This window comes from Nicotiana sylvestris, chromosome 6, assembly GCF_000393655.2.
Source record: "Nicotiana sylvestris chromosome 6, ASM39365v2, whole genome shotgun sequence".
In the NCBI taxonomy this organism is placed as follows: domain Eukaryota; kingdom Viridiplantae; phylum Streptophyta; class Magnoliopsida; order Solanales; family Solanaceae; genus Nicotiana; species Nicotiana sylvestris.
Genome location: NC_091062.1, coordinates 89,834,511 through 89,906,599, shown reverse-complemented (window position 1 = coordinate 89,906,599; position 72,089 = coordinate 89,834,511). Strand labels below are relative to the sequence as shown.

Below are 72,089 nucleotides of genomic sequence, written 5' to 3'. Positions count from 1 at the left end.
ATTGACTTGGCTGGTTAGTGTAGAAATCTGCATTAATAATGCTGAGAAGACATCTAACTCAAGAACTCCTACAGACTTTTGCACTGTGTATCTGCCCATCTCTCCTTGCCAATCCGGATTGCTTTTGGAGAATTTGTTCAATAATGCATATATCTCGTCAAAGCTTTTCTCCAGCACCTGACCTCCACCTGCAATATCTACCACAATCTTTATTTCAGGATGTAGCCCTTTTATGAAAGTGTGAGCTAACACTTCGTTCGTCTGATTGTGATGAGGACAGTCTCTGAGTAGCCCCTTGAACCTTTCCCAAGCTGAGTATAAAGATTCCCCTACTTTCTATTTGAAGGTAACTATCTCACTTTTGATCTTTGTAGTTTTGCCTGAAGGGAAGAACCTCGCCAGAAATTTTCTTGCCAAATCATTCCATGATGTAATAGAATTAGCTGGTTCTGCCTTTAGCCATCGCTTAGCTTCGCCCAAAAGAGAGAATGGAAATAGTGTGAGCCTCACATAATCTGGAGTGACTCCGTTAGTGATATAAGTATCACTAATCTCCAAGAAGTTCAGAATATGCTGTTGTGGATCCTCGTGTGGAAGACCCATAAACTACCCGTTTGCATGAAGTAGATGGATCATGCTCTATTTCAGCTCAAAGTGCCTAGTGATTTGGGGCTTCACAATACTGGAGGTGACACTAGCAATGCTGGACATCGCTACCTCCTAAACAACCATGTGTTGCTCCTCTGCCATGTCCACAGGAAATTGAACAAGTGCTTGAATATTATTCGTGTCCCTTGCTTCCCTCAACCACCTATGAAATGTTATTTCAGGTTCAGGATCAAAGCCTTGAAGTTGGTCCTGGCTTCTGACCCTGCGCATTCAATCAAAGTTCCTGATATCCGAGCAACAATCAAGTAACGTTAGACTCGATGAAATAAACAATTTAAGCAAAAACTAGAAAGTAGTTAGTATTCAAGTCCCCGGCAACAGCGCCAAAAACTTGTTGCTTCCAAACGTACACGCAAGTATACATGATCGACAAGTAATATTATGATAAGTTGAGTGTCGAACCCACAGAGACTTGTATAAACTACTCACTAAATCACTAAAATTGGTATTCAATCCAGCTAAAATCAAAGTCCAATAATGTGAAGGAGGTATAACTGCTTATGCCTTAGCGCAATCCTCCCTAGTTGCGCATGTTAAGGCTAAGCAAGACGAAGATCCGTACTTAGTGAAGTTAAAAGAAGGAGTCAGAAACAAAGAAATCACTGCTTTCACTCTAGGAAGTGACAGAGTTTTGAAGTTGAATGATCGATTATATGTGTCTGATGTAGATGGTCTTAGGAAGGCCATAATGGAGGAAGCTCATAGTTCGAGGTACTCTATCCACCCAGGTGCTACCAAAATGTATCTAGATTTGAAAGAGTTGTATTGGTGGAAAGGCATGAAGAAACAAGTAGCAGATCATATGGCTAAATGTTTGAATTGCCAACAAGTCAATGTCGAGCATCAGAGACCTGGTGGCCTAGCCCAAGATATATAGATACCACAGTGGAAGTGGGAGATGATTAATATGGATTTTGTAGTAGGTCTACCTCGCACATACCGTAAACATGATTCAATTTGGGTTATTGTAGACCGACTGACAAAGTCCACGCATTTCCTACCAGTAAAGACGACAGATTTTGCAGAGCAGTATGCACAGTTGTACATTAAAGAAATAGTCCGATTGCATGGTACTCCAGTTTCAATCATATCTGACAGAGGCTCTCAGTTCACGACGCATTTTTGGCAGGCATTTAAGAAAAGATTAGGTACCAAGGTCAATTTAAGCACCGATTTTCATCCACAGACCGATGGCTAGGCAGAAAGGACCATTAAGACTCTCGAAGATATGATGCGTGCGTGTGTTATAGATTTTGGAGGTAATTGGGATGATCACTTGCCACTTATAGAATTTGCTTACAATAACAGCTATCAGGCCAGCATTGGTATGACTCCTTATGAAGCGTTATATGGGCGGAGATGTAGGTCTCCAGTGGGTTGGTTTGAACTAGCAGAGGTGTCGTTGATTGGTCCAGAGTTTGTTTGTGAGGCCTTGGAGAAATTTCATCTAATTAGAGAAAGACTTAAAGCAGCTCAGAGTTGTCAAAAGTCTTATTCTGACAAGAGGCATCGTGAGTTAGAGTTCAAGGTTGGTGATAAGGTGTTTTTAAAAGTCTCACCAATGAAAGGAGTTATGAGGTTTGGTAAGAAAGGGAAACTTAGCCCTAGATTTATCGGACCTTATGAAATTCTAGAAAAGAAAGGAATCATGGCTTATAAGCTAACGCTACTCGTTGAGTTGTCCTCTGTTCATCCTATCTTTCATGTGTCTATGCTTAGAAAGTACATTCATGATGAGTCGCATATAATACCTGCCGATACTATAGAAATTAAAGAAGGCTTAACTTATGAAGAGGTACCTATAGAAATTCTCAATAGGCAAGTAAGAAAGTTGAGAACAAAAGATTTAGCATCAGTAAAAGTTTTATGGAGTAATCATGATTTAAAAGAGGCTACATGGGAGGTCGAGGAAGATATGAGAAAGAAATATCCATATTTATTTGAGGAAAAAGGTATGTGAACCTAAGTTTGGTTTGACATTTATATTTCATTTATTAAATACAAGTTAGCAAGTGTTTCTGTCCTTCCTAGATTATGCTTAGTTGTTGTAGTAATTTAGTTTATGCAGTAGTATATTTAATTCATTAAAGTGATTTACTTGTGCTAAAGTTGTTGTGCTTTAGATTCTTGTTAGTTATTGTGGTATCTCCTTGCCGGAGTGTGAGTAATTAATTTATGAGCTCCGTGTGGTGCCTATGAATGACTTGTTATGGTATATTTGGTGGTTGTTGATGTAGTTGTGGTATTTGTGATAGGAATATTTTTTGGAAAGTCCAATTTACAAGGGAAACTCTGCCGAAATTTTTGAAAATTTAGGGAGTTCACCAAAATTTTGAGTTCCTTAGAAGAATGAGTAGTGCTAAGAAAACTTAAGAGGTTCAAGAACCTAAGGGATGATTGTTAGCTTAAGAATAAGGCCCTAGCAACATTCGAGGACGAATGTTTTTAAGGAGGGAAGATTGTAACAATCCTCAAATTTATAAAAGTTTCGAGACACGCTACTATAGAACTAAATTATTACTATTTTTATTATTTTATCTTGCCTATAGTGAAATATATATATAACTGGACATACAATTAGGGAAATATTAATAATTTTAATATTATTAATTGTTAAAAGTAGGTAAAATAAGATATTAGTTAAGTCAAAAAAAAGGGAAAAACAAAAAAGAATAAGGAAGCACGTGACCGAACCTTAACCCTTTTAAGGCAAAGGAGTAAACAAAGGGATTTAAGGATTAAACAGAAGAGAACACTGTTCTGTTCACGCAAGGCACGCATGCAACGGAAATAATATTCTAGGGTTCTTTACAAATCACAAATTCTTGAACTCAGGTATACAAAATTTTCTATTGTCAATTATTCTATAGTAGTAATAGATAAGAATTGAATAGTTAATTCCCTTCTTTCTCTGTATCAACAATAAATTTCATGTTTAGGTGAGAAACTTTAAAATTGATTAAAATGCACTGATTGTTGTAGAATCAATTATTTTGACGGGTATAAATTAGACTGGGGTCTGCGTATTAGCTCAAGAAGTTTTGAGGTGAGTTGATATAACCCTTTACTAAAGTGGTTTAACTCATAAAAGCACGCATACAAGGTGCTTGATGAATTGCTTAAAAGAGTTTATATTTACTTAATTGGAGCGAGTGAGTACCTATTGTGAGCACGTGATTTTTGCCCTATGAGAATTACTCCCAGACATTCAAAATAAAATAATTTTCCTTTGTGTGCAATTTTGAAAATTTTCGTGGCATTTTTGGTTAATTATTTGTATTTGTCTGTGCGTGTTTATTTTGTTTTAATTAATGAAAAATACAAAAATTACATGTTTCATGTGCATTTAGGATCTAATTTTTACAAATAGGATTAATTAAGTAACTTGTTTTACGAAAATGAAAAAATCACAAAAAATAATGTACTTTGCATTTTTTAGCATTTGATGTCGAATTGTGTGATTTTATTGTTAATTGGTATTTAATTATATGTGATAAATGTTATTAGAAGATAATTAGTATTTTTAATTTGGGTTTGTAATTTAATCTAAAATTTTAGTTAGGAAATAAGAAAAAAAAAGAAACAAATAAGAAAGATGGGAAGTGAAATTCGGACCAGGCCCATGCCAAAATGACCAAATCCAGCCCAAAACAACTCCATACCCGGCCCAAGTCGTCAAAATCTCACAGACATGCAAAACGACGTTGTATGATGATGGAACTACGTCGTTTCAACGTCAATCGATCCCAGCCGTCCATCTAGCCCTCATCCAATGGACACAACTCAGTACCCATATCCAAAAGCCAAACCCGACCCCTTTACCAGAGATTGATCCGGTCTCAAAAGTGTCTAAACGACACCATTCCGTTAAGTGAGTTGATCCGAGCCGTTGATCTTAATTGATCCAACGGCTAGGATTCAACCTTTTTCCCAGTATATAAATGATCCAAACGAACCCCACCCCCTTTAGAGCCCCCACCCTACCCTCGTCTCTAGCAACTCAGAGAAAGCCCTGTCTCTCACCACCTTGCACCGCCGCCCTCCGCCCACCGGATATCGTCTCACGGCGGTTCCAGTGGCCCAAATCGTCTCAAAGTTACACCCTAGCCTCCCTTCCACCTCCTCATTCCAATTCCACACTCCATTAACCTCGAATCATCCTATAACCTCTCGAATCTTTGATCGAAGATCCCCGTCCCAAACCCTAGCCTGTCCGCTTAACCCCAAAATCACACCCAATAATCCTCTTGACCTCCTCGTCGCTAATCCCTAACCAAATTGGCTCGAATCCGAGTAAAACTCGTCGAATGGCGGATCTAGGGTTCAACGGTTCGAGACTGTTTCAAAGCTGTCAGGGTTGAATGGGTTCTAATTAGTAATATAAGCCTATTTTTGACGAAATAGACGTGTAATGCTAACTGGAACTCAAGTTCTAAAGGGCATGTTGGTGGGATCCGAGAAAAGAACAGTAAGTTCTTCTTAGCTTCTTCTTTTCCTTTTTCTATATGTTTATTTGTCTGTGTTAAGTTGTAATTAGTCACTTCTTTAGGTTTTCAGTTTAAGTTAATTCTTAATCCAGCAAATATTCCGCCTCTTTTTCTGATTCTGGTTAGATTAAATACTCCAATGTTCATTTGAGCAGTTCAATCGATTATTCGTTTGCCTAAATTAGGTTCGTTGTAATTCGTCTTTGTCCGTTATTTTCTCCCTTCTCCATCAGACCATTTACTTAGTCCAGTTTTTTTCTGTCAATTAATAACATAAGTTATAAATAGTTTCGTCGATTAATTCATTCTTGTTTGTAGACCAGTAGTTTTCGTCAAATGGTTTGATGTCGAGTGTTGTATGTACTGATCCTTAGACACTTAGCTTCTGGGCTCATTGTCAATATAATGACAGTGATCCTGCATTTTGTATAGATTTGACTTAGAATTGTGTTAGCTTAATCCCTGTATCAACGTGATTTTGATTCAGTTTCAGCTTCAGCTTCAATGATTCTGTTGGGTTCTGTGTGGTGTTAATATGATTTTGATTTAAATTCAGTCCATTTGTTCCAATTAGAATTCAGCTTTAGTCATCCGGTTGTTAGGCATTTGATAGGCTGGATTGGTTATAGCTGAGGTGTTTAGAGTTTAAATTTAGTTCATTTAGATAATTGAATTAGGAATCAGTGTAGTTAATGGTTAGTTGAATTGGTTATAACTGGGGTAGGATAGGAATTCCAGGTAATTCAGGGGATAATTGGGAAGTTTGAAATTAGAAAATGGCTTAGTTGAATATTCTGTCAGGAAGTACTAATGGACCATTAAATTATTCTATTTGCTTAATGATAGTGGGGAACAAGACATAATGGTATGTGGGGTAATGATAAAAGCTAAAAGGATACACATAGTAGAGGAATATTAAAAGCTGGAAAGTAAAAGAAACATGGGGGCAATAATAAAAGATCTCTCTTACAACTGTAAAGAGAAAAAGGGGGCTGGAAAGGGGTTCAAGAGTTGGGTATAAATATGGGGGATTTTTTTTTGGAGAGAAGGGAGATATAGGAAGAGAGATACACAGAAATAGATACAGAAAAAAAAAACGATTGCAGAATTTCAGAAAAATACACTGTTTTATTGAGTCATTTGGTATTTTCTGAAGTTTTCCTTTAGTATGTAAGCAATTTCTAGTTAGCTGATAATAAAAAAGGGTTTAAGTCGAGTCGGGTTTGGGGTCTGCTGATTCACTAAGATTGAAATTAGGGTCTGACTATCGTATCACATCCCTTGGTTTCAAAATTAGTCTGCTGGTTCATTTTCTGGTGTTGAATACTACTGCTGTTGTTGGTTACTGCTGATACCTCATTTTTCTGCTGCCTTCTTTCATTTCCAGGTGCACACTTGAACTCAAATTGATGTAGCTTTGAGATGAACATGAAATGAAAGTACTTAGACATTTGTTTACTGGATGATGCATGTTTGGACGACTATACATCTGTAGTTAAGTAGATATTAATGATATGTAACTGTGTAGTGTAGTCTAATTGGATTTATATTCACATGAAACTCGGACTGCGTAATTTGTACCTAATTGGACTGTTTGGGACTGTTAATTTGTGGTTATCCAGTTGTAGCCTTAGTATAGCTTAGAACTTGCTTTAGTTTAACAGTTTTGTTTTAAAAAATAAAAAAACAATCAGAAATAGTTTGGGTGTTGCAATTGATTTTGAGATCAGCGTATGATATCCACATTAATTTTAATTTCAAGCTGAAGAGACGTCTCAAACAACTTTGTATTGCAGTAGCTAAGATCAGTAGATTAGTTACTCATATCAACATCTGCGTTTCATTAAGTAGTTTAGTTTAGCTGTATGATGATTAGATGTGAATAAAGTGTGAAGTTAGGCTATTAACCTGTTCGTGTTAGTGTAAGTAAAATCTCGTAATTAAGTTGCTTAGCCTGCTCATCTGAGGTTTATATTCATGACTATTTTTGTTAAAATTCAATTCACGTTTCCCAGTTTGTTTTGCCTTTAGTAATATCCAGAAGTTCACTAGTAGGTAAATAGATAAGAAAAATCTGAATTTTAGAATATAAATCCAATCCAGTCGGTTTAGACGTCTAGCTGTTTTGAATTTTATTGAGATGAGCATATGAGTATGTCAAGTGTTGATTTGAATAAATGTGAAATAGCTCCATCATTTGCAAGTTAATAAGCCTGAATGTCAAGGTTGGGCCTGAATGAAGTCTGTCCGAAGCCCAACTTGAGTTTTGACTGTGTCTTATTCTTACTGGGCTGAGCTTGAAGCCCAAGGGAATTACTGAAATTTTGAATAAAAGTCAAGGACGTAAGTATATTAGTTCTTGAACAATACTAATTAATTAGGGCTTTTTCTTTTATTATTAGAGACAAACTAAGTAGAAAATTGTAGTTTGCTTTAGGTTGGCCTTTAAATAATAAATGAGGCGAGCCCTGCTAAACAAAATGCATAAATTACGGGGTCCTCTTAAATGTCTATAATAAAATACTTAGAATTCCAGATGGGCCGTTTAGCGAATTTCACAGCCCTCCCCAAAGATAATAACGCATTAGTCACTTTAGGCGCGCTTTTAATAATTTACCTTCTTAAACTCGGGTGCGCATTTCATGTGACCCAAATCAAATCCCAAAAACGTTGAATAAAATGTGTTCAGGATTGCGGGTGTATTTCATGTGACGCGATCCAAAGACACGTTTTAAACGACGTTCAACTTTCTCTAAAATAATTGAATAAAAGCGGTTGAAAGCTAAAATTGGCACATAGGATCAACATGTATAAAAATCAGATAAATAAGCTGAATATGACAGTTGAGCGACCGTGATAGAACCACAGAATCCGGGAATGCCTAATACCTTCTCCCGGGTTAACAGAATTCCTTACTCGGATTTCTGGTTCGCGGACTGTTAAACGGAGTCTTATTTTCCTCGATTCGGGATTCAATCGGTGACTTGGGACACCATAAATCTCCCAAGTGGCGACTCTGAATTTTTTAAAATAAATCCCGTTTTGATTGTCCTTTAATTGGAAAAACTCCTTTATACACCCTTCCGGGGTGTAGGTAAAAAGGAGGTGTGACAGCTCTGGCGACTCTGCTGGGGACCGAACCCAGAATCTCTGGTTCAGGGTTCAGAATTCGAGCTTATAATAATTGTTATATCTGCCTTTGTTTATTATCTGATTTTATTACATGTTTGGGCCTACTGTGCTAAATGTTGCTTTTTACCGCTTTGATATTATTTGAACTGTATATATAAACTGTTGCGAAATCCCTCTTCTCTCTGAGTCTTCTAAATCATGAAGAAGTGTGCACTTTGTGTGACTTCTTTTCTGTTAGAGTCATATCCCAAATTTAGAACGAGGTTCGGACAAGTTGCAAAGCCAGCGAAGCTTCTGTATTCCCGGTACGCTGCCCCCCCCCCGGCTCGAGCTATCCGCTCGGGTAAGCCAAGTCTAGAACAAATACCCAGGTTCTGAACCTAAAATAACTCAACTTCATGCCGGATCCCTAGTAGGAACGCTTATTTGCATCATGTGCATTTGACTTAGGGGATTCAACACAGGGTTTGGGTCCGTCTAGGACAAGAAACCTGAAATGAAAAAGACCATCCTGATGCATCCAACTTATTTTCTGTGCATTTATTTGTTCGGACATGCATGCTGACCGGCTTCTGAATCTCGGGAATATCATAAATTTGAAAAAAAAGGGAGAGAGAGGAAATAGCAGTGTAGAGAGTTAATTACCTATTTTTAGAATAAAACCAATGCCCAAATACTGTCGAAACTCTGCTGGAATTTTGAGAAAATAAAAAGCAAATATTTTATGTTTTTAAAATTGTTTGTTTTACTCAAAAAGCAAAAATGCGTGAAAAAGAGTCTTTTATTTTAGTTTGTTTTGTTTTCAAAAACGGAGAAGAAAAATAGTTTGTTTGTTTGTTATAAAAGGAACAAAGGAAAAAGAATCTTGTTTTCAAAAATATCTAGTTTCTCTACCCAAACTACGCAGGTTTGATTCTCACCAGATGTGAGATACGTAGGCAACCCTCATCGGGTCCAACCTCCCCTTTTGCAAAAATAGCCAAAAATGTCAAATTTTAATTTTCGTCATAAATAAGTCAGGTGATGCCGTTTTTGGCAAAAATAGCCGAATGTCCCCAAAAGGGACGCCGGAAGGCTGATTTTGCATAAATAACCACCTTTGGTCATTTTTAAGATTTCGATCGGTTAATCCACACAGCATTAAAATCTTCGTCTCCGAAGTGCTGAAAGGCCGTGTTTGAAAACCGGGTCTTTCATTTTAGTTTGGAAAAAAAATAGTAGTTTTGTTTTGAATCAAATAAATTTAACTTTTTCTTAATCACCTTAATAAATGTGCAAGATGAGCACAAATGCAAATGAATCTTTCACCATACTTAATGAGGTCCCCCTCCAGCTCCACATGTGGTGGAATGATCTGGGAGAAGGCAACAAAGAAATAGTGGCTAGAATCCTGGGAGGTCTTGTCAGTCTACTAAATGTCAAGCCAAAGTCGGATGTCATCGAGGACTTAATACCATTTTGGGACCCGACCCGCAATGTGTTTCGCTTTGGGGGTTTTGAGCTTACGCCCACGCTGGAGGAAGTCGCTGGTTATGCGGGTCTGAATGGAAATCTGAGGGGTCAATATTTGCTGTCACCCAGATTAGTATCTCCGCACAAATTTTTGGATTTGCTAAACATCAGCCGGAGTGTTCAGAATGATGATTTGTCGGGAGGATGTTGCACTCTTCAGTTCCTGTATCAGCGTTATGGTAATCCTTGGGGTTTCAAAGAACCAAATCTGGGACTAACCCAAGCTGGGAATAGAAGTAAATGGGAAGCAAGACGAACCTTGGTGTTCATAACGGCATTCTTGGGAATCGTGATTTGTCCACGAGAAGATAAGAAAATAGAGACAGGTCTCGTGGGGATGGTTGATGTTGCAATTAAAAGGGCAGATAGCACTATAGTTCCCCTGATTTTGACAGAAATTACCGAGCATTGACTGTTTGCTGGGAGGGAGGACATTTTTTCCAAGGTTGCAATTTATTACTTCAGTTGTGGATGCAAGAACATCTGTGCCACCGGGCGGGATACATGAACTATGGGCTGACTGGGTTAAGCTGTATCGAAGAATTTGAAAAGCGGATAAAGGGTATTGCATTTCCTGAGGGTACCGAAGCTTGGCTCATACGACTGAGGTCATTGACTGCCGATCAAATTGAATGGGCATTTGGGTGGTTGCCCGTTACCGAGGTGCTATATATGTCAGCAGGAGAGTGTCATATTCTTTTAATAGGTGTTCGGAGTATCCAACCGTATGCTCCCCATCGGGTACTACGCCAACTAGGAAGGTTTCAAGTCATCCCCAAAGATGAAGACTTGAGCAAGCACGTCATTGAGTTAAGTCCGAAAGCCACATTCTCGGAAGATAAAATTCGCAAATTGTGGAACGAATGCTGGTTCCTCGAGCCTAAGACTATGGTCCGAGATCTGGCTAAAGGTGAGGTGGACCCGAAATATAATGCGTGGTTTGGGAAAAGGTTCCAGATTCTCCAAAGGCCCGCCAAAAGAGCCCATATCCAACAGTTTACTAATGATTCACAAGAGCAATGGGGTTGGTTAGCAAAAGAAGAGAGTTACAGGGCAGAAATAGGCAAGCTGAAGCAACAGATTAGAGACCTGGAATTTGAAAATAGTCTGCAAGTTGATGCCGATCAAGGAGAAAAGAACAAATTGGCCCAAGAAAATGAGGCGCTGAAAGCCCAAATCTGACAAATGAGGATAGTTGCTGACAACCAACAAAGGAGTCGATCGGATGAGCGGTTAATAAAAGGGTTGATAAAGGAAATCAGTGAGTGCCGGAATGATTTGAAGAAATCTGAGGGTACCATAGCACAACTCCAGACACAATGGGCAAAAAGAACAAAAGAGCGCACACAGTACTTACAGCAGGCGAGGAAGGATTATGAAAAGACCATTGCCAGTCTAAAAAGGAAGGTGACCACCCTAGAGAGCAAGGCGGCTAAACAATCCAAGGCTTTTGAAACCGAAAGTAAACACTGCTATAATCTAATGGCCTTGATGGAAGATGAAATACAACAGTTACAGAAACAACATCTGCATGATTCTCGGGTTTTGAAGGCTAGAGGGGATCAGATAGAACGCCTACTCCTAGAGAAAGACCGAACCAGGGACAAGATTTTGACTATTGCTCATGCTATTACCAGGAAATGTCGAGTGTGTGGAAACATGACCCGCACTACTTTCTTCTCGGAAGTGATGATATTTGTGAAGCAGATCATGTATGAATTGGAACAGTTGGAAAGGGGCCTTACACCTGAGCCCGCGGCAAGGCCGAATGACGCCCCGCGGGCACCCAAATTTAAAACTTTAATGTATTCGTTGTTCGAGTCTGCATTTTCTTTTTCCTTAGAGTCTGTTATCTGTTAGAGTCTGTTTTTCCTTTCGCATCAGAGTCTGTCAGAAGTTTTTGAGTTCGTACTTGGTTTGGTTTCGAGTTTGTTATTTTCCTTTCCGAAAGCGTCTGGTTTGTAATAGAATGTTTATTAATGAAAAATCAAAAATTTCCAAAAAATTGTCTCTTTGCTTTTTGCACTTATTTTGATAGAACTACGCACGGTCTGATTCATGCATGCACATGATACGTAGGCAATCTCTATAGGATTCGACCACCACTAAAAAGGAAAAGGGGAAATAAAGAAGGATAGAATAAAAGAAGCTTAAAAGAAGGGGCACAATTAGGATAGGCCGGGATGACGCACGCAACCAAAGCAAATACATTATAGAAAATGGTTAATTGCCTAGGTGCATTGCATCCCAACGTGTAATTACATATGTGTTAAACTCTAAAAACTAACAAGTTTGTTGTTTTTCAGAAAGTTCAAGCAGTTTGTTTATTTAGAGGATACTGACACATTATCATTACCAAACCAGATCAAAGGGACCAATACCAGAAATCATATCTATCCCGGAGGTCGACACTAGTGTTGAGGTAGAGGAGTTGGACGTCAATAAAATGAAAGAGGATATGTTCAAGCTTAAGCAACAGATGACCGAAATGTACCAGGCCTGGTCCCAAGGGCAATCACCACCGTCTTACCCAGCCAACTTGGATTTTACCCCACTATTAGCCCAGTCTCAGGATCACCCCACCACCAATCCAGGTTTTCCCATTTATCAACACTACCATGGCACTACTTCTCATATGCCGCAAGCTCCACCACCAAAATCGATTCCATGCCCTCCTCCGCCAGTCACCCCTGTCTTCGTGGTATCTCCACCAGCTGCACTCCATAGATCCCTGAGTGAACCAGTGTTCCAAGCTCAGGACAACCAGTATTATCCCCCAGAACCCACCTTCAAAGCTCCCGAAACCTACTCCTACGATCCATGTTCTGATCTCCCGAGAGAAGCTGAGAGACCAGCCAAAAATCCCGAACAGGAGATGTTCAAAAAAATGAAAAGCATAGAACAATCCTTCAGGGATATGAGAGGGCTAGGAGGTCAAGTAAGCGTGGCTTACAAAGACCTGTGTTTATTCCCAAATGTACAACTACCGGCAGGGTTCAAAATGCCCAAATTCGACTTGTACAACGGACACGGTGATCCGGTGGCTCATTTGAGAGGTTTTTGCAGTAAGATGAGGGGAGCCGGAGGAAAGGATGAATTGATAATGGCTTACTTTAGTCAGAGTTTGAGCGGTGCAGCATTAGAGTGGTACACCCGCCAAGATCACGGAAGATGGTACACATGGGATGATCTGGCACAAGCATTCGCTTGTCACTTTCAGTATAATCTTGAGATCATTCCAGACCGACTATCTTTGACTAAGCTAGAGAATAAGCACAGTGAAAGCTTTGGAGAATATGGTTTCCAGTGGAGGGAGCAAGCAGCAAGAGTAGATCCCTCGATGAAAGAGAGCGAGATGGTTGATTACTTTTTGCAGGCTTTGGAGCCAACTTACTTTGGTCATTTGGTGTCCGCAATTGGCAAGTCTTTTAACGAGGTTGTAAAAATGGGAGGCATGGTCGAGGAGGGGCTTAAGTCCAACAAAATCATGAGTTATTCAGCGATCAAGAAAACCACTCAGGCCATTCAAAGCGGCACTGGGGTGTACTTGGGAAGAAGAAGAAAGTAGATGTCACGACCATTGAATCTGATGCCTGGTTCGGATCTAAAGGCCCGTCACCCTACTATAGCCAACCACGACCCTACCACCAAAATTACCCCTACACGCCAGATCCCCATTTTTCCGTCCATCATGCACAAACCTATACCCAAACTCCGACACACGCACAATGGCGTGCGCCGGCTCCACAAAATCCATACCTAGCTCCACAAAGCATATATCCACCCCCAAGAGCCTACAGAAATCCCCTCAGAACGGGTTTCCGACCAAACCAAGACTTCAAGAATGAGAAATTATAGAAGCAAAAGACTTTCACTCCACTGGGGAAATCATATACCAGTCTTTTCCACAGGTTGAGGCAGTTGGGCATGCTGAATCCAATTGAGCCTAAAATGCCAAATTTTCCTCCTAGAAATCTTGACCACTCGGTGAGTTGTGAGTACTATTCAGGAGCCCCGGGGAATGATATAGAAAAGTGTTGGAAACTAAAAACAGCTGTGCAGGAGCTTATTGATACTCATCAGATCGAGGTTCAAGCCCCAGAAACACCAAATATCAATTAGAATCCACTGCCAGCTCACCATGAGACCCATATGATTGAGTTGATACACAATCGAGGGGATCCCAATAAGCCCTCGTAGATGGTAATGATGGTCCGTTCCAGTGAAAACAGCTCAAAGGAAAAGGTAACTAGTGAGAAATCAATGGTCTAGGACAATAAGCCAGCTGTGGTAGCCGAGATAGGATCGTCAAGCATCATTGCAGTGAAACCCGAGAAAGCTAAAGTGGTAATGCCAGGGGTCGCAAGTAAAACTGTTGTGGTCGTGAAGGGTGCTCGCACCGAGCCTGTTATTATAAAACTAGTAACTCAGCTTCCAGTGATCAACAGCAATGCTATTCCTTGGAATTATGAACGGGTGACGGTAATTTACAAAGGGAAAGAAATCAAGGAAGAAGTTTGTGAAGCACAAGGTTTGACTCGCTCAGGAAGGTGTTTTACTCCCGAGGAGTTAAGAAGAACTAAAGATGATCCAACGCCGGTGAAGAAAGCTGTAACTAAAGAAGAGGCAGAGGAATTTTTGAGGAAAATGAAAATGTATGAATATTCTGTTGTAGAGCAGTTGAGGAAAACGCCAGCTCAGATCTCATTGCTCTCATTGCTAATCCATTCAGATGAGCACCGCCGATCATTGATGAAAATCCTGAATGAGGCCCATGTTCCCGACAAGATCTCGGTGAACCATTTGGAAAAGATAGCCAGCAAGATTTATGAATTAAACAGAGTCACTTTTTCCGATGATGAATTGCCCGTAGAAGGTACTGAGCATAACAAAGCCCTTTACCTTACAATGAAATGCGAGGATTCCGTGGTTACCTGGGTATTGGTTGACAATGGTTCAAGTGCGAACATCTGTCCTCTCTCCACTCTAAGCAAGCTGAAAGTAGAAGATGAGAGGATCCATAAGAACAATATCTGTGTGCGAGGATTTGACGGCGGAGGCAAAGACTCAGTCGGGGACATAATGTTGGAGCTGACTATAGGTCCAGTAGAATTCACAATGGAATTCCAAGTGCTGGATATAGCTGTTTCCTACAATTTGCTATTAGGACGACCATGGATCCACGCTGCTAAAGCAGTACCATCAACACTCCATCAGATGGTCAAGTTTGAATGGGATAGATAGGAAATAGTTGTGCACGGCGAAGATAATTTGTGCGCTCACAGCAACACCATTGTTCCATTCATTGAGGTGGAAGATGACAAGGGACCATGGGTATACCAAGTTTCTGACACAATGTCAGTCGAGAAAGTTCCAGAGGGGAAGTGTATCCCAAATCCGAAGATAACCGCCGCATCAGTCATGGTAGCGTATGAAATGCTGAAGAATGGTTTTGTACCAGGAAAGGGTTTGGGGTCAGATCTGCAAGGCATCATACGGCCCGTGTCTCTTCCTGAAAACTTGGGAACATTTGGTCTGGGATTCAAGCCCACAGCCGCAGACATAAAAAGAGTCAGGAAATTGAAACAGAGGACATGGGTCCTTCTAAAGCCGGTCCCACGTCTTTCCAGATCATTTGTCAAGACCGGTATGAGGAGTCTCCCAGTGACAGCAATTCCTAGTTCTATGATTGATCCAGACAAGGAGTTAATGGAAACATTTGAGAAGTTGTTCGACAGTATGAACATGGTGGAAATTGGAGAAGGTTCTAGCAACGCGGAAGTGCAATTTGTCGGGCCAAAAACAAAGCTTAATAATTGGAAGGCTACTCCTCTCCCTACTCGGAAGGAGTCTTGGTAGTTTGCTTTGATTTTCCTTTAAGTTTGTACAGATTATTCCAGGGTTGTAATCCGGATTTCATTTTTTTTAGTCTGTTTGAGTGTGCAAACCTTGTTATCTTTTATCATTCAATAAAATACAATTTCCCTTTCTTCATCATTCCTGACAGTTTTCCTTTTGTTTTGCTTTCTTTTCTATACAGTTCTTTTTACGCTGGTTCTAATGACGTGGTATGCATAAGGAATCCTCAGCCCAGTCTTAAAAATCAATCTGATTCAGAAATGTTAGTTCAAGAAGTAGATTGTGATTACGAATCAGAATACGATGATGAGGATGAAGCCTTCGAAGAAATTAGTAAGGAGTTAATTCACTTCAAAGAAAAACCCAAACCCAACTTGAATGACACAGAAGTCGTCAATTTAGGGGACACAAACAATGTTCGAGAAACTAAAATAAGTGTCCACCTCGTGCCGAAAATCCGGGAGGAGTTAATCAAAACACTCATCGAGTACAAAGATGTTTTTACGTGGTCATATGACGACATGCCAGGTTTAAGCACTGATTTAGTGGTCCACAAATTGCCCACTGATCCAGCATTCCCTCCCGTCAAGCAAAAGTTGAGGAAATTCAAAACTGATATGAGTGTGAAGATTAAAGAAGAAGTTACCAAGCAGTTGGATGCAAAGGTTATTCGGGTCACTTGATATCCTATTTGGTTGGCTAACGTCGTGCCTGTACCGAAGAAGGATGGCAAGATCAGAGTATGCGTCGATTACCGCAATCTCAACAAAGCAAGTCTGAAGGATAACTTCCCACTACCCAATATCCACATTTTGATTGATAATTGTGTCAAGCATGAGATTGAATCTTTTGTGGATTGTTATGCCGGGTATCATCAGATTCTAATGGATGAAGAAGATGCAGAAAAGACGGCATTCATCACACCCTAGGGAACTTACTGCTACCGGGTAATGCCATTTGGTTTGAAGAATGCTGGGGCAACTTATATGAGGGCAATGACTACTGTGTTTCACGATATGATACACAAGGAGATTGAGGTATACGTAGATGATGTGATCATAAAATCAAAGCATCAGTCCGACCACGTCGAGGATTTGAGGAAATTCTTCCAGAGGCTTCACAGGTACAACCTCAAACTTAACCCCGCCAAGTGTGCATTTGGTGTTCCTATCCGGAAAATTGTTGGGATTCATAGTCAGTCGGTGAGACATCGAGTTGGACCCATCGAATATCAAAGCCATACAAGAATTGCCCCCTCCGAGGAACAAAACTGAAGTGATGAGTCTGTTAGGAAGGTTGAACTATATCAGCAGATTTATTGCTCAGCTCACGACAACTTGTGAGCCTATTTTCAAGTTGCTGAAGAAGGATGTTGCGATCAAGTGGACTGATGAGTGTCAAGAGGCATTCGACGAGATAAAGGGATACTTGTCTAACCCGCCTGTGCTGGTACCACCAGAACCAGGGAGACCTTTGATTCTTTACTTGACTGTCCTGGAAAATTCATTTGGTTGTGTGCTAGGGCAGCATGACGTCACCGGCAGGAAAGAACAAGCCACTACTATCTTAGCAAGAAGTTCACAGCTTATGAGGTTAAGTACACTCACCTGTAAAGGACATGTTGCGCCCTAACTTGGGTGGCACAGAAATTGAAACATTATTTGTCATCCTACACTTCTTACCTCATTTCACGCTTGGATCCATTGAAGTATATCTTTCAAAAGCCTATGCCGACAGGAAGACTGGCGAAGTGGAAGATTTTGCTCACAGAGTTTGACATAATCTATGTGACTCGGACTGCAATGAAAGCCCAAGCATTGGCCGATCATTTGGCCAAAAACCCGGTCGATGAAGAGTATGAGCCACTGAGGACTTATTTTCCTGATGAAGAGGTGATGCATATTGATGAGCTAGAACAAGCCGAAAAACCAGGTTGGAAATTTTTCTTCGAAGGGGCTTCTAACATGAAAGGAGTGGGGATAGGAGTCGTGCTTATTTCTAAAATAGGGCATCACTATCCCGTTACAGCTCGACTTCGATTCCATTGCACCAACAATATGGTTGAGTATGAAGCATGCATTTTGGGTTTAAGGCTAGCTGCAGACATGGATGTCTAGGAAGTCTTGGTCTTGGGAGACTCAGATCTTCTGGTACACCAAATTCAAGGAGAATAGGAAACACGAGATTTGAAGCTCATACCGTACCGACAATGTTTACATGATCTTTGTCAACGGTTTCGATCAGTGGAGTTCAGGCATATTCCGAGGGTCCATAATGAGGTCGTCGATGCTTTGGCTACCCTGGCATCAATGTTGCACCATCCGGACAAAGCTTATGTCGATCCTCTGCATATTCAAGTACGAGATCAGCATGTTTACTGCAACATGATTGAAGAAGAACTTGATGGTGAACCGTGGTTTCATGATATCCAGGAGTACATCAGAATGGGGATATATCCAGTGCAAGCCACAGGGGATCAGAAGAGAACAATTCGACGGTTGGCAAGTGGATTCTTCTTAAGTGGAGGAGTTTTGTATAAAAGAACACCAGACCTTGGATTGTTAAGATGCACAGATGCTAGACAAGCTACGGCTGTCATGTCCGAAGTACATTCAGGAGTTTGCGGACCACATATGAGCGGGTATGTGCTGGCAAAGAAAATTCTCCGAGCAGGTTATTATTGGCTCACCATGGAGCGAGATTGTATCAGTTTTGTGCGCAAATGTCATCAATGCCAGATACACAGAGATTTGATTCATTCTCCACCATCGGAATTGCACACGATGTCAGCACCATGGCCCTTTGTTGCATGGGGCATGTATATCATTGGACCAATTGAGCCAGCAGCATCCAACGGTCATAGATTCGTTCTGGTAGACATTGATTATTTCACCAAGTGGGTTGAGGCCAAAACTTTCAAATCAGTGACCAAGAAAGCAGTAGTCGATTTTGTTCACTCAAATATCATCTGTCGATTCAGCATCCCAAAGGTGATCATCACGGATAATGGTGCTAATCTTAACAGTAAATTTATGGAAGAGGTATGCCAACAGTTTAAGATTACACATCGCAATTCTACCCCATATCGTCCCAAGGCGAATGGATCAGTTGAGGCCGCCAACAAAAACATAAAGAAGATACTTCGGAAAATGGTAGAAAGTTCCAGGCAATGGCATGAAAAATTACCGTTTGCGTTGCTGGGTTATCGCACTACTATCCGTACTTCAGTAGGTGTGACTCCTTATTTGTTGGTATATGGAACTGAAGTAGTGATACCTGTGGAAGTTGAAATCCCGTCCCTTCGGATTGTCGCTGAGGCTGAAATCGATGATAATGAGTGGGTCAAGACCCGTTTGGAGCAGTTGAATTTGATTGATAAAAAAAATTAGCAGCAGTGTGTCATGGCCAGTTGTATCAAAAGAGAATGTCAAGAGCATACAACAAAAAGGTACGTCCTAGGAAGTTTGAAGTGGGCCAGCAGGTGCTGAAACGTATCCTTCCACACCAGGCTGAAGCGAAAGGCAAGTTCGCCCCAAATTGGCAAGGGCCATTCGTGGTGACCAGAGTATTGTCCAATAGTGCTTTATGTTTAATGGATATCGAAGGAAAATGCATAGACATGGCTATCAATTCTGATGCAGTAAAAAGATATTATGTATGATTTCTTTGTTATAACTGTTGATTGTTTGTATTTGGCATTATTTCGAAGATTGGAATGACGAAGGCAATTTGTTCTGCTATCTAAACACTTCACCCTTTGTTTCTCCTTTTGAGCTTTATTTATTTCTTTCATACCCCTCTTTTGAAATCAATAACGAAAAAGAGAGAAAAAGAAAGAAAAGAAAAAGAGAAAAGAAAAGAAGTGAAAAGTATAACAACAAGAAAATTCACGTGTGAACTACGTTTGACCTAATTCCTGTTAAGGATACGTAGGCAGCTTCCCGGCTCGGTCATAGTAAAATAAAATATCCAAAGATCCCCAAGCAAGAAACTGGGGAAGAAGTTGTACTTGTAATAAGAAATGTGATTCCAAGAGTTGTAATTTTAAACCCGTGTCGAAATTGCTTTGAGCCTTTGATACCCTTTCTTTCTAACCCCATCCAAAAGCCCATATTACGGTCCAAAGAAAGACCTTCCGATCAGTCTCTGAGAGATGCCAAGTCGAGCAATGTACAGAGAATTCATATCAGGGGCAACACTCCAGTTTAAGTAAGAAAAATCAAAAAATGAGAGAGTCTTATTGGTGAAAACCCTCATGGGCACCATGAGGCGACAAAAGCTGAGAGAAAATAAAAATGAGAGAGTCTTATTGGTGAAAACCTTCACGGGCACCATCAAGCGACAAGTAATTGAGGAATCAACAAATGAGAGAGGTTTGTCGGTGAAAACCCTTCAGGGCACTGCAAGTCGAACGAGGTCCGTAAGTTGGCAGAAAGTAAAATTGGGTTGTGGAAATCTTGGAGAACAAAGTAAAACAATTGGAAAGGAGATTGGTTAAATAGACTGGGCTGATTAATCCAAATGCATACCATGATCATTGGTGTCGGTGATTCCGCTCAGATAAGTCCCTTTTCCTGTCTCCAATAGTCATCCAAATTTGGATTCTTTTCTTTATTCTCAAAATCCTTGCATTTCATTGCTGTTAATTTTACTTCTCTAAAAGCTCTACCAAGTTTAGCCTTGTAAGAAGGAATTTCAAAGCTTACTACCAGTTTTGAAATTGCACAAAGCAAAATGCAGCTGGAACATGCAAAAAAATAATATGATGAAAAATGGGACCTATGGTGTAAGCAAAAGTTAAAACTGTGGAATGGTTCAGTAATGTCGCGGGAGATGTACGGTTTCAGGCAGAAAGGTGAGGAGGGGAGAATAGCAGTTGGGGATTTTGCAGTTAAAGATCAGTCAGGATATCAAAACAATCTTTTTTATTAGTCCAAAACAGTTGGATGAAGCAAAGAATGGCAAAGACAAAACCACCTCTAGCAGGAATGCCACGATGAACCACCACATTTTAAACTGACGAAATTTTCTTTGATTTGAAACAGGGGCAAAAATGGTATTTGTTTCGGGAAATCATCCGTAGGAAGAGTAAGTACTAGGCAGAATTGATCGCGAAAATTCTTAGGACCCTCCTAGAAAATAAGGACTTAGTTTAAAATTCAAAATAATCATGAGTAGCGGAATTTGGCATGAGTGCACCCTAGAAGATTATAAGTAGAACTTTGAAGTTTGTATGTTTGAGATACACTTTGGACATTACCCCATGAGAACAAAGATTCTGACTTCTCTTCTTTCCCAGATTAATGATTATGATTTTCTGTTTCCTTAACATTTTCCCCAAGCAGAAACACCATCTTTTTCCGCCTTTTCCAAATGTAGTCAGAAATTTTCAGGACCCTCCTGTAAAATGGGACCTAGTTTAAAAAATCAAAACAATCATAAGTAGCATAAATATACCCCAAGGAATATAAGTTGGTTTCAAAGTTTGCATGTTTAAGATAGGATGTAATTAGAAGTTTTCAGGACCCTCATGGATAATGGGATATAGCTTTAAGACCCTCTTAGATAACAAGATTTGGCGGAAGTCACACCTTTAGAAGATATAACTTAGATTTAAAATTGTCGTTTAGGCAAGAATTGTCAGAACCCCCTTGGATAATGGGACCTAGCTTTCGAATTCTTGGTAATATTTGGTAATATGATTCAGCTTAACACTCACGTATGTGCCCAACCTCCAAACTGGGGCAGAAAGTTTTCTTTGTTTTATCTGTTTCATTGAAGTCAGGAGCCCGCCTGGAGAGTAGGGAATATATTTCAAGTCAGCAGTCAGGAGCCCGCCTGGAGAGCAGGGAATACATTTCAAGTTAGCAGTCAGGAGCCCGCCTGGAGAGCAGGGAATACATTCAAGTTCAGCAGTCAGGAGCCCTCCTGGAGAACAAGGGAATACCCAAACTGGGGCAGAAAAATTTCCGTTTGTTTTCGTCTATTTTGGTTGAATTCAGGAGCCCGCCTGAAGAGCATAGAATACATTTCAAGTTAGCAGTCAGGAGCCTGCACGGAGAACAGGGAGTACATTTCAAGTCTAGCAATCAGGTATCCGTTTGGAGAACAGGGAGAAGCAGTTCAAGTTTAGCAGTCAGGGGCTCCGCCTGGAGAGCAGAGGAATACATTTCAGTCTTTACATTTCAAGTTTTAAAGTTTGGAGCCCGCCCATATAACAGAGGAATACATTGAAGTTTGAAGTCAGTAAAGCGAAGAGTTACAACAAAAATCCCCAGCATAAACTCAAGTGCAGAAGTCAAAAGAGAGGCAACAATAGTCAAAGGAAGATAATTCTCGTGTCGAAGGAGAAACAATTCGAATTTCAGAAGAAAGAAAGAAACATCAGAGGAAACACAAGCCAACAAGAAAGCAAGGCAACAAGAGCAAGTTTGAAGATCTAGATAAGATTTTGTAATTCCTAGTTTAGTCTAGCTTCTTGTTTTCTTTTAGCATGGTGTAATAAGGAGGTCAGTAAGCAGGTAGCAGCAGCAGCAATAACAGTAACAACAAAACCACAGCTTCATGGTAGTCCCAGGTACCGAAACTTCCCGAACTACATTGACCTGATTCCCTTTTAGCCAGGGATATGTAGGAAACCTTTGAAGCAGAGGTTCGGTCAAATCTTTCAAAAAATGCTTCACACGGAGTAGCCGAACGGGCAAAAATCGCTCGTATCTGCTCACTTTATCTTTGCACGAAAACTTTTCGTGTTTCTGTACAAAGAGGGGAAGTTGTGAGCACGTGAGTTTTGCCCTATGAGAATTACTCCCAGACATTCAAAATAAAATAATTTTCCTTTGTGTGCAATTTTGAGAATTTTCGTGGCATTTTTGGTTAATTATTTGTATTTGTCTGTGCGTGTTTATTATGTTTTAATTAATGAAAATTACAAAAATTACATGTTTCATGTGCATTTAGGATTAATTAAGTAATTCGTTTTACGAAAATCAAAAAATCACAAAAAATAATGTACTTTGCATTTTTTAGCATTTGATGTCGAATTGTGTGATTTTATTGTTAATTGGTATTTAATTATATGTGATAAATGTTATTAGAAAATAATTAGTATTTTTAATTTGGGTTTGTAATTTAATCTAAAATTTTAGTTAGGAAATAAGAAAAAAAAAAGAAAAGAAACAAATAAGAAAGATGGGAAGTGAAATTCAGACCAGGCTCATGCCAAAATGACCAAATCCAGCCCAAAACAACTCCATACCCGGCCCAAGTCGTCAAAATCTCACAGACATGCAAAACGACATAGTATGATGATGGAACTACGTCGTTTCAATGTCAATCGATCCTATCTGTCCATCTAGCCCTCATCCAACAGACACAACTCAGTACCCATATCCAAAAGCCAAACCCGACCCGTTTACCAGAGATTGATCTGGTCTCAAAAGTGTCTAAACGACACCATTTCGTTAAGTGAGTTGATCCGAGCTGTTGATCTTAATTGATCCAACGGCTAGGATTCAACCTTTTGCCCAGTATATAAATGATCCAAACGAACCCCACCCCCCTTAGAGCCCCCACCCCACTCTCACCTCTAGCAACTCAGAGGCAGCCCTGTCTCTCACCACCTTGCACCGCCGCCCTCCGCCCACCGGAAATCGCCTCACGGCGGTTCCGGTGGCCCAAATCGTCTCAAAGTTACACCCTAGCCTCCCTTCCACCTCCTCATTCCAATTCCACATTCCATTAACCTCGAATCATCCTATAACCTCTCGAATTTTCGATCGAAGATCCCCGTCCCAAACCCTAGCATGTCCGCTTAACCCCAAAATCACACCCAATAATCCCCTTGACCTCCCCGTCTCTAATCCCTAACCAAATTGGCTCGAATCTGAGTAAAATTCGTCGAATGGCGGATCTAGGGTTCAATGGTTCGAGACTGTTTCAAAGATGTCAGGGTTGAATGGGTTCTAATTAGTAATATAAGCCTATTTCTGACGAAATAGACGTGTAATGCTAACTGGAACTCAAGTTCGAAAGGGCATGTTGGTGGGATCCGAGAAAAGAACAGTAAGTTCTTCTTAGCTTCTTCTTTTCCTTTTTCTATATGTTTATTTGTCTATGTTAAGTTGTAATTAGTCGCTTCTTTAGGTTTTCAGTTGAAGTTAATTCTTAATCCAGTAAATATTCCGCCTATTTTTCTGATTCTGGTTAGATTAAATACTCCAATGTTCGTTTGAGCAGTTCAATCGATTATTCGTTTGCCTAAATTAGGTTCGTTGTAATTCGTCTTTGTCCGTTATTTTCTCCCTTCTCCATCAGGCCATTTACTTAGTCCAGTTTTCTTCTGTCAATTAATAATATATGTTATAAATAGTTTCATCGATTAATTCATTCTTGTTTGTAGACCAGTAGTTTTCGTCAAATGGTTTTATGTCGAGTGTTGTATGTACTGATCCTTAGACACTTAGCTTCAGGGCTCATTGTCAATATACTGACAGTGATCCTGCATTTTGTATAGATTTGACTTAGAATTGTGTTAGCTTAATCCCTGTATCAACGTGATTTTGATTCAGTTTCAGCTTCAGCTTCAATGATTCTGTTGGGTTCTATGTGGTGTTAATATGATTTTGATTTAAATTCAGTCCATTTGTTCCAATTAGAATTCAGCTTTAGTCATTCAGTTGTTAGGCATTTGATAGGCTGGATTGGTTATAGCTGAGGTGTTTAGAGTTTAAATTCAGTTCATTTAGATAATTGAATTAGGAATCAGTGTAGTTAATGGTTAGTTGAATTGGTCATAACTGGGGTAGGATAGGAATTCCAGGTAACTCAGGGGATAATTAGGAAGTTTGAAATTAGAAAATGGCTTAGTTGAATATTCTGTCAGGAAGTACTAATGGACCATTAAATTATTCTATTTGCTTAATGATAGTGGGAAACAAGACATAATGGTATGGGGGTAATGATAAAAGCTAAAAGGATACCCATAGTAGAGGAATATTACAAGCTGGAAAGTAAAAGAAACATGGGGGCAATAATAATAAAAGATCTCTCTTACAACTGTAAAGAGAAAAAGGGGGCTGGAAAGGGGTTCAAGAGTTGGGTATAAATATGGGGGATTTTTTTTGGAGAGAAGGGAGATATAGGAAGAGAGATACACAGAAATAGATACAGAAAAAAAAATCAAAAACGATTGCAGAATTTCAGAAAACTACACTGTTTCATTGAGTCATTTGGTATTTTCTGAAGTTTTCCTTTAGTATGGAAGCAATTTCTTGTTAGCTGATAATAAAAAGGGTTTAAGTCAAGTCGGGTTTGGGGTGTGCTGATTCACTAAGATTGAAATTAGGGTCTGACTATCGTATCACATCCCTTGGTTTCAAAATTAGTCTGCTGGTTCATTTTCTGGTGTTGAATACTACTGCTGCTGTTGGTTACTGCTGATACCTCATTTTTCTGCTTCCTTCTTTCATTTCCAGGTGCACACTTGAACTCAAATTGATGTAGCTTTGAGATGAACATGAAATGAAAGTACTCAGACATTTGTTTACTGGATGATGCATGTTTGGACGACTATACATCTGTAGTTAAGTAGATATTAATGATATGTAACTGTGTAGTGTAGTCTAATTGGATTTTATATTCACATGAAACTCGGACTGTGTAATTTGTACCTAATTGGACTGTTTTGGACTGTTAATTTGTGGTTATCCAGTTGTAGCCTTAGTATAGCTTAGAACTTGCTTTAGTTTAACGGTTTTGTTTTAAAAAATAAAAAAAATCAGAAATAGTTTGGGTGTTGCAATTGATTTTGAGATCAGCGTATGATATCCACATTAATTTTAATTTCAAGCTGAAGAGACGTCTCAAACAACTTTGTATTGCAGTAGCTAAGATCAGTAGATTAGTTACTCATATCAACATCTGCGTTTCATTAAGTAGTTTAGTTTAGCTGTATGATGATTAGATGTGAATAAAGTGTGAAGTTAGGCTATTAACCTGTTCGTGTTAGTGTAAGTAAAATCTCGTAATTAAGTTGCTTAGCCTGCTCATCTGAGGTTTATATTCATGACTATTTTTGTTAAAATTCAATTCACGTTTCCCAGTTTGTTTTGCCTTTAGTAATATCCAGAAGTTCACTAGTAGGTAAATAGATAAGAAAAATCTGAATTTTAGAATATAAATCCAATCCAGTCGGTTTAGACGTCTAGCTGTTTTGAATTTTATTGAGATGAGCATATGAGTATGTCAAGTGTTGATTTGAATAAATGTGAAATAGCTCCATCATTTGCAAGTTAATAAGCCTGAATGTCAAGGGTGGGCCTGAATGAAGTCTGTCCGAAGCCCAACTTGAGTTTTGACTGTGTCTTATTCTTACTGGGCTGAGCTTGAAGCCCAAGGGAATTACTGAAATTTTGAATAAAAGTCAAGGACGTAAGTATATTAGTTCTTGAACAATACTAATTAATTAGGGCTTTTTCTTTTATTATTAGAGACAAACTAAGTAGAAAATTGTAGTTTGCTTTAGGTTGGCCTTTAAATAATAAATGAGGCGAGCCCTGCTAAACAAAATGCATAAATTGTGGGGTCCTCTTAAATGGCTATAATAAAATACTTAGAATTCGAGATGGGCCGTTTAGCGAATTTCAAAGTCCTCCCCAAAGATAATAATGCATTAGTCACTTTAGGCGCGCTTTTAATAATTTACCTTCTTAAACTCGGGTGCGCATTTCATGTGACCCAAATCAAATCCCAAAAACGTTAAATAAAATGTGTTCAGGATTGCGGGTGCATTTCATGTGATGCGATCCAAAGACACATTTTAAACGACGTTCAACTTTCTCTAAAATAATTGAATAAAAGCGGTTGAAAGCTAAAATTGGGACATAGGTTCAACATGTATAAAAATCAGATAAATAAGCTGAATATGACAGTTGAGCGACCGTGCTAGAACCACAGAATCCGGGAATGCCTAACACCTTCTCCCGGGTTAACAGAATTCCTTACTCGGATTTCTAGTTCGCGGACTGTTAAACGGAGTCATATTTTCCTTGATTCGGGATTCAATCGGTGACTTGGGACACCATAAATCTCCCAAGTGGTGACTCTAAATTTCTTAAAATAAATCCCATTTCGATTGTCCTTTAATTGGAAAAACTCCCTTATACACTCTTTCGGGGTGTAGGTAAAAAGGAGGTGTGACACCTATTAACTTAGAATTGTTCTACCAAAAGTTTAGATGATTTATTATGATATATGTGCATAAATTTTCAGATTTTTGTGTTATTCTTATATGCTATTTTCATGTTGAAAATTTATGAAGAAGCAAGAATCTTTAGAAATACTTTTACATGTTTATTTCACTCTTATGACATGCTTTACATTTAAGGATACCAGCATGAGCACGTACATGATATTCTATAAAGAAAAGATTTAGACTTGAAAGTCACAAGAAGAAGTTTTAGAAAGAAAAGATTTTTGGGAGTATCCTTTATTCTGAGAAGGGGTCATCGTCCAGGCTGAGGGTCCTGACTAAGGCGTTGGCTTCCTGAAATTACTTGTGCCAAAGTAGGGAGCACACGAACCGAGGGTCTCGTTGCTGAGAATTTACTTAGTCATGCTAAGGTATGATACATGAGCACTGAGAACCATGAAGCGAGTGGCACCTCGTGGATTGGGCCTATTCGATCAAGTTGGGATCGAACCCGTGCCGATCACACGGTGACTAATATAGAATTAAGTCAGGATAGTTGGAAATCCCAAAGTATAAAGTGAAGTATATTTTTTTAAGAAAGAAAAATAAAAGAATTTCTTTTAGAATATTCATAAACTGCTATTATGCAATTATTTAGAATTATTCTTATAAGCTTTATGTTTTACATGCATTTAGAACCTTCGCTCATAATGTATATGTTATTAAAGTTTCACCCCCTGTTGTTGAGACTCACTGAGTACAATGGATGGTACTGACGTTCTCTTTTGGGAACCTACGTTGGTCTGCGGTCCAACGTAGGAACCGGATTTGCAGGCGAGCAGGCTACGAGTTAGGACTTCCTTCTCTTCCAGTGCTATTGGTGAGCTCCGCTTTTGTTCGTGGGGTATTCCTTAGAGTCATATTTATTTAGTTATTTCTTTGTTACTTAGAGAACTGGCCAGGAAATATCATGTCGTGAGCAGTGCGTCAGTTTATCAGTAGAGACTTCATAGGCATAGTCGTTGGGTTAAGATTCAGATGTTTTTTATACTAACTTAGCAATATTTCATTGGTTACTATGAATAAAGTTTTGGAGTTGATTTATTTAAATGTTTAAATTAATCAAAAGTATTTGGTTAGAGTATTGCTTTGTTGCATATAAAGTTTGGAGTTATAATATATTTGATAAACAGAGATGGTTCGCTCGGTCATGTTTAGTGATCGAATGTCGATCCCGGCTTGTTCAGGAATTGGGTCGTGACACTTTTCTAGTTTGAGAAATTCGGACGATGACCTTGAGGAAATGAGGTTTTCAAATTGTGTTCCAGATGAGGTTATCAAAAGGTGTTTAAATCTTAAATTTGAGTTAAATTTCAGAAGAGGCTCAGGGAAGAAGATGAAGTCGGTTTTTGTATTAATAATGCATAATACTGTAAAATAGGACATATGGGTGTATAAACACCTCTTATACATGACTATACACTTTTATACACTTATATATTAATGTACATACTTTGTATAAAAGTGTATAATATTGTATAAAAGTGTATAAGCATTAGACAAACTTCTTCAGTTGTAATTCTTGTTCAAAACAATCCATTTATGACTTAAAATTTTGTAAACAACCCTATTAGACTATTTCTAACAAGTTTAAATAACTAGGGGTGTACATAGGTCGGGTTGGTTCGGATTTTGCAATTACCAAACCAAACTAATTGTGTTGGGTTATTAAATTTAAAGACCAAACCAAACCAATAAAACTCAGGTTTTTTCATCTCGGGTTTTCGGATTTTTTGGGTTTTTTTTCCGGTAAAATTTTCGTACCACAAAACATATAACTTGTGCTCAAAATATTTCTTTAATCCTAGTAAGATATAACTATATAAAGTATTTTTCAAGAAAATAGTACAAAATATAAGATGTGTCATGGAATTATCCTAAAATATTCAACAATAAAGACAATAAAATTATGTAATATAAATTGCTAATTAAAAAGCCATAATAAAAATAAATATAATCTAAAAGTACTAAGTCATGTTAAAATAAGAAGACTAATAAGGGAATATTAATTATATGACTAAACACTAAAAAAAAATACTTATACATTTTTATCTAAATTATTGCAAAATAAAAAATAGATATCCAATACATTGTCGTTCGTAGTATTGAATTGAATGTCTTTTGTTAGCATTAGTATTAATTTGATTTTTGTTTGGGCTTTTGTTAGCATTATTTAAATTAGTAATATTAATGGCTATAAAACTTATTGGAACATTCAAAAGTTCTAAGTCCAACCTTGATATAATACCTTAAAAGATAAAATTATGAAAAAGTTTAAGAAATATTTATAAATTACATCACAATAAATATATTTATATACTAAATATATCTAAAATTTCAATATATGTAATGTCGGGTTGGTTTGGCTTCGGTTTGACTTTCTTTAGTTAAAACCAAACCAAACCAATTATGTTCGGGTTTTTTTTTTCAACACCAAACCAAATTAAACCAAACCATAATCGAATTTTTTTTCTCGGTTTGACTCGGATTATCGGGTTGATACGGTTTGTCAGTTTCCTTTGTACACCCCTATAAATAACATTCACTCTAAATTTCTCACAAAATCAGATTCAAAATTCAAATTCACTTATTTAAGCTTGTTCACCAATAGTGGATTACATTAAAAACCTATATATATATATATATAAAATTATTGGGTTCGGCCGAGCCCGTAACCGAAGAACCGAGGTCGCCCTGCCGATAAGTCATACCCTTGGTGCAATTATATTAACTAACTCCCTTTCAGCAAACGAGAATCGACGTGCTTGAAACAGTAATACATGATGCAATCATCACTCGTGCACTAAGTCGTTCAATCCATGCTTTGAGAAGGCTGAGAGGGCTTCATTATGAGTTCAACAATTTGACCAATTCGATGGGATGTGGCATCTTAAAATATATTCTACCTAATGACTCCATAGTTGGCTCCTGCATTACATTTCGTGCCAACATAATTATGTTGCAATACAGACTCACTGATATTAACACGATTTCAGTAGACTAGAGTGACTATATATTATCTTTTTTACTACTGTTGAAATTAATTGATTTACATAAAAATTTACACATTAATCCAACCAAAACTAAAATAAACAAATGAGTTATAAATCCATTAACAATAAAGTTCTTGTTTGGTAGGTGCTGTGTAGCAGCATTCTTTCAATTTAATTGTCTCCAGCTGTTGCAGTTTTTAAATTCAATCTACCATTTTCGTTCACCAAGTAGTGTTTATTTTTTCGCGCCACCACTGCAAGTGTTAAAAATCTTTAGCAACGAGATAATACGTGTTATTTATTTAATTATAGATTGTAAAATACCTTAAATGTGTTGGAGGAGTGTCAATATAAGAGACAAAAAGATTCTTAACAGATTAGATATTCGGATGACAATGCATATCACTTTAATTTAGCTGATCTTCTTGAGTTTTATTATTTCTCTTGTTATGATTGATTTTCTTTTACACAATGATATTTCTTATTAACCATCGTTTTTACAATTTTTGCATACAAAATGATTCAATGAGATCAAAGTGAACATACCGTAGATAAGGCTTTATTGTGGTCCAGGCCCGGGCCTAAATGGGCCAAACGGGCCTGGGCTTAGGCGGGCAGGGTTGAGACGGTCCCGGCCATAACGGGTCAAATGAGTGGAACCGGCCCACTGCGGTCCTAAGCCCACATAGTCCCGGACTAAATGGGTCGGGCCCGCGGGCCTAAACGGGCTTTTTCGTTTCGGGTTTTTTTTTTATCTAAGACAATTTCTTGTAAACTATATATGTATATATAAATATATATTATATATAGTATGTATATATAATTATATATTGCCTTATATAATATATAGCTTATATATATTATATATACTATATCTATATCTATATATATATATATATATATATGTATATAGTTTATATGTATTAGATATATATAGTGCCTTATATATATATATAAACCATTTATGATTATGGTTGGTTTGATAAACTTTCTTCAAAACAATTGATAAAAACGACTGAACAGTCTTTGGCGTTAAATTCTTCTGAACAAACTATTCGTTTGTTAAACAAACACGATATTGACTTATACAAACATCATTATCATTACTTGCATATTGGTATGGTTCAAATTGCGTTTAAACCTTTAACCCTTAAAGGGTTACCAAAGACCTTTTTGGCAGCCCTTAGAGATGCTAGAAATCTGAATTTCAGACAGTCTCTGATGGGTTCGATTGAATCTACTGTGGCCTATGGTCCAGTATATTTTAATACTCAACCCAATTTGCAACTATCTCTTTCTGATGTTAATATTCTTGATGCCTTGACTTTAAATGTGAAAACGCATGGTTATAATTATGTGCCTGGTTCTGAACTTATATGTTTATCTTATAGGATATATTTTAAATTATTGTCTACTTTAAATCCTTGATGTAAGTTATACGATACATCGGATCAGACCATATTAGTATAAACCAATTTTGCAAGGTCCAAGGTCACCACTAGGAGACCTATTAGGTGAGAAGAAATTAATTTCCCAACTACTTGGACTTTAAATTCGGTTATATCCCAAGTCAGATTACTAATGACTTGTCAAATACTGATTGTTCGCATGTTACTCAAAACCCGGATGGTAGGATTTGTATTCAATTTGATGATAAGTCTACTGTTTATAATAGACATTCGTTTTCTAATCATAGACTTTTACCTGCTATTCAACATATTTCTCCTATCGAGCCAGTCTATGGTCCAGCTCGAAATCGTGCAGCATCGTTACACACTATCGCTACAAAGGTGAGTAATAAGTCTGTCGAAAGGTTTAAAATTAACCCACAAACAAATATTGTTCATGAAAATGAAAATATTTCTGATAAGGATATTCCTTCTGTATCCGAAATGGATTTCGACCCCAATGATACTTAATGATTCCACACCAAATTGATTTTAGCCCAGGTTCACGGGCAAGAAAATATATTCAAAAGGAATTTTTTAGTAATAAATGGAGCCAGTTTAAAACTTGATTTTTTGATACTTATAGCAAAGAAGATTTAAACAGTATTTCTCAAGAATTTTACGAAAATTGTGCTTTGCATAATTAAATTATGTATTTTGTTCCTTGGTTTATAACAACGTATTTGCCTCTTTATATAAAGGTGTTAGAGAGATCTTATAAAGATGGGAGTGGTAATATTACTAAAGCCATTTACCTTCCTCAAGCCCCCTTTATTTTACCTAATAATACTGGTATTACTTTCACTGCTTTTCAAAAATTTGTTGGCGATAATGTTGCAGCTGTTAGTATCGCAGAAATTAATAAATTGATTTCTTAAAACAATTATTTGGATTTATATGTAAAAAATTTAAGAGAACATATCGGTTCTCTTGATAAAATATTGGATGATTTGACTGCTTTAATAAAGAAGATGAGTACTAACAAAGGACCAACCGATATTGCCTCCACTTCGGGAATCAAACTGGTTGATCAAACAGTTCTTACTCATGTTCAAAGGCCTCCTGAGGTTCAAAATTTTAAATTCAAATCTCTTGATGACTTAGCAGACCTTCTTGATAAGAAACTTTCTGGTCTAAATATTAGACCAATTGATTTATAAAAAAAATTTGCTGATAAAATTGAGACTGTTTCCGATTACAAAACTGAAACATGGTCAGAGCTTAATAAGCTCAAGGGTTTAATTAAACCCAATAGTAAGTATGCCGACAAACCCCGGATGCAAACTTACTATTATTCTCGTCCTACTCCTCAAGATGTGTTAATAGAGGAACGTGATTGGAATCAGACTAATACGTCTTACAGCGGTTCCGAAATTTATGAATGAAATCTTGATGGCTTAACTGATAGACAGTTAACTATTCTTTGTACATAGAATTCTTATGTACTCAACTATCTGTAAAAGTGTTAAGAACACAGATAGAACTATTTGCAAAATGATTATTGCAGGCTTTACTGGCCAGCTTCGTGGCTGGTGGTATAACTATCTATCTGTTGAAGAAAAGGAAACGGTTATTAATTCGACTGCCGTTGACGAAGGGGTTGATAATATAGGCATGGCTCTAGTTATAGGAAGAGAAGATGATGTTTATACCCTTATTCTTACAATTCTAGAACATTTTAACGGTAGATTTACCAATGGGCATGAGACCGTTCGTACTTTACTAAATGGGCTTAGATGTAGGACCTTTAGTGAATTTAGATGGTACAAAGATACTTTTATGAGTAGGGTTATGGAGCTACCCGAAAACAAGTATGAACATTGGAAAGCTAAGTTTATAGACGGCCTACCTTCCTTATACGCTGAAAGAGTAAGAAAAGCGTTAAGAGGTAGTTACGGTGAAATTCCGTATGAAAATTATACCTATGGTAAACTTATAGGAGTGTGTACACAAGAAGGATTAAACTTGTGTAATGAGCTGAAGCTTTCTAGACAGCTTAAGATTGATAAGCTTAAAGAGAAATCCCAATTAGGTGACTTATGTACCCAGTTCGGTTTACCCGGAACCTCTACTTAAAGTAAGAAGAAGAAAAAAAACAGATATCATAGGTATCCTAACCCTGATAGCCCGTATAAAAAAAAGAGGTCTAGATATAGATCTAAGGAAGAGCGTGGTACTAGAAAAGCGCATCGGAAATCTACTTGATTTACGAAGAATAGATCAAAGAGAGATTTCGCTGATATTAAGTGTTATAACTGTGGAAAATTTGGGCATATCGCTCCAAGTTGCAAGCTTCAAAAGCTAATGGCCTTAGAACTAGACGATGGGTTACGTGACAAAGTTTATAACTTGTTATACACTTCCGGATCAGATTCTAATTATACTTATTCTGAGGCTGAGTCTGAAGCTGAGAATGATCTGATAGATTTATCTGAAAGTAGTAAAGATTTGGATAATACTTGCGCCGCTTGTAAAGGTGATATTTGCACTTGCGATGATGATGAGTTTTATAAATTGCAATCACAATTTCAAGATTTGAATATAAAAACTATTACATCTGACAATGTAATAGAACTTTTAAAGGAAATTTCTGATGAAAAAATTCGTAAATTTTTTTTTAAAAATTTGACTGAAAGTTCTAGTTCTAGTGGTTCAAAGCTTTTGAAAGACCAAAAAACGAATTTGAATATTTTGTGCCATATTCTTTGTCTGAAGTTAATAAACGTCTTCATAAGACAAATACGCCAAGCAGAGATACTTCGTTTGAGGATTTGAAAATCGAAATTGAGAATTTGAAACGAGATATTAAGTCTCTTAAACAAAATCAAATGATTTGTGATCACCGGATTACTCAAATTGAGAAAAATAATTCTCTAACTGATTTTCCAACTGATTTTTCGGCTAAAGGAATTTCCGAATTTTCAAATGAAAAGGGAAAGGAAATTTCTGATGAGAATGATCCGATTAATGAAAAGTCTGATATGTTTTTAGGAATGATGCAGGTTGTTACGGCTCATAAGTGGTACATTAAATGTACTATCTTGATTGATAATAGTTTCTCTCTAACTGATGTAGCAATGATTGATAGTGGAGCAGATGTAAGTTGTATTCAAGAGGGTCTTGTTCCTACTAAATATTTTCAAAAGACCACTCATTTGGTAAAATCCGTTTCTGGTCATGCTTTAGATATAGAGTATAAATTACCAAATACTCGTATTTGCCAAAATAGAGTTTGTATTCCTCATTTCTTCTTTTTGGTAAAAAACCAGTTATACCCTCCGATTATACTTGGAACCCCTTTTATTAATGCTATTTACCCTTTTAATAACATAGATGCACAGGGTTTTTCTGCTACTTATCAAGATAAAGAGATAAGTTATTCTTTTGTTACAGATCCCGTAACTAGAGATATTAACGCCTTGATTAATATGAAACAAAGGCATGTTGATTCATTACAATTAGAAATATTGAGCATGAACATATTCGATACTTTACAATCTGCTAAGGTTCAGCAAAAGATTAAATTGATTGTTGAACAGATGGTTGTTGATGTTTGCGTCGATCACCCTAGTGCCTTTTGGAACCGAAAAAGGCATATTGTAACTCTTCCTTACTAAGAAAACTTCTCCGAGGATGATATCCCCACTAAATATCGACCTTGCCAGATGAATGCTGAATTGGTCGAATTCTGCAAAATTGAAATTGATAATTTGTTACAAAAGAGTTTGATAAAACCCTCAAAATCTCCTTGGTCATGTTCTGCCTTTTATGTTAATAATGTTGCGGAAAAGGAACGTGGTATTCCTAGATTAGTTATAAATTATAAACCTTTGAATAAACATCTGAAATGGATTAGATATCCTATCCCCAATAAAAGAGATTTGCTATCTAGATTATAATACGCCAATATATTTTCAAAATTCGATTTAAAATTTGGATATTGGCAAATTCAAATTTTTAAAGAGTATACTTATAGAATTGCTTTTAATGTTCCATTTGGTCAATATGAATGGAACGTCATGCCTTTTGGTTTAAAAAATGCCCCTTCTGAATTTCAGAAAATTATGAATGATATTTTTAACCCTTATCTAGATTTTATCATCGTTTATATTGATGACATATTAGTATTTTCTAAAACATTAGAGATGCATATTAAGCATCTTGATATTTTTAAGAAAATTGTAATACAAAACGGCTTAGTTATTTCTAAACCAAAAATGAGTCTATTCCAAACCAATGTTCGATTTTTAGGCCATAATATTTATCAAGGAAAAATTACCCCGATACAAGGAGCGATTGATTTTGCTTCAAAATTTCCTGATGTTATTACTGACAGGACTCAATTACAAAGATTTTTGGGAAGTTTGAATTATATATCTCCTTTCTACAAAAGTTTATCTCGTGATCTAGCCCCTCTGTACGACATGCTGAAAAAGGATCATAGGCAGCCTTGGACTGACCAGCATACTACGTTAGTCAAAAGTATTAAACAACGTGTTAGGTCTCTACCTTGCTTAACTCTTGCTAATCCTACATGGCAAAAAATTATTGAGACAGATGCGTCTAACGTTGGCTACGGTGGGATTTTAAAGCAAGTGAATCCCAATAATAAGAGCGAATACCTGATAAGATTTCACTCTGGTAAATGGACCGAAGCCCAGAAGAAATATGCTATTGTGGCTCATGAAATGTTAACTATTGTTAAATGTGTTTTAAAATTTCAAGGCGATTTATATAATCAAAAGTTTTTAATAAAAACTGATGTTCAATCTGTTAAATATATGTTTGACAAATATTTCAAACATGATGCGTCTAAATTAATATTTGCTAGATGACAAGCTCAACTGGCGCCTTTTGATTTTGAAATTCAATACAAAAAAGGAATTGATAATTCTCTTCCGAATTTTTTATCCCGGGAATACTTAGACTGATTATGATTTTTTATACGACTTTTCTCGATGAAGAATTATTAATTACTATCCTTAAAGTGGTTAGATTAAATAGAGACCTACAAAGTCTCATAATTGAATTGATAATTGAAGAAATCATTGATAACCTGATTAATAATGAATTTTCTATTCATGATTATGCTAAAATTGTTAGGGATGATATGCTGGATTATTACTTCTCAGAATAAACTGACTTGTTATTGGTGCAGAATGGATCCTTCATGGACCACCAGAGGCAGAGGTAGGGGAAGATCTTCCCCTAGTAGATTATATTCTCAAGGATCGTCATATGGATCCTCATCAAGTTCTCCAGTGATACAAGCAGGAAAAAGGAGTTTAATAAACTCTATGATATTTCATAAAGGAGATTCATCAGTAGGTCTGTCTATACATCTGGATGATATTCCAGAAGATAATCCATTATACGGTCATCTACAGGCATATTTGGCCGCCAAAAAGCAAAGTAATACATTTGCTTCAATCGCTAGAGAAGAGGACAACGATGATATCAAGTCCTACGAAAAACTACCAAAGAAAGAAATAATATTTCTTTTAGAAAACTCTGAGATTCAGCGAAAGGATGAACTATGGAAGATATTCCAGAGATACCTGATTAATGGGTTATACTAACCAGGTGAATCATATAAAACCCGCGCTTATTATGAGACCATCCTCATCAGCACAGGTAGTGCAGAAGTCCAGCACTTTTCCGGTTATAACACCAGTGAGAACGTTTATAACTTCTCAAAAATTATTATCAAGCAGATTATATATGTTGAAGAGTAGAGGATATCCATAATGAAAGAGAGGCAGATAAGCCTTAATAAATCACCCATGAATTTTACTTACTGGGATTATATCCAGGCATTCGATAGAGTATTATATTATAACAATGATAGACATAAACACACTTGGTTTATTAAAATATGTGCAAAGATATTTGCAGGACCTATACCTAATTGGTTTCTGAACTGGTGGTCATATCACGACCCCACAACAAAGATCTTGTCTGAGCCATTTCTTAAGTTATACAAAGAATGGACAAAAATTTCTCCGTTTTTAACTGATTTATATCATACAGATCATATCTGTTATTTAGAAAAAATTAATCAGATATACTTCTTCATTGAGTTCTCTATTCCGTGGATTCATAAATGGACCCCCGAATTGGGGTTTACTGAAGAACAGATCCCTTGCTTATATAGGGTTTTTTACAATAATTTTTGGGATAAGTTAATGAAGAATGATCCCAAAATAAAATTGTTATACGGTCAAGAATTATTGGATTTCATTAAAGTACAGATCCAGTTATACGCGACCACTCCCCAGAAGAAAATATTTGATGATAGCTCAGTCAAACATATTGCTAGGAGAATCTCCATTCAAGATGGAGATAAAACTGATTTAATAAATCAATATCTGGAAGAAGTGAAAAGAAATTTGCTTCAAACTTTAAGCCAATGTGAAAAATCAGACACATCGATGTAAAGTGAAACAAGCAACGATGATGTAGAGGAAGATTCTCAACCTATGATGACAGAAAGGATATTGTCGGATAAAAAAATCAAAGAAGTGGAATATTTCCTACAAACGATGGACAAAGTAGAAAAAAGAAATAGTGGGAAGTAGTGAAGCCGCCAAGGACTCCATAACAGGACCCCACTACAATAGTAGAAACACTGTATACATAGTAGATACACTGTATACACAGTAAATACACTGTATAAGGGACCCGCATAAGGGACCCACTGTACTGTACATAGATTTCTTATGTTTTTTCTTTCTCTTTCTATAAGTAGGAGCCCTCTCTCATTCGGGGAGGCATCAGAAAATTCCCCTCTCTCTCCATTGAATCTCTCTCTCTTTCTCTCTTGTAAAGTCTTTTAAGCTTCTTAGCTTCTTCATTTTGTAAATCAGTTGAAGGAAATAAAAGTTTCGAAGTTCAGTTCATCATCTTCAGGGCCTTGCGTCTCGGTCTTAAAGGTATTTGTTTATTTTATTTTATTTTATTGTATAGTATTTAAATTACTTTGTTTCTCTCCACTGCCGTGACTATGACCGGCTAAGCGTTTTCATATCTATGTTGAAGAACTAATTTCTCTTGCATATTAACCATGAAGAATCCAGACTCTTTCAAAATATAAAGGAATTTTAATATAGTTTCTTGGCTTGGTTCCAAGATTGTGGTACAGTCGACTCTGGTACTACTCTTATTGGCTTTTGCCTTAGTGGCTACGTCTAGCCAGCTGTGACATTAAAGCCCGCTGAAGTTGTCAAAAGGGCTATCCCTTTCACAGTTAGAACTGCTAGACACATGGGCTCAATAAGAGTATGTATCGGACCTAGACAGGCCCCTTGCTTGGGTAAAATGATAGATCCTTCCATACAGTCATTAACACTATAATAAAATTCCCGTATATTTCGAATCTTTACTGGTCGTGCGGACTACCGCCAACCTTCAAAGGTACTGAAACAGCTAGATCTGGATGGCCGTGCGGACTACCGCCCGCGCCTACCGATCCTGGTGTAAATGGTATATATATATAGTGCCTTATGTATGTATATATATATATATATATATATATATATATATATATATATATATATATATATATCTAATACATATAAACTATATATATATATATATCTAATACATATAAACTATATATATATATATATATCTAATACATATAAGCTATATATAAGGCACTATATATATATAGTTTATATGTATTAGATATATATATATAGTGCCTTATATATAGCTTATATGTATTAGATATATAATATATATACTATATCAAATTTAAACACAAAATAAATTGCAAAGAAATATTCAAGGGAATGTCTTATAATTTTTATTATTACGACATTAACAAAAAATGGCAATATCTTTCTTAGTCTTCATCCCCCCAATGGAATGAGCACAACAAGGTACTAATACCACCATTAAAAGAAAAGAAAAAAACTAAGTAAGATGTGCCAAAATGCAAGTTACATATTAGTATATATATTATCTCTAACAAATCTCATAAATCCTTCAAGGTCCGGAGGAATTTTCGTTGGTTGTGGTGGAAAATACAAGTTACATATTAGTCTATGAGCCATCAAAGACCCACAAGTTTTACACTTAACCTTATTTTGTTCTCTTAGTTGAGTAAAAAGTGCCAAACAAAAGATGTTTCGGGCCATTTAGAAGGTTTTCTATTAAAAGTAGGGGTTACTATAGGAGGGTCAGGCGAGACATCAGTTGGGTTATTAACAGGACTAGTAGGTGTATCATCTAAATCCGGTTGCGTTTCATCATTTTCCTCATCATTTTCAAAGATAGTTTGATTAGGATAAAGAGCATTCATAACTTCTTCATTTAATTGTTGACCTGGTACAACATCATGACAAAATTGACTATCGGAAAATTAAAAACAAGGGTTATCATTATCAAGAATAATAGGTGAAGGAGGACAGGAAACAGGCCTGGGTCGGGGAACCGGGGGAAGAGTAGTAGCTTGGCGACTAGATTCACCAATTTTAGATTTTCCCTTACCCTTACCACCAAATATTTTTTTCAAAGAAAAGTCTATATTAATTATAATTATCCTAAATAAAACAAACAATACTATAATATTAAAACTTAAGAGTTGGAACGAGTTTACCGAATTGACAAACAACTTCTTGAAAATTGAATATCGTTGAAGACTTGAATACTAAAATTCACCAACTTCACAATTTTTCACGAAATTGCACTAATAAAGTAAGCAATTATAGAAGAAAATTAGAGAGAGATTGAAAATTTGTGAGTAAAAATGAAAGAATGAGGGGGTATTTATAGTTGAGAATAGGGAAAAAATATAATTATAAAAAGTTTGGGGTTAAAATAAAGTTTGGGGACCAAATGGTTATTTTTTAAAGTTCCAAACGGCTGAAAATTTGAACCGGCCCATTTGGCCCGTTTGGCCCATTTGGCACGCGGGCCCGGGCCGGTCCCTGGCTAGGCCCAGCCCACAGTACACCCTTAACCGTAGCTTCCACACAAACCACGAGGGGAAACACTAAAAAGAGCAGCCCGATGCACTAAGCTCCCACAATGCAAGGGGAAACACTATGTTTGACTAAATATTTTGTGATTTACATACCCAAAAGAAAAAAGGTAAGGACTTGGACAAGACACACTCATGAAAAAAAAACTTATACATTATCAAATCATCTGGAAAATAATTATATGTAATTGCATGCCATAGGTAGAGTTTAGTAACCCTACTACAACATATTAAATGAACGTTGAGAGTGTAAAAACTCTTATAGTGTTAAGATTGTGTATATATATATATATATATATATATAATATCTGACACTGGTTGGTGGTCGGAATTTGGTTCCTCTTTCAACCCAAGTAAAGGACAACAAAAAAATATGGAAGTGCCTGTCCAATTCTGTGTATGGTTTTCCTGTCTTCAAATCCAACAAAGGACATATTTCATAGTGGTCCAATTTCCTTCTCTGCCCTTCAGTACCAGTGTACCAGCACCATCATTTAATTGGCTACATAATCTCTTCCTAATAGTATGTCCGATACAATCTTCCTTTTTCATCTAAGTAAAAAAATTCATCTAGTGTTTTGTTGTTTGTACTTGTCAGTTATGATGTTCTCTAGCTAACAGATATATTATCAAAAAGAAATCGCCAGTTACTGTAACAAATTCTTTTCCCCTTGTATTCAAAAGATTCCTTTCTCCTATTATACTGGGGGTTTTGCTGCACCCATCAAGACAAGAGTTTGAAAGAAGCAACCATTGCTAGTTAAATCCATATAGCCATAAATTTACAACAATGAGAAATACTTAACTAATAACTGTTGTCCTAAGCTTCTTCAAAATGGTTGGACTATCTATACTTCTAAGAGGGTACATCTGAAAGAAAATTGGTGCTGCAGCAGCAAGTCCCCCCAACACAGATTTCAAGGGTCAGCAAGTGGAAGTATGAAGTATGAAATCTTCTGCCTCTATGCTGTTACCAGTCACACAGATGGGAAATACTTGTTTAGATTGAAAGGGAGGGAGTAGAATTCCTCACTTCTTGTGTCAGTCTTGAAGGACTTGAACTTGTCCCACCAGTGCTTGCCTCTGTCCTTTCGTGTCTGGCCATCCTTTTTGTGCATCGTGTTGTCCAGGAAATAAGCCACAACACCCGCCACAAAAGCTTTCGATTGAAAGGGCACATTGACCATGTCGTTGAACTGAACAATAACAAACCGCGAAAGCTCTTACTACATGACTAGAATGCAACATACATCAAATGTTAAAGACATGTTGCCATACCCATCTTGCATGTGTGTGAACAGGTCCATAACCAGCAACGGCAGTATACTCATTGAAGTACTGTGGGATGGACAAACCCAGGAAGACAGAGAACCCTAATATAAACTTGGTGCGGAAGATATTAAGATTGCAGAACTGAAGGAAGCCTAAGCCTCCGGCGCCTGCAAAGAATGAACATTCACAATTCACAAACTATGAATAACATGAAAGATTTTGTCAGTGCGCAAGTGCTTGCCTTACATGTATACGTACCTACATAAGCAAAGAAAAGGCAATACAAAGCACCTACAATGGGTGCTGGAATTGAAGCAAAGACTGCTCCAAATTTCCCTGATGATATAGTGTTGTCAAGACAAATCCTTAGAGCGTGGGGGGAACAAATGTCAAGATAATCCACAAGATTTTTTTGATAAAACTGTTAGAGAAGTGATTTACCGAGAATTGAGAAGAAAATCATGAACCCAGCTGATATCTGAACAACTCTTCTACTGCCAACACGTGTCAGTGCTAAAAGACCAGCATTCTCACTGCATGTACACATGGGAAAAGTGAGGGCTTAGTCAACTAGTGTATGAGAGACTATCGAGCTGCAGAAGGTTTTTTTCTGGACTTACACAGATACAGAAGATCCATTCCCAGTGCCAAACAGTCCTGATAGTAAAATTCCAACTCCCTGAGGTAAAAGCAGAATGTTTCAAAATGAAAGAGAGCAAGAAAGTTCATCAGAAGAAATTTAGAGTGAAGGTTGCAAGGGGTAGTAGAAGGGATAGCAAACAATCAATACTTCTCATGAACCTCGTTGACAGGAAAAATACATGTCGTCCTTTCCAATCTCAAATCTACCTCCACTCTAAAAGTGAATATAACACTAAATGACCGTTTTTACCTCTTCCCATGATGCCGTATTATTCAATGAGAACGATGGGAAGGCTGCGTATGATATATTGTCAAGCCCACTCTCCCCCTACCCCAACTAGTCTGGGAACACTTCATGAACTGGTAAGTGCTTTTTACTTTTCGGCTGTCCTTCTAGACCCTTGTTTTCTTTAAATTAAACTTCTGGATTAATGAGTGTGTTAGAAGTATATATTATGATATATCACAACAACTAGAGTGAAAGTTTAACGGGAGAAAATTCCCCTATCGTTGGCATGTAATACTTAATTTCTGTGTCTCATTCTCCAAAATAAAAAGTCCTTAGCTAAATGGAACGCAGAAAACAAAAGATAGAGAGTGGAGAAGAAGAATATTTCCAGAAAACACATCACGAAGCAACAGAGAGACAACTACTGAGTTCCAATACTTTAGATAGGAACGCAGGGAATCGGGACGGTTCCAATCCCTTAGATGTCATAAAGTATGATATCTGATACCAATTGATGGATTATTATATGCAGCGGAAGCAATCCCAGTATCAAAATCACATGTAATTTAGACAACTAGCATAAACGGGATTTCACGGGTTACCTCTTGAAGCGTGAACATATCTCTTCTACCACGTGAGCCTTCAGTTCCATAACTTCTCAATGGAATCTCCATCACCCGCACAATCGTGATCCTCGAACGTTCCACGGTCTTCTACTGTGTTACCCAAATAATACCCGAAAATAGCAATTTCGTGTGGGCGAAATTTCTAGGAAAACTTGGCTGAAAATTTCAGCCACCATCTACTCATACCTCTAGGTGGAAAACCTTATGTATTTATAGCACAAGTTTTAAGGGTTAAGACCCTTTTCCAAAACCTGTTGGGTTTTCTTTTCCACCAGAAAAATGATTCCTTTATTTCCTATTATTTAGGCACAGTAGGGACCACAGAATTTAATTAACAAGGCTTCAATTATGGAATTAATTTCTAATTTTCGAAATTAATATCTACCATAATTAATTACGAATTATTCCACTAAAAATCCGTAATTGCACTCCTTATCCAATTTCGAAATTCATCCATTAAATCTTATTTAACTCCCCATATTAAGATTCAGATACTAATCAAGTAAATTAAATTACTGACGATTTAATTTATTGATTATTTCCTTTAGACTTTCGCTTAACTTATTTCATGTGTCGGATACAAAATCCACCGGCCGGGTTTACACATGCAAACTTATAAGCTTTCATAAAGGTATATCATCAATCTCTAAACCGAGACATGGATTCCATCAACTAACTATTACTTCGCCAATGTATATTATTATTATCCAATTTACCAGGCATATTGACCCACGAAAGAATCTCGCCTTTTAATAAATCAAAACAATAATAATACACACAGCTAATAATAATTATATCAAGATTAAGAGTATAAGTACATTTAATGGCTAGAGAGTTTATTTTATTAAGTCAGTATAAAATACTTATCTCTACCTGGTCCGTTCAATACATACAAAATGTACTAGCACAAGAAGTTGGAATTAAACCATTCCCATAATCAAGATTAATTATATTTAATCTTGTGCTACAATCATTCCTGATGGTTTGTCCAATTCCATCCATTAGATTGTGAACTCAAACTTTATACTTATAAGAACCGATGATTTAATCTTCCGTGTATAAGCTAAACTCTATACACTAAATCATCTACTATATAAGCAAAGGACACAGACTATTATATGATCTATTTAAAACTTTATTAAAACTGAATAAACAATTATTTCATAATAAATACTATATCTAAACCAAACTCATGGTTAATAGTATATATCCCAACAATCTCCCACTTAGACTTTTAACCATGATAATTATTAGATATACTATATCCAAATGCATGGTTAATAGTATATGCCCCAACAATCTGCTATCTAAAGAAATATCATATCTGCCGCGTATCGTCACGCCCGAAGTGGATGCAATGCGAAATATCAGTAACAAAATTTACTCAAACTGGCATTAGATTCAAAATAAATGTACAAAGGAATGATCCAGATTAGACATGTAGGGTTGCAGACTTGCGGTTGAGTGGACACAGATTTTGACTAGTATAATGAGAAGAAAGTAGAGTTGGGTGTCGGGGTTACCCAAAACAATTCATAATTCTTGCGCATGTGGAAAATGGTGATACTTGAGGGGTCAAATGATGTTCCAACTATGTGTAGTTTTCCTAATCTATTTTCCTACTTCACATAAACCTCCCTAAAGATCCTATGCATTTGATTTCGAGTAAAGCTCCACTTCAATGAAATCCAACAGAACTTTCTGTTTTACTTTTCTTTGCTTACTTTACAAGAGGGTGAGGGAGGGGGAGGATTCTAGGGAAGAAAACCCGTTTACCTGCCAACCAACACCACGGCTAAGTATGGATGGTGGCAAGGGAGTGACACTTGCATATCTTGCAACTGCAACGAAAGCACCAGTGGACTGAAAACACCAAAGCGCAAGCATGAAAGGAGGTTAGTTCAAGGTCAATCTCTTTCAGAGCATAGAAGCATCTTTTTCTTCAATAAGAATGACTAAAAAGGAAAGTGTAGAACACAAGAATTGAAAAGGACGCAAAAAGATGAGAGTAAAAAAAGGGGTAGCACAAAGAAAGAGAAGTAGATGAAGGTAAGAAGCACAGAAAATCTGAAACAACAATCAGACGTGTCATAATACCAATTACCAATGCAGCCAAATATAAGACAAACAAGATCATAGTGGAATTAGCAAAAGAAAACAACAAAAGGAGCAACCTGAAACTAAAATTTTGCAAATCCTGCCAGAATAAGATAATAAAACATTCACAATATTCAAAAGCTCTGACGGGTGAACCAACCTCTACAAGGGCAACAAAAGTAGCCATCATCATAGCAAAAGCTTCACCAGCTTCGAATGAAGGAGGTCCCCATTGGAAGGGGTAAGGAATACTAATCCTGCAAATTCAAACCAGCAAGGAAAAAGAGAAAATCATTAAGTTTACAAATTATATGTTACCTTGTAAGATCATAGAAATATTTTCCTAATGGACTAACAGAACTTATTAAGAACACTACTGAACTAACAAAAAAACTTCACACGAGTAATAAGCAGAATGAAATGGTTTTTAAACAATATGCATCCCATGTTACAATCATAAGACCATTAGTAAAAAAATATGAAACGGAGAACATAAAGTAATTTTGTTAGGTTCCTAGAGAGTAGAAAAGGAAATATTTTTGCTTCTCCATATTTCAAAAAATTGACCAACTATCTATGCAGTTGACAATATGAGAGTCAGATAGATTACATTGGGACACCCATCAGTCTCTATAAGCTTGTGCTTACTTTTCCTAATCTGTAGCAGCATCGTCGTATCTGTCAGTTATGCTTGACGTGGCAATAACAAACCAGCACAAGCAGTTAATCAGTTGTGACTAAATTGATGGTGAAAGAAAAAGCACAATTGATCATCCCATGCGAGCCTCTCTACTAGGTAGGGGTAAGGCTGTGTATACCTCCCCAGACCCCACTTGTGGGGTTACAGTGGGTTTGTTGTTGTTGTTTGATCATCCCATGTGAATTCATATAGCTCAAATACCTAGAGACCTATCTCTCTTATTCTCTTCTTGTTTTCCATTTCAATAATGTAAGGCAAGGTCAGTTTAATGGATAAGTACACACCAACTTCCAGTCTCTTCCAGAACTTTTGCCTATAGAAGCTACGTTTTTATCTTTATTAGCACGAATTGCTAACAGGAGCTACTAGGGTAATAAATTTTAGAGAGTGCAAAAAGAACAAGGCACAGTACACTCTAGATTTCTTAAAATCTAAGAGTTAAGAGTGGAAAAACTATGGCCTATTTCATATGTCAAAACAAAGTATCATTATGTTTAAGTTTGTAATGTCATATAGGTTACTGGAAACTACTCCTATGTCCCAATATAAGCATCCTAGTTTCCTCCTTATGCTGTGTCAACTTGTGCCACTTCCCTTGAACACAACTTTTACAGCATACTGTAGAATCCTTTTCAATTCTATGTCTGCAACAGATTATAAGGTTGTAGGTTTTACCGAGGAGTTTTGCTTTATCAATAATTTTGGACCGACATATACAAAAATACGAAAAAATTTCCGTCCGTGAGACCCATGCTAGTAATATTAAGAAATTGGAAAGGAGAAGGAGAGAAAAGCACTTGCCATGGAGCACCATTAATAAGTCCAGCACGATCAGTTCTGCAGCTTGCTTGTGTCTTTGGTGGCTTTCCATTGTAAGCCCCACCAACAGTGAGTAGGTGTGCATAAATCCACACAATGGCCACCGTGAAAATAACGGCGAAACGATCAAAGATATTCTTCCCTGGGCGTATCAAATGGGCCAAATACTGCAATAACAAGCATTATCAAGAATGCACAACTTATATCTCAAAAACAAAAACAAAAAATGTGTAACTTATATCCCATGATGTCTTGCTCGTAAAATAATGTTTAAGAGGAATATATGATTTCTAGACAAAGCATTCCACCTGAGAGAAAATGACTAAAAGGACTAGCTCTGGCAACCCAACTTCAACACATTTGGCAACCTAAACAAAGATGAAGTAGATTCAACATTCATCATTGAGTGAATATCGTAATGCAAGAAAAGTGTAGTGAGTTTCTACTTACCCCAGGAAAACCAAACTCATAAAGCCCAAAGCCAACAAGAGAAACCAAAGGAACAGCTGAAAGAGGGCTCAATAACCTAAGAATCCACGGGAAGTAAAATGCAAATCAGAGCTAGTATATTGCACGAAAGAGTCGACATAACTGAGCAGACCTCAAACCACAAAAAGTGATCCTTAAAGCAATTACTTGATCACTAGAATAGCATAACAATATCCAAGAGCAGACAAGTATATGCTTAATTAATGGTACAAAGCCAGGTGTTATATGAGAAGTCCAGTTCAACTGTAGGGAGAAGTCTTGTGATATAACAAACCTTGTAACATTGCGCCAGAGACCACTGAAGCCAAGGACAATCTGAACGGTTGAAGCAACAATAACTGCACCTTGGGTGGCCCGCATTATCTTCTTGAACCTCTGATGAATCATAGAAAATATCAACAAACGTTAAGACCCAATATCACCAACATGCAATGGATGACTCCCTGTGTGTATCTGCATCTCTAAACACCTTCGTGACCATTAGGGAAGTTAAAGGAACGTGCACTGACATGAATCATCAAGTGGAAAGTAAATTATTTGTGCATCAGTTTCTTTTGACACTTGGATGATATTTAAATTTGTTTCTCAAAATGATTTTATGGAAACTTGCCGTTATTGTTTGGATTTGGTTTTTTGAAATACTGGTGGTACTTGTATTTGTAATTCAAATTCTTTAAGTTATGATCTTCATTCAAAAGTTTGAAGATATATCATTAAAACCTTAAAAACACTGTAGACACTATCATATTGTTAAATTATGAGAAAAGTCAATTAAACATATTTACAAACAGTCAAAAGGTAACAAAAAATGATTGTTCGACCATCCGGACCAAATAAAGGAGAAACAAGAAAAAGGCAGGAGGGGTTGTGGCATGATGTCTGAACAGCCAGTATGTATAGAAAATGGTTTAGAACTGGGGGAGGTAAATGACCCAAGAGGGAAAAACAAGGAAGGTTGTAATACAATCTCTAAAATATCAAAATGGGTTTTGGGGGCTGGTCTTCTAGTGGAAATTACTCTTCCAAAAGCAATTAAGTTTGCTTGGTTTAGAACCAAATACCCCCTTTTGTGGTTCCAAAACTAATGGAGGTTAGTTTTGCGTTTGGTTTCAAAATTGAGCAGCCCATTAGCTATAATTGGTTTTCCAACATCCTAACTAAATGAGAATAAAACTGTTAAACTGCTAATCCCATGTATTCACCAACTAACTCCATGGAAAAGCTATATAGAAAAACCAAATATCATCTGCCTTTGACATTCGACCAATAAGATCACAGATGATCTAAACAATAGAAGAGAAAATGACTTAGTATTTGAAGACACCAACCGATACAGGGTCTTCATCACTCCATCGTCCAGAAAGGATAATCGAGATTGTAGGTGCAACAAAGGTATAAGACCCTCCAATCACAGCAGGCAGTCTGGTCCCAAAGATAGACTGCAACAAGGTGTTTAGCCCAGCAACAAGTAGCAATGTCTGAATAACTTGGGCTTTTTCCTCCTGCAAAACGGGCAGGTAATCTTTCATTTAACATTAATAACAATACTTGAGGTCAAGATAAATTCATATCTTAAGTAGTTAAGTTCAATGTGTCTAGAAGCCTCACATTTCCACCTCCCATTTGGGGAACAAGAGCAGTAGGAATGATAACCGTGGTACCAAGCATAACAAGATAATGTTGAAATCCAAGAAGAATAGCCTCAGCTGCATTCCAACAATTACACAAAATCAGCATAGTCCACTACTATACATACACATGGTGAAAGCGATTCAAGACCATTTTAGAAACATTTAGTACGCAATACAGAGAAGTGTTATACAACGCTCTGTTCAATAGCAGTAACAGGAAAATAAGTAGCAGTAATTACTTAGCTGAGTAAATATTACGTCGGCCACCAAAATAATAATTTATACGTTCAGCACTCTAGCCATTAATCTAGTTGCCAGCCCACTATACCCACATTAAGCAAAATGAGCTCACATTAAGTGTTGTCTTGTAGGTGAGAATGGAACCTGGACCTAATTGTTACTCATTCGCCTCAGCCAAAATAGGAAAAGATAGAAAAGAAATGAATAATAATAATGTGTAGACTTACGCCAAGGGGGAGGACTAGTAATGCAGTAAGAAACATTGGGAAGTTGATCTTTTGGTGGATGTGGCACTGGTTCACTTGCCTTTGCTGCTGGAGCTGCTCCACCTCCTGCCATTTTCTTTCTACTTATTGCTCTAAACTGTTCTTCTTGAGCAGTGCAAAATCCCAAATCTGCACACACACCCAGAATCACAAATCTCTCAGAAACTAAGCGGAAAAATGCTGGAAAAAAGAAACCAAAAAGAAGTCACAAAAAGACTGATAAGTACCAAGAGAGAAAGACTGAAGAAAAGGGGCTCAAAAGTTTGTTAGTACACACAAAGCTGAGTCACTGATAAATGAAGCGAGAAGAATGGAGCAACAAACCCACACATGCTAATTGCTATGCTACTACTACCCACTCACTCTCGTTAAAGAAAATAAAACTGTAACTCAAATCAAATGTGAATTGAGGGAGTAATTATCACAAGCAAATTATTTATACTAGGAGAAACCCCCTCAAATATATATATATATATATATATATATATATATATATATATATATATATTACTCTACCTTGTTCTAATAACTTTAACCTGAAGCGAATGTGTTTATGCCAGAATTAGAAATTGAAATATCCAGACTATTTTTGATTTATTTGAATGGAATAAATTAAATGTACTTATAATGATATTCAAATATCATAAACACGAATTTTGAAAAACTGGTTGAGAGATGAGATTCTAGTTGTATTAATAATTTGAAATACAGTGTATAGCTATATTGTGTTTGGTTTAAAACTATATTAAATTCTTATTTACAATTATATCTATTGTAATTACTAATACAAGAGTCAAAATAAGGGACAAGCATCCAGGTAATCCCACACTTGAGCTTTTGTAAGATTTTTCCATTTAATTTAACTGGAAGATCAAAGTTTCAACCCCTTTTTTTCTTTTTCCATATTTATGTTTATTTGCTTAACATAAAAACACACAACCAACAAGTGGTCATCCTTAATCAGAGGTATCGGGATGCCTTCTTAAAATGCATTAATGCAAATTTATTGATCCAACTTAAATGAACAAGCTTGAACAAGTACTCTGCTTTGATAAATCGTTACTTTAATTCTAACATTTATTTTCTATGATGTCAATTTATGTTTAATCTGATGGAGGAACTTGCAGGTTAGAGCAAGAAATAGGAAATAATGAGAGAATCTCGACCCCCTCCCCTCCCCCTCCGATTAGTTTATTTGCCTATTAAAATAGTTTATCTTTTGTCAGAAACAGTAACCTTTTTCTGAAAAAACAAATACTATCTCCCTTTTTTTAAATCTGAGCCTTATATTATTTATAATATATATAATTAAAAGAAAAGAGGATTAACATTTAATCTAATGACGGATTTGTTCTTGGAAAAGCGAGTACAACAAACTCAATAGCATTTATTAAAAAAAATTCCAACGCAGGAGCGAAGAAAGTTAATGTAAGATTCCCAACAATACATTTTGAGTTTGAAAGTCAAGATTTTTCTACCCAATTGTTGATTTAATGAATTAAAATAACACTACTTGGTATTTATTTCTGGGCATCTTCACTACAGTAGTTATTATCCCTAGTTATTCTTTGAATAGTGAGAACATAAAATAAAAAGATTTTGTCTTTTAGACCTAGAAAAAGGTGCTAGAAGACATATTAAAGTGTATTTGCCTTTGCCAGGGTGCAGTGCGGGAAAATTGATCGCTTGCTGCAAATTCAAAAGTTTTAACCACATGACACATGCCCGTTTGGCTATGAGTTTTGTCAAAATAAATTTGGGATTTATTTTCAAAACTCATGTTTGGCAATAAATTTTGTTCACATTTTGGCAAAATCTCAAATCACAAAATCACCCAAATTGCTGATTTTGAGCCAAAATCTCAAAACTTGGGAATAATATACATGTTTTTCCAAAATAAAGTTGGGAAATATGTTTTGAAAACGTATGTCCAAACACATTTTCGTCTTCAAACCAAACTTCACCCAAATCAAATTTTTCAAAATAAATTTGGAATCTATGGCCAAACGCTACCATAATCTTTAGAACATCTTCAGTGACGTTTCTTAATGAGAATCTTGTTGTTACTTTCAGCTTAGTAATTACATTATCAAATGGATTAAACAATTAAGTCATAAGAAATCACAAATGAAAATATTTTAAGCGTGTGTTTGGTACGACGAAAAATATTTTCCGGAAAATTTTTGGCTTAAAAGTTTTGAAAAATATTTTCATTGTGAACTCATTTTTCTCTAGTTGAAAGAAAATATTTTCATTATCAAGTGAAGGGAAAACATTTTTCAAAACTCCTTTTCAACCTTCCCCGCCCTATTTTCCATCCCCACCAACCACCCTCATACCCACCCCACCCAACCCCCACTTCACCACACGCCTACCCACCCCACCCTAAATAAAAATATTATTAATACTACTTTCTTTTCATATTATAGATATTTTTTTTTTGCATTTCAACAAATGAGTATTTTTTTTTCTACATAATATGAAAAAGTATTTTCTTTCATTTCAATAAAAAAAGTATTTTCTTTTCATAATTTAAAAAAAGTATTTTTTTTTTCATTTCAACAAAATGAGTACTTTATTTTAATGTTGTAGAAATAATACTTTCTTTTTGGAAAAATGCATAAGTACCTCCTAACCTATTCCCGGAATTTCAACTACATACTTTATCTTTGCGGGAATCCTATTACTCTTTTAAACTTTTTTTAAATGGAATAAATATCACCCTAAAATTAGACAACTAAACTCTTGGCAAGTGGTGAACTTCACGCACTGCCACATGTATATTTAGTACTTTTTTTTATTCTTTCTTCTTTTTCTTATCCTTTTTTCTTATTTCTTATTATTCTCATTTTTTTGTTATTTCATTCTCTTTCTTTTTGTTTTGGTCACCGACGGCATAAAATTGTGTCGTCGGAATTTCAAGGACTCCATGTTTTTCGGTAATTTTTTTTTTCAGCGACAGATTTTTATCCCGATTTGAGTGTGTTTTGCTTTATATTATATATATAATTTTTTCTTGAAAATGTATTTTATATGTGGGAGGAAGAGCAAAAGAAAGAAAAATAAATATATGCTGAAAATAGTGGTCGGAATTTCAAAGACTTTATTTTTTTCAGTGCAAATTTTTTTTCAGTGACGGATCAAAAAACATTGAGCTCCTCGAAAACTTTCTGGCAATCAACAATCAACAACCAAATTCTTCTTCCTCGTTCTATTTAAAATTTTGGTTCAACAAATAAAACTTAAAGAATAAAATTTACACTCCATCTCGCCGAAGAATATGGAGAATGCTGGAGCTAATTTCCGGTCAAATCTATAAGTAAAGAAACTGGAGGAAAGAAAAGAAAAATAGGAAAATAGTATTTTATAAAAAATATTATAAAAATAAAATTTCAACTTTCTCTGTCTTTCTTACTCTCCCAAAGAGAGTGACATACACTGTCTTCTGCCACATCAGCACTAAGGGTATACTAATTCCATTAAAGTTTAGGGGGTTAATAAGATTCATGTAAAGATAAAGTGTGTAGTTGAAAATTCGAGTATAGGTCAGAGGGGTACTTATGCATTTTTCCTTTCTTTTTCAACCAAAAAAAAGAGTATTTTCCTTTTAGTTATGGAGCACAAATTTTAACGTCATTTTTGCGTAAAAAATAAAGCAACACATTAGTTCCTTTGGGTTTGTGTAAATTTTTAGAAAAATAATTAAATTTTTAAAAAAAATAAAGTCCTGAAAACATTAGGTATTTGAGGAGGAGGGGGTGAGTGAGATGGGGGAGGGGGGTGAGCAAGGAAACATGGAGACTTGGGAGAATGGGTAAGGAGAGTAGTATAAAAAATTATTTTTCTAAAATAATATTTTTTACACTCTAACTGATCACGCCCAACTATGCCTTATAAAAAGGACAAAGCGGTCGTTGCAAATATATTCCGGTAACAAGTTCGGAGTCGAATCTCACATGGAATTAACCTATTAAACACAGCTATTTGACTCACACAAATTCACGTATTCAATCTTCAGAAATATTTAAGTAATAAATTGGATGGTTACTAACTAAATATTACGTAATAAAAATGTAATAATTAAGAACTAACTACGAATGGGTTGTAGACAAGAATTGGAATGATCGAAGGTTTTGATTTCCTCTATTGTCGGAATTCTTTCCGCTACGTTTCCTATAAATTTGCCTAGGTCTTCTATATCAATCATGAGCATTCTAACTGTCGTAACTCTCTCCCGAGTAATTACAACAATATACTAGATATATTCTCCCGAATTACGCTGCCTTAAGTATAGCTTACTTAGATGCACCAAGGTTTCGTTATCCCTAATCTCACCTTTAAACCCTTCATATTAATCCCTCATATACGTTAGGAGTGATGTTGTACAACAACAACCTAAATATGCACTCTCTCCTGAGTAATACATATTAAATAGGAACAGCTAATTGAGGGCCCTTCAATCAACATCAATAAGCATATAGTTGAACAAATAGAGGGAATACTATAGCAAATCTATATTAAGAAATTGCTCGTGTAGGTCAAATCCTAGTCAAGCCGGGAAACGAATTAAGTCTTCAAAACTCGGACTGGACCTGGCCCTAGGCCTAGCGTCGCTAGCCTAACGCCAGCTTCAGCCTGGCCTTATCCTTGCAGCGCCAACCTAACGCCAGCCTCAGCCTGGCCTTTGCCTTGCAGCGCCAGCCTAATGCCAGCTTCAGCCTGGCCTTTGGCAGGTCTCGCCAAGCTAAAACCTGGTTAAGCTGGCCTCGCCAGGTCTCTCCTTTTCACTGTTCTCGAGCACACTTCAATATTTAAGTATCCATTTTGCTCTACTTTCATCTCCAATTCACCTACACATAAAATAGACTCCATTACGTGCAAATAAAATGTAATTTATCATTAAAGCATGTAAAATGCAAGGCACATAATGTGCTAAACCATGAATTATAGCCACACATCAATACGCCACACTTAAACATTGCTCGTCCTCGAGCAATCAAACTACACTCATGGACACATCCTATTAGGAAATTCCCTTAACTCATTATACCAAGAATCTTTAAAATAGTTTAAGCACAAAGGTGTGACATCCTCGCCTCAAGAATCGACTCACAAAAACCATGCCTTATTCACAATTCACTTACTTAATCTAACATGGAAGTCAAAAATATTACCTTTCCTTTATGAATCATGTGCCCTCACCCAATCAAAGAGCTTAGTTCCACACACAATGAATTTTAATAACATAGGAACTCAAGATAGGAAAAATTCACTCTCTCTCAGAAATAACCTTCATATGCCCCAAATGACGCACCATAAGCTTTCCCGTAGTGTAATACTCCACTAATCGAGTTCATTCAGTCTAAGATCAAATAAGACTTTCATTGGTTGTAATGTAGGTTGCGGGTCGGGTAAGATACATTTGGATATAAGTGACTACAACTCCCTTAAGTACTTTAATACAAACACTTTAACCTTCAAGCCCGTACTTATGTCAAGCCAAAACTCCACCTTAACTTCACTATATTTTACCCCCTACTTCTTTAAGCACCAGTACATCAATAGCCACCACCATCAGAAATTATTTTTTATATAATATATATATATATATATATATATATATATATTTCTTTTTCTTTCTTTTTTTTCTTTTTCTATCCAAATGGCTTTTATTGACACATTTTTTTTCTTTCAAACGGTGCACCTGTCTCCTTATTTTATTTATTCCACTCAAAAGCCAATCCACTACCCCACACTTTAATTTTTATATAATTCTCACAATTCAAGTGCTCATGAGAGGTGACTAGGTTCAAATATATGGTCGATTCAAACAAAGGGGTACGACTTGTAATATGGTTACCAAAGAAACATGATTATAGGCTCAAAAGGGTTAACTACAATACATAATATTTAGGTGGGTACTCTATATATATTTGGCTTAACAAAGAACCACCTATATCACTTCTCAGACTGAACAAGACTACTATTTCGCTTTGCACACACACGGGGCAAGTTCTAGACATCAAATGCAATGCACAAAATACATACAAACCTCACACAGACATGGCACATAACTCATTCAGGATTAGTTTTTATCACAACACTCCAGTCAAAGCAGTTAAGCAAATTTAAGAATCTACAATTTAAGGTATTTATACTAGAGTCAAAAATTGAGCCTAAGCGTCACAACCAAAGTTCTGACTATTCTCAAGGCATCACAAAGCTCAGAGATATTGCTGCGATTAAATGCATAGCCACGTGGTTCCTACTCCTAATAATTAAAATTAACTACACCCGGTTCAACTAAAAACCCTTGAAAAAGAATTATGGCCCAAAGAAAAATCAAGGGAGAATTACTACACTACCTACACACAGAAAAAAAAATCTTTTTTGGTATTTTCTTTAGACTTACGTCCCTAAAAAACTATCTAGGAGATCCATCGTCGGAAAAAGTCCAATATTTTTATGTTTTTTTTATATATTTTCTGCCTAAAAACAACTAACAAGAAAAACAAAAATAAAAAAATACAAATTCTTAAAAAAAATAAACGATAATTAGCTAACTAAAACAACATTTACTATAACAACAAAAATAGCTAACAACTACTAATATCTACAAGTTTCCACCCCAACCTTAAATCATGCATTGTCCTTAGTGCATGCACAAATTGACAAAACAAGAAAAAAAAGAAAGAGTAGGATGCAAGGAAACTCCCTGATCAAGCAACGTCTTCATCCTCGGACGCTCTCCACTCTTTATCATGTTCATCCTCCTCATTATCATCTCCCTCACCATCTGACTGCTTTGGCTCAGCCTCAGACTGCTCAGGTGTGTTGATATCCTCATCGTCGGGGAGTCTGTATCCATCTCCTACCCCAACCAGCTGTTGGGCATGAGCATTGAGCGGGTACCACTACTCCAATTCAGTCCTCTCCCCAGATGTGGCTGGATGACCCCCTATCTGCAGCTGCAAATCCATCATCCCATAGAGATGGTCCATAAAACTATCATCACGTGCATTGCGCTCAGCACCTGTCAATGAAGGCATAACAGTCTCGTCTTTCAGCTGGAGATTAGTGATGTTTGTTTGTCGCATAGGCTAATTGATGGTGTGGTCAAAATCAGTCTCCTCCTCAACCCCCTCGTTCTTTAAGAACTGAGTCAGGAAATTAGGAAATGACATTCAGTCTATTTTCTTACTCATTCTAACTAATGACATCTGGTAGCGGATCCGATGACCCACATTCACCCTTTGCTCTGTCATAAGGAAGTATAGCACAGACGTCCTCTCGCGGCTCACGAGCGTGCCATGATTGCACGGTATGACCCGTGCGTTTATCAACTTAAGCCACACCTGAGCCTCTGCCTTCATCTTCTTCTTAGGAAACCTCTTATGACAGTTTGTTACCTTATCCCGAACTTACGCATCCGTAGAGTCGATACCACAGAGCGTGTGCCTCATCTCTCTATATGTAGGTCGGCGAATGAATGGTCCAATGTCTCCATAGGAACATTTGGCGTACCTAAAAAGTCGCATATTGCCTTGGCTGAAAAATCTATCAAGCGTCCACGGATTGGCACCAGATCCTTAGTGTCCTGTGGGTCAAACCCTGCATAGAATTCCCGGACTAGGTTGAGATTGATGTCCCCTATGTTCTTAAAAACATAGCTTAACCCCAATAGATGCTTCTCCAAATTGCCGGATACTTCACTTTCACGTTCTGTTCCTGGATAGCTCCTTCCGGATGGACATGTTTAGGCCTACAGCGGCTGTACCAATCCCTCGTATGTGGAGGTATGATGTTTATGCCAAACTCCCGTTGGCCTTGGGGTTGTGGACGCATGGCAGCTACAGCTGCCACGGCTTGTGCTACACTCAGACTAGAGGTAGGTTCTCCCTTTTTCTCTTCTTTAGAGGAGGTGCGGAGGTCGCCTTTGCTTTAGCTTGGGTAGTTGATGTGGCCTTTCCTTTGCCTGTGTCTTTTCTGGGAGGCATCTTCATTTTTACACAAATAAGCAGTAGTCAGATAACGCTGCATTACACACTACACACATAATCTTGCCCAACTTACTGAGGTTACTCAGACTTCACCTCATATTTTCTTAATATTAGAATCAAACAACAACACATGGGCTACCCGTGAGCCACCCCACACTTAAGATTTTAATATGGTTCACGACTACATAACACTAGTTTATTAATCCCGAAGACTCGGGCTCCAAAAGGGACAAGGAATGCCATTGAGGCATTATATCAAACACTTGACAAACACTAGTTCCATGGGAGTTCTTATGGAAATGAGGGATTGCCTCATCCTCCCAAATTGGCTTGGGGGGTTCCGTACTACCACATGTTTTTACAATCGTAACACCATTCCTATGAGGTTCATGGGGTTGGTCCACACAAACTCAATACTACAATGAAGAACAACTACCAACTCAATACGTGTACCCAACTCGAAATTACAAAGGAAAGAGATCAAATAATACCTTTGAAGCTTTTGAGAGGAGGGAGTTGCCTGAGAATTTTTGATGAGTGTGAAAGAATAGCAAGACTAAGCTTGACTTTAATGGGGATGGGAGAGACAACTATGGCAATGTGCTGGTGAGTGTGTGTGGGTGAGCAAATCGTGCAGTGTGTTTGGTTGGGAGCAAAGCTAATGAGCAGATGTGTGTTCTTGTGAATTTTCTTTTAGAGCTTGATGTGTGTTTGGTTTAAGTGAGGTTAGGGTTTTTTATTGTGTTCAGTGTTTAGGGCATGTAGGTGAGGTTAGGTTCGACTAAAATAAGGAGAAAAAAATTAAAGTGGCCAAAATACTTACCTGGCATCGCCAGCTTCAGGCCTGGTGGACCTGTAGTTAGCCAAGCATCTCCAACCTAAGGCCTGGTTGAACCTGGCGTTAGCCAGGTGTTACAAGCTTCGCCAGCCTTACCTGGCTTTACCCAAGCGTCGCTAGCTTAAGGCCTGGTGGACCTGGCATTAGCCAAGCGTTGCCAGCCCCAACGCCAGCTTTGCCTAGCTTTATCCTGGCTTCGCCGGCCCCAACGCCTAGTGTACATCAGGTGACGCTTAAACCATGCTCAACTCGCCCAAACTCACCTGCAAACTTGTTAGTACCTAAAAACAAAAAGGAAAATTCTAACTACACTAAAAATCAACTACGAATTGGGTTGCCTCCCAACGAGCACCTTAGTTAACATCATGGCACGACAAATACAACAGTCCAATAGGTTGCCTCCCATGAAGCGCTTGATTTAACGTCGCGACACGATGCAAGTAAGCGCATTTAAGGTATGCTCAACATCGGAGGCTTGATCAAATGAGTCACTGATACTACCTTTGCTTCATCCATACCTACATAATGTTTTAATCTGTGCCATTGACTCTGAACTTGCGAGAGTCATTTTCGGCAAAAATCTTTACGGCACCAGTGGGATGAATTTCAACCACATGAATGGCCCTGACCATCTTGACTTGCCCGAAAATAACCTCAGTCTTGAATTGTATAGAAATACCCTATCTCCAGGTTTAAAACTCCGCTCAATAATATATTTGTCATGTATTATCTTCATTCTCTCCTTGTATAATCTCGTGCTCTCAAAAGCGTGGTATTGAAACTCATCAAGCTCCTGTAACTCCATGACTCTACTTGTTCCCGCAGCTTCAATATCGAGATTCAACTCCCTCAACGCCCACAAAGCTCTATGCTCCAACTCCACCGGTAAGTAACAAACCTTCCCAAACACCAACTTGTACGGCGACATGTCGATCGGAGTTTTGAAAGCGGTTCAATAAGCCCAGAGTGCATCATCTAAATTTCTTGCCCAATCCATTCTAGTAGCATTCATAGTCTTTGTCAACACACACTTTATCTCTCTATTCGAAACTTCCACTTGCCCACTCGTTTGTGGATGATATGGGGTGGCAACCTTGTGGCATACATCATACTTCTCTAACAACTTCGCGAAGGCTCGATTACAGAAGTGAGTGCATCCGTCATTGATTATTGCCCTTTGAGTGCCAAATCGGATGAATATGTTCTTTCTCAAAAAACCAATTACCCCCTTTTGCATCATTTGTAGGGAGCGTTGCAGCTTCCACCTTCTACCCATTTGGACACGTAGTCCACAACGACGAGTATGTACTTGTTGCCATATGAGTTGATGAAAGGCCCCATGAAATCGATTCCCCATACATCAAACACTTTTACTTCCTAAATTGGGTTCATAGGCATCTCATGTTGGTGGGAAATATTCCCGGTTTGTTGGCATTCATCACAGCCCTTCACCCATAAGTGAGAATCTTTGAACAATGTCGGCCAGTAGAAACCTGACTCCAAGACTTTTGCAGCTGTCCTTACTCCCCCGAAATGCCCACCATATGGTGACGCGTGACATACCTACAAAAAATAGAATATTGGTCTATCTCGGGGATACATCTCCGGATCATGTTATCAATACAAATCCTGAACAGATAAGGCTCATCCCAATAATACATGCGACAATCACAAAAGAACTTTTTCTTTTGGACAGAGGAAAGGTCATAAGGAAGAATACCGCTCGCCAGGTAGTTTGCAATGTCTGCATACCATGGCGCTTCCTCAAGACTCATGGATAATAGTTGTTCATCTAGGAAAGTTTCCACAATCTCTTCCACCTCAACCTTCTTCAGCTCCTTCGAGCCTAGACAAGTGATCAGCTACTTGGTTTCCGTTCCCTTTCGGTCACGGATTTCCAAATCAAATTCTTGCAACAGTAGCACCCATCGAATCAGGTGCGGTTTTGACTCCTTCTTCTCGATTAAGTACCTGAGAGCAGCATGGTCAGTATAAAAAATTACCTTTGAGCCTATCAGGTATGACCTAAATTTGTCAAATGTAAACACCACTACTAGTATCTCCTTCTCGGTTACTATGTAATTTAGCTGGGCACCACTCAAAGTTCTACTTGCGTAGTATATTGGATGCATGACTTTGTCTTTTTTCTGCCCAAGAACGGCTCCCATAGCATAGTCACTCGCATCACACATTAGCTCAAATGGTTGCTCCCAGTCAAGGGCAACTATGATAGGTGTTGTTACCAGTCTCTTCTTCAATTCCTCAAACGCTACCCTACAGTCATTAGAAAACACAAAAGGGTGTTTTTTTAAGCAATTTACATAAGGGGTTAGCAATTTTGGAAAAATCTTTTATAAATCTCCTATAGAGACCGACGTGCCCAAGGAATCTTTTATAAATCTCCTATAGAAACCGACGTGCCCAAGGAAACTTCTGATTGCTTTGATGGAAGTGGGTGGTGGAAGCTTTTCTATCACATCAACCTTTGCACGATCTACCTCAATGCCTTTACTCGACACTAGGTGCCCTAAGACTATACCTTCCTGTACCATGAAATGACACTTTCCCAATTGAGTACCAGATTCGTCTCGATACACCTCTTCAATACTCTTCTCAAGTTCATAAGGCAATCATCGAATGAGTTTCCTGCCACTAAGAAGTCATCCATGAAAACCTCTATTATTTCCTCTACCATATCCGTGAAGATGGCCATCATGCACCTTTGGAATGTGGCACGTGAGTTGCATAGGCCAAACGACATTCTCCAAAAGGCATAAATTCCATAAGGGCAGGTGAACGATGTTTTCTCTCTGTCCTCCAGGGCACTAGAGATCTGATTATACCCCGAGTACCCATCCAGAAAGTAGAAGTGGGACCTCCCTGCCAATCTATCCAGCATCTGATCAATAAATGGCAGTGGGAAATGGTCTTTCCGGGTAGCCAAGTTCAACTTCCTATAATCCATACAGATTCACCAACCTGTGACTATTCGTGTAGAGATTAATTTGTTCTTCTCATTTTTCACTACCGTCATACCGCCCTTTTTTGGCACACACTAAACTGGGCTGACCAAGTTGTTGTTAGAGATGGGGAATATGATTCCCGCATCTAACCACTTAATCACTTCGTTCATCACTACTTCTTTCATGTTAGGGTTCAGCCTTCTTTGATGTTCTCTGGAAGGTTTGTCCCCATCTTCTAGTAAAATCTTACGCATACAAAAGGCTAGGATGATACTCTTAATGTCTGCAATGGTCCAACCAGTTACAATCTTGCACTCCGTCAGTACCTACAAAAGCTGTTATACCTGCACATCTAACAAACTAGATGAGATAATAATAGGTAAAGTTGAGTTAGGTCCTAAGAAGGCATACCTAAGATAAGGTGGTAGTGGCTTCAGTTCCAACTTTTGCAGCTCTTCTATCGATGGCTTAGCTGGAGGAGTTTTTCTTTCCTCTAAGTGCAAAGGCTCAAATTCGAGCTCCTTTCTCCAAAAACCTTGGCCTTCAAGAGCAGGTACCCACTCCGCCAAGCCTTCTCAATTTGCTTCATCTAAGTTTATGAGACAGGCTGCTAGAGGGTCTTTAGTATTCAATGTCTCATCTTCCTCCTCCAAAATTACATCCACGGCATCTATTAAAGAGCAATTAGCAAATTCACTTGGTCGCTGCATAGATTTCTGCACGTTGAATGTTATCTCTTCATCATTTAATCTCATTTTGAGCTCTCCAATTTCATAGTCAATTAGAGCACTCCTAGTGGCCAAGAATCGTCTTCCCAAAATTATGGGAATTTCCTCGTCAACCCGACAGTGAAGAATGACAAAATCTGCTGGGAACACAAACTTCCCAACCTGTACTAATACATCATCAAGAATACCAGAGGGCCTCTTCACTGTCCGGTCAGCCAGCTGTAGTAACATGGACGTGGGTCTAGCTCTTCCAATGCCTAACCTTTTGTAAATAGCTAGGGGCATCAGGTTTATGCTTGCCCCCAAATCACACAGTGCCTTAGCAAACGCATAGTTGCCTATTGTGCATGAGATTGTGAAACTGCCTAGGTCAGACAGCTTCTCAGCTATGGGTCTCGTCACAATAGCACTACATGTCTGAGTTAGTGTAATCGTGGCCAATTCTTGAAAATCAAATTTACGAGACATCAAGTCCTTCATCATCTTTGCATAACCAGGCATTTCCTTTAAGGTGTCAATCAATGGAATGTTTACCTGAATGTCACGACCTAAATCTACCATGTCGTGATGGCGCCTAACATAGAACTAGGAAAGCCGACTCTTTTACCAAAATAACCCGATAATCCAAAATGAAGATGTCTTTAAGCTATTAATTAATAAAACTTCATAATATAAGTCAGAATAACAAAGTGCGGAAAGAAAAGCCCGACATCGGGTGTCACAAGTTATGAGCATCTACTAAAAACTATCTGAAAATGCTAAGACTAATATAGTCTGGAAGTCAACTAATAATATCTATAGGAAGATAGGAGGCAGAAGATCTAGGTTGCGATCGCCATGCAACTACCTTGCCAACTCCAAAATATTCGCGACGGATGAAAGATCAACGCTCGCTAGCACGTCCAGCAACCCCTGGATCTGCACACAAGGTGCAGGGAGTAATGTGAGTACGCCAACTCAGTAAGTAATAAAGGTAAATGAAGTCTGAGCAATAGGAAACACATAAAATCCACATTGTGAAATCTTAGTAAGTACAACATACTTTCAAATCATTATATGAGTCAAATCATCTCGTTTGAAATCCAGTTTTCGGTAAAAATCATTTGAAGATGTTTTTCAACAGTTTCAACAGAGGCTCAATGCAATTTAGAGTAAAAGTGATGAAAATCATAAACAGGCTCTCGGACAAACATCGCTCGTATACAGCCACTCGGGCAATATGAATCATAAATCACCCCCAAGCATAACATCACTCAGAATCAGTCCCTCGGGCAAACCTCACAATCACTGGTAAACAGCCCCTCGGGTACAACATGAATCAAGAACAGCCCCTCGGGAAAAACATCATATCACTCACTTAGGGTACCCGTGCTCACTAGTGGTGTGCAGACTCCGGAGGGGCTCCTACAGCCCAAGTGCTATAACAAGCCTCCTCGTTGCACAAATCAGTCAGGCCCGCGACCTCTCATAATCATAAATCAGTAACAACATGATGCGGCGCGCAGCCCGATCCCATAATATCCTCACAAAAATAGGCCCTCAGCCTCACTCAGTCATAACCTCTCTAGCCACTTGGGCTATCAGTAAAAATAGGGTGCTCAGCCCAAAATATCATTTTTGTATGCATCAAAACGGGGTAATAAAGACTGAGTTATGAAATCAATAAACACTACATGACTGAGTATGGATCTTAAATCAAAACAGTGAGAGGATAATAAGAAAAGGCCCCTAAGGGTCCAAACAGCTTTGGCACGAGGCCCAATTTATAGCAATTCTTTCTAAAACGCATAAGTATCATATAGTGTTCAGTCAAATACGTAACTTCATAGTTGCTACGGGACGGACCAAGTCACATTCCTCAATGGTGCATGCCCACACGCCCGTCACTTGGCATGTGTGTCACCTCAAAGTATTAAAATGATATGCCATTGGGTGTTTCATACCCTCAGGGCAAGATTTACAATCATCACTTACCTCAAATCGGTCAAATCCCTACTCTGCAATGCCCTTGCCTCAAGAATCGGCCTTCAAACGTCCTGAATCTAACCAAAAGCAATACAATGTAATCAATATAGGCCAATGGGCCAACTCCCTATGAAAAACTATCAATTTAGACCAAAATCCAGAAATTCATCCAAACCCGGATTCCGGCCCCACATCTTGGAATCTGACAAAAACCACAAAACTAGAAATTCCTTTCACTCATGAGTCTATACATACCAAAACATCAAAATCCAACATCAAATGGTCACTTAAATCCCCAAATCAAACTCTCCATTTTCAAGCCCTAATCCCCTCAATTTCTTCCCTAATTTCTACTAATTTCATGCTTAAACAACTGAAAATTACCATAATCAAGAGTATTAAGCTCAAGTAACTTACCTCAATGTAAACCCCCTTGATTCCCTCTTCAAACCCCTCAAAAAAGCTCCAAGTCCGTAAACAATGGTAGAAATAACTCAAATTTTGCAAAGGGTCCAATTTATACCTTTTGCCCAGGCATTTTTACACCTACGACACTTTTCTCGCACCTGCGCAACCGCTTTTGCGGTCCAAACAACCGCACCTGCGGAAATCACTTAAAGTCCTAAGATCGCATCTGTGCCCCAAGCACCGCACCTACGGGCCCGTAGATGCGTCAACCTCACCACATCTGTGGTTCCTCTCTTGGCCCTCAAATTCTGCATCTGTGGCTTCCCCGCCACATCTGCGACCTCGCACCTACGGTCCTATATCTGCAGGTGTGGAAACATCAGAAGCAGCAGCTTCAGCTGCACAATCCCATTTTCAAATCCTCCGTTACCCATCCGAATTCATCCCGAGGCCCTCGGGACCTCAACCAAAAATACCAACAAGTCACATATCAACATTCAAACTTAGTCAAACCTTTGAAATACTCAAAACAACATCAAAACACCAAATCATCCTCAGATTCAAGCCTAAAAACTCCTAAATTTTCGAATTCCGCAAATGCCGAAACCTACCAAACCTCGTCCGAATGACTTGAAATTTTGCACACACATCACAAATGACAATACAAACCTATTCCAACTTCCGAAATTTCATTCCGGCCCTGATATCAAAATTTCCACTGCCGATCGAGAAATGCCAAATTTCCAATTTTGCCAACTCAAGTCTAAATCTACCACGAACCTCCAAATCACATTCCGGACGCACTCCCAAGTCCCAAATCACCTAACGGAGTTAACCGAATCATCAGAAATCTCATCCGAGATCGTTTACACATAAGTCAACATCCGATTAACTTTTTCAACTTAAACTTCTGAATAGGAGACTAAGTGTCTCATTCCACACCGAAACCACTCCGGACCCAAACCAACCAAGACGATACGATGAAATATAGCTGAGGAACACTTAAAGAAGTAGAAATGGGGAAAATGGGGCTATAATTTGCGAAAAGATCGACCGGGTCGTTACATCCTCCCCCTCTTAAACAAACGTTCATCCTCGAACGAGTCTAGAAACATACCTGAAGCCTCAAACAAGTGTGGATGTCTGCTCCGCATCTCCCGCTCGGTCTCCCAAGTAGCCTCCTCCATGGGACAACCTCTCCACTACACTTTCATTGAAGATATATCCTTTGATCTAAACTTTCGGACCTGCCGCTCCAAAATAGCCACTGGTTCCATATCATAAGTCAAATCACCGTCTAACTAAACCGTGTTGAAATCCAAAACATGAGACGGATCATCGATATACTTTCGAAGCATAGAAATATGAAATACCAAATGCACACCCGACAATCTAGGTGGCAAAGCAAGCTCATAAGCCACCTCCCCAATCCTCCGAAGCACCTCGAAAGGTCTAGTGAACCGAGGGCTCAACTTACCCTTCTTCCCAAATTTCATAACACCCTTCATGGGTGAAACCTTCAGTAGAACCTTCTCTCTAACCATGTAAGACATATCCCGAACCTTTCTGTCAGCATAACTTTTTTGTCTCAACTGCGTTGTACGAAGCCACTCCTGAATCACTTTCACTTTGTCCAAAGCATCTTGTACCAAGTCTGTACCCAAAATCCTAGCCTTGCCTGGCTCAAACCAACCTACTGGAGATCTATACCATCTCCCATATAAAGCCTCATATGGATCCATCTAAATACTCGACTGATAATTGTTGTTATATGCAAACTCTGCGAGCGGTAGAAACTAGTCCCATGAACTCCCAAAATCAATGACACGAGCGCGTAACATGTCCTCCAATATCTGAATAGTGAACTCAAATTGTCCGTTCATATGAGGGTGAAAAGTTGTGCTCAACTCATCCTGAGTACTCAACTCTCGCTGCACGGTACTCCAAAACTGCGATGTAAATTGAGTACCTCTATCTAAAATGATGGAAACCAGGACACAATGCAGGCGAACAATCTCTCGGATATAAATCTCAGCTAATCGCTCTAAAGAATAGGTAGTACACATAGGAATGAAGTGCGCGGACTTGGTCAGCCGATCCACAATTACCCAAATAGTATCGAACTTTCTCAAAGTCCGTGGGAGCCCAACTACAAAATCCATGGCGATCCGCTCCCACTTCCACTCTAGAATATCCATCTGCTGAAGCAAGCCACATGGTCTTTGATGCTCATATTTCACCTGCTGACAATTGAGACACCGAGCTATAAACCCACTATATCCTTATTCATTCTCTTCCACCAATAGTGTTGTCTCAAATCATGCTACATCTTCGCGGCACCCGATGGACGGAATACTGTGAGCTATGGCCTCCTCTAGAATGAACTCCCGAAGTCCATCTACATTGGGCACACATACCCGGCCTTGCATCCTCAATACCCCGTCATCACCAATAGTAACATCTCTAGTATCGTCGTGTTGAACTCTGTCTTTGAAGACAAGTAAATGAGGATCATCATACTGGCGCTCTTTGATGCGATCCAACAAGGAAGATCGAGAAACCACACAAGCTAAGATCTGACTGGGCTCCGAAATATACAACCTCACAAACTGATTGGCCAAGGCCTGAACATCAACTACAAGAGGTCTCTCCCCAATAGGAATAAATTCAAGACTGCCCATACTCACCGCCTTCCTACTCAAGGCATTGACCACCACATTGGCCTTTCCCAGATGGTACAAGATAGTAATATCATAGTCCTTTAGCATCTCCATCCATATCCACTGCCTCAAATTGAGATCCTTCTGCTTGAATAAGTGCTGGAGGCTACGATGATCGGTAAACACCTCACAAGACACACCATAGAGATAATGACTCCAAATCTTCAACGCGTGAACAATGGCAGCCAACTCCAAATCATGAATAGGGTAGTTCTTCTCATGGGGCTTCAACTAACGAGAAGCATAAGCAATCACTCTACCTACCTGCATCAACACACACCCGATGCCGACCCGAGAAGAATCATAATATACTGTATAAGAACTTGAAGCTGATGACAAAACTAACATTGGAGCTATAGTCAAGGCAGTCTTGAGCTTCTAAAAGCTCGCCTCACACTCATCCGACCACCTGAAAGGAGCACCCTTTTGAGTCAATTTGGTCAAGGGTGATGCAATGGATGAAAATCCTTGAACGAACCGATGGTAATAACCCACCAATCTAAGGAAGCTATGAATCTCTGTGGCTGAGGATGGCCTGGGCCAACTCTGGACCTCCTCTATCATCTTCGGATCAACCTGAATACCCTAACTAGACATTATGTGCCCAAGTGCGCAACTATACCGAGCCAAAACTCATACTTGGAGAACTTAGCATAAAGCTTCTCCTCTCTCAACCGCTGCAATACTACTCTCAAATGCTCAGCGTGCTCCTCCTGACTACGCGAGTACAGCCGATATCATCAATGAAAACAATAACAAATGAGTCGAGATAAGGCCGAAACACGTTGTTCATCAAATGCATGAATGTTGATGGGTCATTGGTCAACCCAAAACACATCACAAGGAACTTATAATGACCATATCGGGTCCTGAAAGCTGCCTTAAGAATGTCTGAGTCCCTGATCTTCAACTGGTGATACCCTGACCTGAGATCAATCTTGGAGAACACTCTCGCTCCCTGAAGTTGGTCAAATAAATCATCAATACGAGGCAAAGGATACTTGTTCTTGATTGTGACTTTGTTCAACTGCCTATAATCAATGCACATCCTAATCGTGTCATCCTTCTTCTTCACAAATGGAATAGGTACACCCCAAGGCGACACACACAGGCCCCCTTATCAAGGAGTTCCTGAAGCTGCTCCTTCAACTTCTTTAGCTTTGCTAGTGCCATACGATATGCTGGAATAGAAATGGGCTGAGTGACCAGCACTAAATCAATACCGAAGTCAATATCCTTGTCCGGCGGCATGCCCGACAGGTCTGCAGGAAACATATCCGAAAAATCCCTCACTACTGAAACTGAATCAATGGAAGGAGTCTCTGCACTGACATCCCTCACCAAGGCCAAATAAAAAAGAGAAATTTTCCCAACCATCCACTGGGATTTCAAGAATGAAATCACCGTATTAGGAACATAATCCATCGAACCTCATCACTCAATCTGTGGCACCCCTGGCATAGCCAATGTCACTATCTTAGCATGACAATCAAAAATAGCATGACACAGAGACAACCAATCCATGCCCAATATCACATCAAAATCAACCATACTAAGCAATAAAAGGTCTAGTCGGGTCTCCAAACCCCCAATAGTCACCATGCATGACCGATATATGCGGTCCACAATAATAGTATCGCCCACCGAAGTATATACACGAATAGATGAAACAAGAGACTCGTGGAGCATATCCAAATAATGAGCAGAATATGATGACACATATGAAAAAGTGGAACCAGAATCAAATAATACAGAGGCATCCCTGTGACAAACTGAGACAATACCTGTGATCACAACATCTAAAGCTATAGCATTTGGTCTGGGTGGGAGCACCTAGAAACGGGCCTGACCACCACCTGATCGACCTCCCCCTCTAGGGCGACCCCTAGCTGATTGTCTTCCACCCTTAGCTGATTGGGTGGGTGTTGAAGTTGATGGATGACTCCTCTGCTGAGGCGGACCCCATGATGACAAGGACACTGCCTCCACATATACCCTAACTCTCCACACTCATAACAACCCCCTGGTGCTGGTGACGGGGACTGAAGGGAACCCCTAGCACCGGGATGACTGGTAGAAGAACCTGGCATGGAAGAGCCCTGAACTGATGGAGCACGAGACGAACCCTGGTCTAGGAGGGCACTAAGTGATTAATGGCCCTGATAAGAACTGTGAGAACCATGGCTCGATGATGCACCATGGTGAACGGGGCGAGCTGACTGAGCATGTCTACATGGACAGACTCTGCCATGCTGAAACTGACCCCCATGAGGAGCACCCCCAAAACTACCAGATCCACGAGGCCTATTGGCCTCCCTCTCTACTCGCTCCTGATGGCAAATTGCATCTATGTACCGAGCAATGTCAACAACCTCCTCAAAAGAAGCACCAGATACCCTCTCTCTGGTTATAAGAATCCATAATTGATACAAAAGGCCATTCACGAACCTCCTGATCCTCTCCCTATCTATGGGAACCAACCAGATAGCATAATGGTCTAACTCAGAGAACCCCATCTCATACTGCGTCACGGTCATATCATCCTAACGCAACTGCTCGAACTGTCTATGTAGCTCCTCTCTGTGAGACTACGGCACATACTTCTCCAGAAAGAGAACGGAGAACTGCTGCAGGTAAGGGGGCATTGCACCAGCAGGCCTATGCCTATAATGAGCCTCCCACCAAGGAAAGGTAGCTCTACAAAACTAAAAAGTAGTGAACGATACCCCACTGGTCTCCATAATACCCGCCATGTGAAGAATCCTCTGACAGTTGTCCAAGAAACCCTATGCATCCTCGCCCTCTGTACCATTGAAAGCCTGAGGCTCAAGTCTACCAAATCTCTCCAATCTATGTTGCTCGTCATCAGGTATGACTGGTACCACATAATCCTGAGTAGGTGCAACTGACTGGGATGGTGGTGCCTTCGGTGTCTACAGTCCCTGAACAACCTGCTCGGGTGTACGGGCGGCGAGAGTTTGAGTGCCTCCCTCGGCCTGGGAAGTAGCTGATGTAGTAAAAATAGCAACTGCCTGAGCAAGACTGGTGCACACGGTTAAGATCTGAGCTAAGGTCTCCTGGAGACCTGGAATAACAATAGGCACAACCGGTGCCTGAGCTGGTCCTGCTAGAGTGTCCACAACTGGGACCTGATCATGAATTGGGGCGGCTGGTGGATCTGCAGGTACTGCCCCAGCTGCTGTGCAGGCTACACCCTTGACCCTACCATGGCCTCGGCCGTGACCTCGGTCTCTCGTGGCCCCAACTGGTGGTACGGACCCTTAGGGGCTATTCCTTGGTCTTGTTGAGTAAGTTTTGTGTAAGAGAAATTCAAATGTTATAACTCTAGTACGTCAGGAACCATCAGAAAAAGAAAGACAATCCTAGAATAAATTGTATAACTTGGATAAAGTATTCCCCTTGGGTCTCGTTCTCAATGAGACTTGTTTATAGGGAATTAAGATAGGGAATACTTTCCTATGTAAAAAGGATATGCTGAGCAATAGGTTCTATGGGAGGCAGCTCAAAGTCCAAACCTGTAGTAGTTTCTTTATAAACCCGTACAAGCATTTCTACTTTGGATACGATTATTTCTTTTAGCGTATCTATAGTTAATTGATTGAGCTTATTCCCCATATTAATGGAATTTATATTTCTGACTTTTCCAGCCCTAAAAACCACAAGAAGAGCGCTAGACAGGGTTAACCCTAGAGATGTGATGTATTCTGAAATTAGCAAGTCCATTGCTTTGATTCATTTTCTTTTCTTTTTCTGCTCCCTCAGGAAAAGACTTGTCGGAAATCGTCGGTGATTGGTTCGGAAATACATGGGACTTTTTGGGCGTAAAAGTGTTTATCTTACGATATTTCGAGTTGGATGAAAAGAGTAAAGTTACAATATCATATATGTTGTTCGAAACTATCTTACTTTGAAAGGGGAAGTCGGCGCCAACAATCGAAAAGCTATTGGGTAAGTCGTGTGGCGCATCAAATCTTTCAAGAGAAAGAAAGTGCCCTTCAGAAAGGAAGAAGAAGCGTAGAAATCAAACTCCTCGGGTGCGTCTGCGCTCAGTCTCTGTCTGACGGCCCATTACCTAAATCTCAATCTAGCTGAAAAGGGTAGCTTTCTTTCTGGTCTGACGGCCTCTTCTTCGTCTAATCATTATACTTGCAGCAAGAAAGGGGCTTTGGAAAGATAGTTCGCCAGGTCTTTATATTTGTATACATTGGCAAGAGAAGCCTAGGTACCCATTCGCCGGAGTGAGGTTTGAAGATGCTCGAGCGAAGCGAGAGGAAGGAACAAAGTAACTCGACCGTAAGGGAGAGCATCTTCCTCCCTCGAATCTTTCTCTTTGTTTTTTGCTTGATTATACGGCTGTTGATTGAGTCTTTCTGTTGCAGGAGCGATATAAAGGGGTTTCTGTCTAAGTCTTCGAGTCCTCGATTCGGTCCTCTCTTGGAAGTGGGAAGTGAGGGGGCAGTGCTAGCTGTCCATCTAGTCCATTCCGTCCTGCGTTGGAAAAACCTCTACTCTACCCCTATGTTCGTATGCCCCTATGTCCGTGCAAGCAGTGGCCCCTTGGCTCTAAGCCTGATAGTGGTCTTAGTGTAAGGAAGCAAGCAACCTAAATATGGCACATGTCGCAGGGCCCCACTCGGATGACTGGTTTTGAGGCAGGCATCTCAATCTCGATAGCTGACTGGCAGAGGGTGAAAGCCTAGAAGACGCCTAGAACTCATAAGGAATAGGCACTGTACCGGCAGCGAACTCTAAGGTTTGGCTTTTTCTTTTATTGACTTTCTTGAGTCAATGTCGCATTTCGCGTGCTTGGTTAGATCTCCTAACCTAATGTAATGAACGAGAAGGTGAAAAATTCAGTCTTAGCTAAGCATTCGAATTCTGGGTAAGAGAGGAAATCTTTCTTTCTAGGGAATCTGTGCTTACTAAGCCTTTGTTTGAAGGACCGGTCTTAAAGTGAAGTGCAAGACTAGCTGGACCCGGACTGACTAATCGCTAACATCCCGGGTTCTCTCGGGACCGGGAGAACTCTCAGTTAAGTACGGCATTCAGTAAGAAGTAAGCCAAGTTCTATTAGCTCTTCTAACTTGTCTTAGACTCG

At 38.4% G+C, this 72,089-nt stretch overlaps 4 protein-coding genes and 1 non-coding gene across 7 annotated transcripts in view; 2 read left to right on the top strand and 3 right to left on the bottom strand.

Annotated features, from left to right (window-relative positions):
• LOC138870917 (uncharacterized) overlaps positions 1-603 on the bottom strand; it is a 1,119-nt gene extending 516 nt beyond the window's left edge. Inside the window, exons 1-2 of the mRNA XM_070148759.1 lie at positions 360-603; positions 1-311 (exon numbers count right to left, since the gene is read on the bottom strand). The exon at positions 1-311 is cut by the window's left edge and continues 516 nt beyond it. Coding sequence (XP_070004860.1) covers positions 1-311; positions 360-603 — 555 coding nt within the window. The remainder of the gene's footprint in view (positions 312-359) is intronic.
• LOC138872256 (small nucleolar RNA R71) lies at positions 265-369 on the top strand. Its single transcript, XR_011400723.1, has one exon. It is a non-coding gene; the product is annotated as a small nucleolar RNA R71 (small nucleolar RNA).
• Positions 604-627: 24 nt separating the features above from the next.
• On the top strand, positions 628-1,546 carry LOC138870916 (uncharacterized). The gene is made up of 2 exons (XM_070148758.1): positions 628-688; positions 1,155-1,546. The coding sequence occupies exons 1-2, from the start codon at positions 628-630 to the stop codon at positions 1,544-1,546; spliced, it is 453 nt and encodes a 150-aa protein (XP_070004859.1).
• A 39,462-nt stretch (positions 1,547-41,008) lies between these two features.
• LOC104249257 (nucleobase-ascorbate transporter 6-like) lies at positions 41,009-49,943 on the bottom strand. Of its 3 annotated transcripts, none has more exons than XM_009805644.2 (15): positions 49,865-49,943; positions 49,310-49,477; positions 48,820-48,917; positions 48,540-48,713; positions 47,486-47,586; positions 47,173-47,248; positions 47,031-47,090; positions 46,705-46,889; positions 45,364-45,460; positions 44,883-44,969; positions 42,230-42,288; positions 42,051-42,142; positions 41,868-41,945; positions 41,616-41,776; positions 41,009-41,533 (listed from the first exon to the last, which is right to left on the bottom strand). In XM_009805644.2, the coding sequence occupies exons 2-15, from the start codon at positions 49,419-49,421 to the stop codon at positions 41,315-41,317; spliced, it is 1,599 nt and encodes a 532-aa protein (XP_009803946.1). In that variant the 5' UTR covers positions 49,422-49,477; positions 49,865-49,943; the 3' UTR covers positions 41,009-41,314. The 3 variants fall into 3 exon arrangements, with proteins under 3 accessions (XP_009803946.1, XP_009803945.1, XP_070006452.1); XM_009805643.2 differs by lacking the exon at positions 49,865-49,943 and adding an exon at positions 49,576-49,778; XM_070150351.1 differs by lacking the exons at positions 41,009-41,533; positions 49,865-49,943 and adding an exon at positions 49,576-49,778 and having other exon boundaries at positions 41,688-41,776; positions 41,868-41,974.
• Positions 49,944-61,724: 11,781 nt separating this feature from the next.
• LOC104249258 (uncharacterized) lies at positions 61,725-62,438 on the bottom strand. Its single transcript, XM_009805645.1, has one exon. It carries the CDS (start codon positions 62,436-62,438, stop codon positions 61,725-61,727), a length of 714 nt encoding a protein of 237 aa, XP_009803947.1.
• Positions 62,439-72,089: the final 9,651 nt, after the last annotated feature.

What these genes read in the sequence shown, in the direction of transcription:
- LOC138870916 (XM_070148758.1), top strand. Translation starts at nt 628, where the DNA reads ATGGATCATGCTCTATTTCAGCTCAAAGTGCCTAGTGATTTGGGGCTT. An exon ending in GGGGCTTCACAATACTGGAG is followed by an intron (nt 689 to 1,154) that starts GTGACACTAGCA and finishes AATAATGTGAAG; the next exon opens with GAGGTATAACTGCTTATGCC.
- LOC104249257 (XM_009805644.2), bottom strand. Translation starts at nt 49,421, where the DNA reads ATGGCAGGAGGTGGAGCAGCTCCAGCAGCAAAGGCAAGTGAACCAGTG. An exon ending in CTCTGGCGCAATGTTACAAG is followed by an intron (nt 47,249 to 47,485) that starts GTTTGTTATATC and finishes GTGGATTCTTAG; the next exon opens with GTTATTGAGCCCTCTTTCAG. An exon ending in TTCACACACATGCAAGATGG is followed by an intron (nt 41,534 to 41,615) that starts GTATGGCAACAT and finishes GTTATTGTTCAG; the next exon opens with TTCAACGACATGGTCAATGT.
- LOC104249258 (XM_009805645.1), bottom strand. Translation starts at nt 62,438, where the DNA reads ATGGTAGATTTAGGTCGTGACATTCAGGTAAACATTCCATTGATTGAC.